Source organism: Lissotriton vulgaris, chromosome 9, assembly GCF_964263255.1.
Source record: "Lissotriton vulgaris chromosome 9, aLisVul1.2, whole genome shotgun sequence".
Classification (NCBI taxonomy): domain Eukaryota; kingdom Metazoa; phylum Chordata; class Amphibia; order Caudata; family Salamandridae; genus Lissotriton; species Lissotriton vulgaris.
The window spans coordinates 519,625,136-519,697,224 of record NC_141697.1 but is presented as its reverse complement, the minus strand read 5'-3'; the positions used below and the strand labels follow the sequence as shown (position 1 = coordinate 519,697,224).

Below are 72,089 nucleotides of genomic sequence, written 5' to 3'. Positions count from 1 at the left end.
GTAGTTGCATTTGGGGAATGAATCTCTGAAACTGAGATCTGTTTTGAATTTGGGAAGTGCTTTTCTTAGAGACAGCAGCATAGTGTGGGCTATGAGAGCTGTGAGAGCTGTGTGGGCTGTGAGAGCTGTGTGGGCTGTGAGCTGTGAGCTGTGTGGGCTGTGAGAGCTGTGAGGGCTGTGTGGGCTGTGAGAGCTATGTGGGCTGTGAGCTGTGTGGGCTGTGTGGGCTGTGAGAGCTGTGTGGGCTGTGAGGGCTGTGTGGGCTGTGTGGGCTGTGAGAGCTGTGTGGGCTGTGAGAGATGTGTGGGCTGTGAGAGCTGTGTGGGTGTGAGCTGTGTGGGCTGTGAGAGCTGTGAGAGCTGTGTGGGCTGTGAAAGCTGTGTGGGCTGTGAGAGCTGTGTGAGCTGTGTGGGCTGTGTGGGCTGTGTGGACTGTGTGGGCTGTGTGGACTTTGTGGGCTGTGTGGGCTGTGAGAGCTGTGTGGGCTGTGAGAGCTGTGTGGGCTGTGAGAGCTGTGTGGACTGTGAGAGCTGTGTGGGCTGTGAGAGCTGTTGGCAATGTAAATGACAATGCCATTTATTTATAAGTAAAAAAAAAAAGAAAAAAATGTCATGAGCAATGCCAATAGCTCTAACTTTTCCAAAGGCGAAACCATTGCATTGTAAATGCTTGTTTAAGAGCAGGAAGTGGTCACACTGACTTATACCTACTCTTAAAAAATGAAAAGAAAACTTCAAATTTTTCTTTTTGAAAGGCATCCCATTTTCCTTTAAGGAAAAGGAGCTGCTTTATTTAAAAACAATCACAGACATGGTGGTCTGCTGACCACAACAGGTACTATCCCTGTGATTTTTGCGATTCCCAATGAGTCGCAAAGCAAAACCTACCTCATTAATATTCAGGAGGAAGGTCTATTTGCAACCCACTAGGAATCACTAAATGTGTTAACCACACATTTGTACATGGGTTTTTGTGCTTACCAAATAGCAAATCAGGTAAATTCGCTAATATGGTAATCGCAAACAATTACCTATGTCTCCTGTTGTTACAGTCTGCAATTTAATCATTATCCTACGTCACTGCTAAATACATGGATTTATTTATTCAGTGTTGCAGAGTTACTGAATGATGTAGAAACCGGTGGCAGCAGCAGGTCAATGAAGAAAATAATGGGCTTACTCATGGTAGTCCACCAGAAATTCACTAAGGTGAAACCTTTAAGCAAACATTTGTAACCGCTAGCCACATGCAGGGAGTTTATTCCAGAATAACATATTTAAGACTGTCTAAAAAGCAAAAACCATATAGTGCTTTTATTTCCTGCTAATCAGCACCGCCAAATAGAGCTAAACTTTGTATTACAGAAGTTCATGTCTTATTTAATATTTATTAAGGAATTTGATAAAGCCCTACTTGTCTTCTTTCGGTTACGCAAGAGTGAATTAATGAGGAATGACAGTCAATGTGCATTAGAGTAGTTACGACCCAATATACAATGCTCCCTCACAGTTCCAACCTTAAAAGGGCTTTCCTTGATGTATAAAAGCTCTTTTTTTGGCTCGGAAATTTTTTCAGCGGCCTAGGGGGAGAAGGTAGTGGTCCACTGACTGCTCCCCTACCCCCAAAGCCTTCCCAAATGGAAACATTTTTTTTTAAGCATAGCCTGTGCCTTTAAATGTTATAGGCTCCCTTTAAAACATGTTTGCCATATTGGAAAGCAAATGCAGGGACAGAGATCTTCAGTCGCTTGCAGGAATCCATCCCTGCATTTGTAGCCATTCACAGAGGGTCACAAATTATGGCCAGCATAGTTATTATACATTAAGTAGGTCATTTTGCAACACCCTGCAAACAGACAATTTGCAATATGTCCTATTCGTACATAGGTTGCATCACAAATTGAATTCACATTTGCAAACCAGTCGGGGTGCAAATTGCACATCTCTGGTTTGCTAAAGGGAATGATAGATCGGGCTCTTAAAGGCCTAATACCTGGCGTATTCAGCTGCAGTTTTGAGTTGCAATGAGTTCAGTTAATGACCAGTCTGAGTTTTATGGCTGTGTAATTCTTTTTTCGTGGAAACTAGATTCAGGCTCTTCCTCTTTTTGCACTGATGAAAATCAGTATTGGTAAGGGCCACTTTGGTGTCAATAATAGTGAACACTTAATTCCACTTGGACTGGATCCATTGCTGTGGTAAGCATGGGGTGAAGAGGAATGGGAGAAAGAGTTGATTATACTTACACATATCATCATTGTAATTGGCTGGTAAAATGTAGATTTATTGTGTGGCCTATGTAAGAAGTGGTGTTCTTATCATATAGCAGCACTTAAGCGCTGAATGGCGTAAGGTGGTCTGAGAGACAAATTTACATAATTTGATAGTGACAGGCATTTAACGGGGGGCTGATTCTACTACGTTGGATAAAAAGTGATGCAGAACTCTAATATATAAACCCTGTAGTGTATTTTAATATTTGATGTGATTGTTTTTTTGAGATTTCTTTTATTTATTGTTAAGGCTTGTAATAATGATAAATTAAATTGCAGTGTTGGCAGGCACAAAACAATTTTTTAGGACTATATTAAATATAGCTCTTCAATAGTGGGGTTTCTCTCTTTAAGCATTACAATGTTTAAATACAAGGAGATGTGATATAAACGCTACTAAGATGAAAAAAATTAATTGATAGACAAATAAATTAATGATAATGAATCTGGTATTCATTTAAAAATAATTTTGGCCTATAGCTACCACCTATTTATTTATGTACTGCCCTGATCAAAATGAAAAGAAAAACTCAGTTTTTCCTATTTCAAGGTGAGCCGCTCTCTCTACTCAGTGTGATATGTAGATCAGTTCATACATTTGTACATACAAAAATGTAATCTCACGCTACACTCAGATAATTCATTCTTTGATGTTATCACTTACAAAGCTGTGTTAATAATACAATGAATGAATTCGAAGTATTTTGTTCATGTGGCGCCTCAGTTCTATAGTTGGTAACCAAAATGATTTCGCCTCAATTGGACATTTATGTGAACACTTAAGATTACATGTGATGCTTGACAAACCCAGTCAATAAATAAATAATAAATTCAATACATAAATAAAAGACCTACAGGGCTAATGGAAATGTAATTATATACCAGGAAAATGTGTCTTTCAGAGGCACGGATATGTTGGGAATTATTCCAGTTTGCTAAAACGCCTAATCCTAAAGAAAGGCATGGAGCTGTTGAAACACCGATCAAGAGATGATGTAACTTCCATTAGATGTGCAGTACTTTTTCTGAGAAAATAAATACAAAAGAAAAAGGATTCTTCATCCATTGAAGATGTTGATGTCTGAAGGATCCTAGTCAATCAACTGTGCACTGTTCAGCAGCGAGGTTGCCTCACAAGGATGAAGCAAGTTGGAATGCGGCATCTCTTGCCTCAATTATGATTGGCAGGTTACTGACATGAAACTATAGAGGGGAAATGATACACTTTGCACTTGTCCCTCAAAATGTCTCAGTGGTTCCCTCTATCAGTGCATCGCGCAGGCGTCAGGAGATGGTTTCCACTACACAGAGTCAATGGTGGAATATCTGAAATTGGAGCAAGTAAAACACAAGCACAGCCAGGCATGAAGATCCTTCACTGGGGAGCCGCGAGCCCTTGAGAGTAGCACCTGCGGGAGAGACAAAGGGCCAGGTGATGCCAGGATGAATCCCTCTGCACAACAAAGGAGGCCATTGTCTCCATAGCCCATCACACTATATCAAACCAAATAGTGGTGTTCAGCAGGGGACATCAGCAGACCTCTGATAAAACGGTCACTGCTGTTTAAGCAAAGAAGTCCTGTCGCCAGCCTCCTGCACCTTATTGTCTAATACTAAACCCAAAGTTCACGAATGCCAGCAATACATTTTGACAGTCAGTTGTGGGACTGTCCCGCAGCAGCCATCTTGTGTCATGGTTTACAAGGGAGGATCCAATATGAATCCACTGGGATCAGCAACACACTTGCATTCAACATGGAGTTGCAGTACCGGTCACCATATATACTCCCACTGTATACACCTCTCACTCAGAGATGTCATGAAAAGGGTCAGAGTATCATGGTAGCATAAAGGTACCCGAATGAGGTCTGTAGGCATCTCACTCTTCAGCAACAGAGAAAAATTCCTGTCCTGCCCTACAGATCAGTAAAACAGGATGCTGTCACCACCACATCATGATTATATTCCGGGGCATGACAGTAACCCTGTGTTGTAGGGAGGCACATGTGGTGTGCTGCTCCAGGCCACTGAGGCATGTTCTGGGCCTCAGAACTTTTTACACAGCCTAATCCTCTTGGCACACACATGACTGTCATACATGTTGGGCTAAACAAAAAACAAGTGAAAACTACAATTGACTTATTCAGGGCAGGGGTACACATCTGTAAAATCATGCAGTGGACATTCCTATCCCAACAAGCTGTTTATAATGTTCATTTGAAAGCCTATGTGCAACACACTGTAGCAATCTAGAAGCCCACGAGAAGAATATTGTCAATTCAGTTGGATGCGAGATTTCAAAAAGTGCTGAAAAATGTTCTCAGCACGGCTAGTTACTTACTAATAACATGTACTATGGAATGTATGTTTATGGGTAAATAAGAGTGTTGAGTCATAGAGGACCCCATACTCTTACCCGTGGTCATCAATTCACCAAAATGCCAGTGATAGAGGAAGTGACTTCACATGTCCCTTGACCTTCACTTTCACTCACATATAAATATGCTTCTACATACACACAGGTACACACACTCTGCCTACACATGCACACACATTCACACATACACACACACTCTCTTACATAAACACACTCAAAACTGAAAGCATGCACACAGCATACATACATTTAAAAGCATTTGTTTTACTAACTTCAGCTGCCAGGGAAAGTCATATAAACAACAGAAGAGTGTAATTCATCAAATGCATAGAAGCACAAACGGAAAGAGAATGTGTGTGCAAATCTATTTGATTTGTGTAGCAAGCCCTCAATCACCAACCTGGTTGGTGACATGCTTCATCATTGGGCCCCACCGGGAGAAGCTGAATGCCTCCCCGGTGTGCTTCGACGCCAGGTTACTGCGGGGCTGGTTATTTGTGAAGATTTTGTGAAAGTGATAGGTTAAAAATGTCCAGATTGTGTCTGACACACAAAATTTTTTATTAGGTGGCCAATCTGACATATTAAAAACGATGTGTTGGGAAATTACCAAATTAATTGTTCGGCTATTTCCACTTAAAGTGGGGTCAGCATGTTTCTGCCCTCAGTGTACAATTTACTGGGCATTCGTCAGGACCATAAGCAGTGTACCTCGGGGGTATGGGCACGCTAGGGCCCACCCTTACCTGAGGACGTGAAAGTTAAAAAAGGAGTATAAAAGGTGCAAACAAACCAACAAGTTTATGGGGTTAAATTACCTATAAGTCAGAGGAACCTGTTTAGTCTGCAAAAGAAAAAATGACACACAGACATATAAAAAGACAAAACACGTAATTAATTTCTAAGCATCGCTGGTTTGTTGTAAATAAACCATGCTTTCGAAAATGTGCTTCTGACTTACCACCTGATAGGTAGTAGCCTAGTGGTAACTGTAGTAGTATATTACAGTGATAAGTTTACTTAGCCGTAGAAGAAACGGCTAGAGGCGATACATGCAAAAGGAAACTGTTTCCACATCATAGAAAGCACCGGCAAGCCTATTCTGGCGTTTAGCGGTAATAGTAGTGTGGGTTGGAGATCAATGGGCCACTGTGCGGGCCGGTGAGTCGAAGTGACATTGATATAACCCAACACACTCGGTATAGTATAGCACCCTGCCAGGCGTCGCGGGCGTGAGTTCCACTCTTCCACAATCAAACAAATGTAATACGATGACAAGGTAAAGGACAGGCGCTCAACAAGATTAAGGCAATAAGTGAATAATCCCTGTACAGGAAATATGCTACAAAGCAAAGAAAAGGAAGGTCACCTCTCTTCCTTACAACCCCAGAGCAAGTTCTCTGGTTAAAGCATTCAAAAGGATTCTTCGCTGAGCAATCAATAATCAATATACCACAGTCTGTCACCAGTCCAAAATTATTTTAGCAATTGTCCACAGTATTTTGGATTTTTAAAATGTCCAACTTTGTATCCAAAGTAGTGTATTCGCCTTATTGACAACACCAAGGTATGTTGTTATAGCATCATTTCCATTTATTTCAATTCTTCAATCAAAGATAGCAGCCAACACATGTTTCGTCTGGCATTCATATCATGCCTTTCGACTTCTTCAGGGCAAAGTGAGAATTCTGCACCTCGGATTTCCACTAGTATAACCGTAAGTTACACCTCTAACAATCATAAAGTCCAATAGAAAAGAGTTCCTCAATTTTGACAATCCACATTCATAAATCAATCGTTAACAACCGTCATAGGCTTCCTCTATTTAGAGGGATTCTCTCCAAAATGTAAACAAAAATATCTAATTCACAAAATGTACGATTGTCGTAATGTCCTCAATCTCGTAGCAAAAGATACGCAATGCGTATAATTATTCTATATTTAGACTGATTATCTCCAAAGCGTGAACACAACCATCTTATTTTTATATAAAGTCACAAGAAATGCCGTTTTTATCCTCAGTCTCGGCAACACGGGTACACGGCGAGTATTCTGGCGTTTAGCGGTAATAGTAGTGTGGGTTGGAGATCAATGGGCCACTGTGCGGGCCGGTGAGTCGAAGTGACATTGCTATAACCCAACACACTCGGTATAGTATAGCACCCTGCCAGGCGTCGCGGGTGTGAGTTCCACTCTTCCACAATCAAAGCTAAGTACTTTCTCCATGAATCCGGCTTTGCCTCACACCTTTTTTCTGTCTGTTGTTTGTGTCGTCCTTCCTCCCGCAGGGTATGCCATTTTCGCCTCCACCCCGCTCCCGAGACCTATGGGGTGTGGATCATTCACTTCACAAGTGAGAGTTCTTTGATTACTATACCGTGTGTGTTGGGTTATAGCAATGTCACCTCGACTCACCGGCCCCACACAGTGGCCCATTGATCTCCAACCCACACTACTATTACCGCTAAATGCCAGAATAGGCGTGCAGGTGCTTCTATGATGTGGAAACAGTTTCCTTTTGCATGCATTGCCTCTAGCCCTTTCTTCTACGGCTAAGTACACTTATCACTGTAAAATACTACTACAGTTGCCACTAGGCTACCACCTATCAGGTGGTAAGTCAGAGGCACATTTTCTAGAGCGATGCTTAGACATTAATTACGTGTTTTGTCTTTTTATATGTCTGTGTGTCATTTTTGCTTTTGCAGATTAAACAGGTTCCACTGACTTAGAGGTAATTTAACCCCATAAACTTGTTGGTTTGTTTGCACCTTTTTACACTCCTTTTTTAACTTTCACATCCTCAGGTAAGGGTGGGCCTTAGCGTGCCCATACCGTCGAGGTACACTGCTTATGGTCTTGATGAATGATCAGTAAATTATACACTGAGGGCAGAAACATGTTCACCCCAACACATCGTTTTTAATATGTCAGATTGGCCACCTAATACAAATTTTTGTGTGTGAGACACAATCTGGACATTTTTAACCTATCACATTCACAAAATCTTCACAAATAACCAGCTCCGCAGTAACCTGGCGTCGAAGCACCCCGGGGAGGCATTCGGCTTCTCCTGGCGGGGCCCAATGATGAAGCATGTCACCAACCAGGTTGGTAAGTGAGGGCTTTCTACACAAATCAAATAGATTTGCACACACATTCTCTTTCCGTTTATGCTTCTATGCATTTGATGAATTACACTCTTCTGTTGTTTATATTGACTTACTAGGGGTACTGAGAGTGTACTCTAGCTTACCTCCCTCTCTCGTTGATAAATAAAATAAAAGGGAAAGTCATATTCCAGCTATTTGTACTCCATTTTTTTTTACTAAACAAATAGTGAATACGGTAATCCTATTTACTATTTGTACAATAAAAAATTGACAGAAAACAAGTTGAGTGAAGCACCCACCAACATCCATAAGGATGAACTGCTTCTGTTCCTGCCCCTGATTTTGCCAGTGCCGACTTTCAAAGGCCCTGCCAGGGGTCACAATGGACATGCCAGGGAGCGCAGTAGCGGCCCCTGGTGATCCCTAAATGACGGCCATGTTCTTACTTTTCTGAGAGGGGGTCTTTAAATTAGGAGGGCAAATATCAAAATAGACAGACTTTGGTACTCCTGGTGTTAGAATTTCAGTTTTAGCTTTCTCTCATCCCATATAAAATGTTTTCTTTACAGATGTTTGGTTTGCAGAGTCTTTTTCCATTCGGATGTAGATTTGGGCATTGTTGAAATACACATGGAAATTAATCTGACATCGATCTAGCAGCTGATAAAGGGGATATATGAAAAACTGAGCAATGCGGAAAGGGTGAGGTTCCTTGGGAGACACTCCACAGTGAGTCACCGCAGTATTATCATTTCACCTCCCAAGGAAAGTAGTGTCAATTTGTGCTGCATAGACACACAGCAGCTGAACAAACGGACATTCTTTTTTTCAAATTAAATATTTATTCCAATAGAAAAATACATGCCTACTAAATTAGAGGATTTTGCATTGTTGAATTAATATAAGTTTACCAAAGTTTAGTGTATTCAAGATGACATATTGGGGTTGATTCGGATCCTGGAAAAAAAAAGTCCGTACGATTCGTATCCAGAGTCCTCTCCGTACGAATCGCAAACATGCCGTACGACCCGACGAGTACGTTCCGGACTGGGTTATGAGGACGCGATTCGTACGGTCCACGTCGGGTAAGGGCAATTCGTACGGAAAAGCACACAATCACATACACACCGTACAGTCCGTACACCCCATGATTGCGTGGTACGGTGCGTACCCCTACGATCATGGGGTGTACTCATCGTACGCCTGCAATTGCAGGGTGTACGCACCATACACCCAGCAAACATGGGGTACGGTCCGTACACCCCATGATCGCAGGGGTATGGTGCGTACACCCCTTGATCGCAGGGGTATGCACCGTACCCCGCGATCATGAGGTGTACGCACCGTACCCAGGGGCTGTTCCGTACCTGTTTAGGGGCGAACTCTGATTTTATGGCTATTTTCAGCTCCCGTAGAAAAACGGTCGTACGGTGCGTACTCGACATGAATCGTACTTGCTGGGTCGAAAAAACCAGCCGCGAACCGTACAGATGTCACGTACAGCAGGTTCCGAGGGAGATTCGTACAGGGATTTGATTCGTACGGGCTCTGTATGATTCGTACCGCGTCCAGCTCCTGGTACGAATCGTACTTCGTCGTACGTACGGGGGACGTTGCAGGGTACGATTCATACGGGAGAAACGCTCCGAATGGCTGTTCGGAGCGGTTTTTACTGAATCGGAATCGACCCCTTTATGTAATTGCAGAACTCATAAGTGATGTTCAGAGAAAAACTAGTACATTTCCAAAATATATTAAAAGCTGATATTTGAGTGATAAATCATGTGGCATTGGGGAGACTTATAATTAATGTATTACTTTGGTGCCATAGCTTATAGTGTTGCGACCATAGCCATTATGTTTTACTCATGTAGAGGCTCTCAAAATTGACAAAGCACTTTCTACATTACTGCTGGTAACCCTGTCTGATGAAAAGGGATGATCACAGCTGTTAATCTTGTAGGTGGTGGCCAGTAATGTAGTCTTGAATGACTTGGTCACTGTTACAACAATAATAATGTTAGTATCTCGGGAGGATTTTCATCTAACATTAGTAGCTCTTATTGGTAAAAAAGGTTGGACCCCTGCATGAGCATTACACATAATAAGATTTTAAAATATCCTAAAAATATTGCACCTTCTCATTTACTGGATTCAATGCCAATGGACCATATTTCCTTGAAAATGCTCTCTTTTACTCTTGCACTCAAAGATGTTCTGTGTTGATAGAACCTGTTCACTTTCAAAAGCAGAAAACTTACTGGGAAGCTCCACAGAAGATGAACTGGAATGAGGGTATGAATAAGTAACGGCGGCTTGGATGAATTCTGGCATCCCACGCATCACTTTTTTTTCTCAGTGGGACACCCTGAGAGTGACGGATATGCTCAGATGTGGGTCTCCTGCTTACTGTGTCACTGGACTCAAAGTGCACCCCACTGATAAGGCCAAAACCAGTCTGGGATTGCTTGTTCTACTGCTTGGAGGCCGTGTTGCCTGAGGGTCTGATGGAATGATCCCACTGGAGCAGGGCCTAGGCACACTTGCACCAGGTTGCCTCCTGCCTGAAGCAGCGCAGTGTGCAGGAACAATGGGTTAGAATATAATCCAGAACAATCAACCGTGGATGAGATTAATACAAGCATTGCATCCACAAACATTTCCTTTTTCTCAGTTAGACGCTATGGTTGTATATACAAAAGGATCTGTGACACGTTCTTGAGTTAATAGTCTTAATACTGTACGTAAAAGAAAATCACACAACGACAAGCACAAGCAAAATGAAGAAATGTTGATTGAAGTAAGTCTTCAGTTAAGTTTTGCTCTTGGTGCCCAGACGCTATGGTTGTGATGCCCATTCCCAGACTTGAGTTCTTGTGTTTGCTGTACCGTATAACTCAAGCTGAGTCTATTTAATGTTGCCTAACAATGCTGAAAATAGTGAGCATTTGCTTTTGTTCTCGTTCATAGAGGAAAAGTCCTGGCAGGATAGCTCGACAACTCCTATTGGAGCAGGACCAGCCTTTATTTGCATACCTTTGTTGCCATTTAAGTTAGCAAGTAAATTATGGTCTGGAAAGTGGACAGGAGTAATTAGCAGCGGCCGAGATGAATTCACTTGCGCATTTCATTCCACTTTTTTGTTTACCCGTTGACAGTGGCGCAAATTCGCCGCGGTGCAGGCGAAATAATGAGTGGGCGGGGTTCGGATGGCCCCTGGCCGTCCTCCGTACACGCCCACTGTGATGTCGGACAGCCGGGGGCCTGGATTTTTTTAACCCCTTTGATGCTCATGACGAGCTCAGCTCGTCATGAGGCATGCTTGAGCTGTGTTGATGACGAGCTGAGCTCGTCATGAACAATGGGAATGCAGAATAGTTAGCATATGAGGAAAATTGCTGCAGCAGTGATGGTGTTAAGTCAAAGTGGGGAATTATCGGGCACTAACACCGATTCTAAAAAGTCAAATGAAATTTGTTTAGATGTTTAAAAAGCAAATGCCATTCCTATCCTATGAGAAATAATATAAATACACCGTTTTCAAAAATGTTAAGCTAGCATACCACCAACACCATCTTAGGGCCCTCATCCAGTGCATGCAGGAAATACAGGTCAAGGCAACATTGAAGTTTTTCCATATTAAGTGTGTGGTTTCTATAAAAAAAAAAGAGTCAAACATTTACTCTTGTAAGCCTATGCTTATTTTTTACGTAAAATTCAGACTTTACAGAAATCACAAAGAATTCGAGGGGTATTCATATCTGTAAACAATTTTATACTTAAAAATCTATTAATTCTTCATTATAAAGTTAATTAAAACCTTTATAATTAACCTCATCCGTGCTACTCCGATTTACCGCCGGTGCTGGGGCCCAATGTTAATGGGTGTGGTCATGACGGAACGGTTCCGTCATGAGCACAGCCCAACCGATGCTCATGACGGAACCGTTCCGTCATGAGCATCGAAAGGGTTAACACATTTGATGTGTTTACAAAACATGTCTAATAAAAAGATATTAACAACTGGTAAATGATTTCATCTTTAGCTCAGTGTAAAAAGATTGTGCCACAATGTTAAGATATATGAACTAAAATGTAGCTGTGACTGAGCAGTTATCAGGCTTTTCAATGTTGTGACCCACTGTCTGATGGGAATTAATTTCCTGCCTCTAAACAATTCAGAAACAGATTGTAAACAATCTGGAAAATGAAAATGTCACAAATGTAAAGCAGGTCCCTGACAGTAAAGTGGTAGAGTGGGCACAATTTTAACATAAGTGTCAGTTCCTCGCTGAAGTGCCAAATTAAGATTCACTTTCCCACTGCTTCAAATTAAGATTCACTTTAGTACTGCTTCAATTTAAGATTCACTGTCCTACTGCTTCAAATTAAGATTCACTTTCCTACTGCTTCAAGTTTCTTTCCTACTTGTGACATGAACTTTATACATTTTAGGATATTATCTCCATTTAAACAGTAAATGAGCACCTGTCAAATGGTGTGAACCCCCATCTGATTAGATAGGGTACGAAGGACGCTTGTGCACAGTATTTACACAATTGTTTTGGTATTGTATTTGCACAACCCACAATTATTAGTATTAGATTGCTCTATCCAGGGTTGGTTTGAGACAATTGATGAGAAACTCCAAATACCAATAAATCATAAATGTATGGGTCCGATGTTTGAAAATTGTTTACAGAGATACCGCTTCCAATGGTTGGTTTCAAAGACCTGGTGACTCACACGATGCCACAGTGTATCACAGGATTTCGGCTCCCTTCACACGGTCACCCAGTGAGAAACCGATATCACATTTTGGCAGGCAAGGCCAGCTGGAAACCAATGTAGAGAGTGGATTTCCTGCTCGTTTTTTGAAGCTGCAAATAGGAGATGTCCTTTAAGGGGTGTGAACACTCTCAGGAAATCAACAGTAGCCTCAACAACCTTTTGTTTTAGTTTTTTTGGCGGGAGAAGGCGGTCCATGGAGCCAGGGTACCTGAGCAGAAAGCACTTTTGGGAAGTTCTCGGCATAAAGCCCTGTCTCCTCCAAGACCGCACACCCTTCTCACATGGCAAATTTTGTTCTCAAGTTGGTAGGCCTGTAATGGACATCCAAGCATGTGACTGTTAGCAAAAGTCCTTTTTAGGTCCAGGACCGTAGGCTGCACTTGCGCAGTTCGATCAGAAGATTTAATGTTTTTTAGTGAGAGGGCTTGAACCCGTCCCTCTTCTCCATTGGCTGGCCTCGTAAATGCTGGCCAGCCATTGGAGGAGAGGGGCGTCACTCCCTTTAAGCCCCGTCTTTTTCGGATTCGGGGCCTGTTTTTTGCATTCTCTCTCACCGTGACGTCATCCGTCACTCAACAAAAAACACGCCGCCCGTCTGAAAAGGACGGGGCTGGCACCCCTTTCCACTTCCCTTGCCTTTCCATGTATTGGTAACCCACATGCTAAATTTCTGGACTGCCTGTGTCCCCTTGGGCTGGACTGTTCCCATGAGGCTCCCTTTTGTACCGCTTTGTTCGCCATAAGTTGGCAGGGTATTCTCAGACGTGAGTCCCTTGCTCACTTTGCCACTGGATTCAAGCAAGCCGGGCTGAAGACGGCTGAAATGCCAGAAACCGGTCCTCGGAAGCTGGTTTCCAGTCCAGGGAAGGCATGGCTTGGCAGTTCGGGCTGGACTGTTCCCATGAGGCACAGGGTAAGACTGATTTGTATATGGCCATGTCTGAACTGGGGTGGCAAAGTGGGCTAAAGAACGGTGATGGATTAAACCCAGATCTGTTGACTAGGTGTGAGTGTTTGATTGGTTCAGATGCTCCGTCCATTGCAGCATCTGGGGAAGATCGGATCCCTGCACAGTACGCCCCTTGCCCAAAGCTGCGCCGCACAAGGGAGAGCAGCGCTGTATGCTGAGTACAGGCCGCCTCCATGCCGCACTGCCGCCTGAAAGGGGTATCGGACCACTGCCCAGGACGCCAATGCCTCCTACGTGCAGCGTTGACTTCTGTGGTCCAATTGACCTCACCATACCACTCTATAACCACATGTCCCCAGGCCTATTGGAAGCGGCCTTAACAAATGTCTGAGATATGATGAAGACCGAGGCCTGTGTGTGTGGGGCTCTGTGTGTATGCGTGGGGCTCTGTGTGTGTGTGGCTCTCTGTGTGTGTGTGGGGGGGGGGCTCTGTATGTGTATGGGGCTCTGTGTGTGTGGGGGGGCTCTGTGTGTGTGTGGGGGGCTGTGTGTGGGGGGGGGGGCTGTATGTGTGTGTGTCTCTGTGTGTGTGGGGGGCACTGTGTGTGTGGGGGGGGCTCTGTGTGTGTGTGTCTGTCTGTGTGTGTGGGGGGCTCTCTGTGTGTGGGGGGCTCTCTGTGTGTATGGGTGGCTCTGTGTGTGTGTGTGTGTGTGTGGGGTGGGGCTCTGTGTGTGTGTGGGGCTCTGTGTGTGTGTGTGTGGGGGGGGGGCTCTGTGTGTGTGGGGGGCTCTGTGTGGGTGTGGGGTTCTCTGTGTGCATGTGTGTGGGTGCAAATGCAATAGGTCTCGCATATGCAAGCAATTAAGCTATTGGCAAAATAAATGGCAATGCCATTTATTTATGATTTTTTAAAAAAAAGAAAAGAAATGTCATGAGCAATGCCAATAGCTTCACCTTTAATAATGCCGAGACCATTGCATTGTAAATGCTTATTATATTAGATACGTGAAGCAATTTTTGAACATTTATTCCGTGATTTCTCGAACTAGCTGGAACTTTCCGGCAAAATTCAGAGTTCCTTCAGTTGTAGCTTTCGTAGTGCTCTTTTGACTCGGGGGCAGATTTACAAGAAAGTGACGCATCTATAGAGATTTGTCACTTTCCTTAACCCATCCTAAAAAATGCTTGCGCCACCATGGATGCGTCGTATTTACAATATGGTGCACCATGGCAGAAGGATTGACAGATGCGTCAGAAATTCTGACACATCTGTTGGGGCAAAAGTCATGCATTGCTGGAGTTGTGTTGCAAGCATGACGCAACTCCAGCAATGCATTATGTGCCTATTCCCACTACACTGCGTCACTCCTTACTCCTGCTTCAAGCAGGCATAAGGTTTTGACGCAGTGGCGTCCTAAAAGTGATGCTGTGAAATCTTGTAGATTTCACTGCGTCACTTTTACGAGGCTTTCCTGCGTAGGAACGCCCCCCCCCTGCGTACATTATACCTGACTCAGGGCTTCACAACGTGACGCATCTCCCTAGATGAGTCACGTTGTAAATAGGGTGCATTGTTTATGCTGCCGTTGCGTCACAAAAAGTGACACAATGGCGGCACAAAGAGGCGCAATGGGCTTGTAAATCTGCCCCGTAGTTTTTTAAAGAGTTGTTTCTCCTTGAATTAGTTATTTCTGTCCGGACATGATGGCTCAATGTTTGCACTGGCAGAATCCTGAGTTTATGGCACAGTCTTAGGAAAGCTGCTTGTCGCGCTATACTCTGTTTTACAAGCCCAAACGCTAATCTTATTTGGGCTTCAGATTCTTCCTTGGACAAGCAAAATAGCTATCTGTACATATTGCTGAAATGTAAGTCAATAATGTAATTATGATTAATTTGACTTGGGATTGTTTGTATTGCTTTTATGAATTTGCAAAAATTCGAATAAAGATTTTGAATCGAATCGTAAGTCAAGCAAATTTGCGCTCTTCCCTAATAAAGATGATACATTGCAGCTGGAAATAATTTTATACTTGTGACCTTTAGAATAGGTTTTATTATCGGACAGCACAAGTTTTTGGAGAAGGATATAAATGCAATCCCAAAGGTATGTGCTTTGGTTCTTAGGAGAGTTCGATGTGTGAAGAAACCACCACAATTACCAATTATGATGCCAAGATATTCATAATCTAACTCTACATACATTTTTTTCTTATTCAGCCAGGTTGTTTTGTATATTCTTACAAAGATAATCACTTTATGCAAATTGATTTCCATCTAATTTTGACCATGTTCCTAGATAAGGATGTTATTCATCTTTGCAACCCAAATAAGTTTTGCTAAGCAAGACAACATCATTTGCATATAATAAGGTTGGCAGTTGTTGCTCCCCCATCTTGGGTGAATGTGTGTTTGCGTTGTTCAATGCTGTTGTAAATCCTCGGTGTAAAGGTTGAAAAGAAAAGGAGCCAGGACGCACCCTTGTTTTAATCCTTTGTTGTGCTTATCTAGGCTGAAAAGGACTGCTCGTCTCCGACCTTCACTGATATCCAAGTATTTGACAAAAGTAGATTTTCTGGAATGCACCAGGGAGTCAATATTGCCAATAGTGCTGCTCTTGGAACCTTGACGAAGGCTGATTTAGAGTTTACAAAACAAGCATACAGCATAGAATGATTGAAGAGGCGTTCTTAATTAACTTGGATATCGCCAATATATTTGTTGTTGTTGCCAGGCCTCGATGAAAAAAGTTAGATTAATTGGAACTATATTGAATTCAGTTCCCCAAGCGTCTAAGCCCTGTAATAACAAGCTTGTGAAATATTTAGTTTTGAAATCTATTAAGGCCATAATTTTATAGTTTGCAGGGTTGTATCCTTGGCCCTTTTTAAAAATTTAGAGTATAATGTATTTCCTTCAGGAATCTGGGATTTCTTTCGTTTTTTAACTATGATTATACAGTTGTATTAATGTGTTTGACCAGAAGTCTGGATTCGATTAAAGAGGCACTGTGTCAGGCCACTATGCCCGGGTGCTCCATTTGATTGGCTTTTTTCATTATTTTTAAGAGATGGATGGTTCCATTATGTAGTAATTCTGTGCCTTGGACTATTTGTCCATTGTTGAGATCTGCACTATTTTTTCTTCAAACTCCTTGCCTGACATTAGTAGCTACACTGAATTCAGTGTTTTTGTTACTTCTCCAGGATTGTACTGATCTTGTTCAGTTACTTAATTTTCCTTTATCAAGATGCCATACAGTACGTTTAAATGCCTTATCCACTCATCACGCAATATGCTTTGTTGTGGGATTGGGTGTTCCCATTATCCAGTTTATCGATTATTGACCAAAATTCCTTTGTCTTCTTATCGCAACAAATGTCAAAGATATGCTCCCAGAATGCATTGTGGTGGTATTTTCTTACTACCCATATCACCTTTTTGCATTTCTTTATTGAATATTGTACTTTCTTGAATTGCAAGATGCTGGTGGGCATCTTATTTAATCTTCTTAGTTGTCATTTCAAATGCTTATTTTCCTTTTTAAGGGTCTTGGTGAAACAGTCTTTCTGAGATCTTATTGATCCCATGATTCCACCCCTTTTGATGTTAATTGCTAATTTTTGTGTTAATGTGTGAAATCCTCCCACTCAGTTACATAATTGTCTGCCTCTCTAGACCAAGAGCATAGCATAGAGCAATAAGGGAGATTTTTTTCTGCTATTTCACTGTCCCATTTGAGCCTATTCACAGATTGAGGTTGTTCCAGAAGGCATTCTAGTGCTTTGTCGCAAGCATTTGAGTTGGATAGTGCGAAGATCTGGGTCAGGTGATCGCTTCCTGATTGTTTTTCTATTTGAAATGTGCTAATAAGCTTTAATAACGACACGCTTGCTATGGTATGGCCTACAATGTCGTGGCGTGTAGCAGAGATGTGTGTAAATGCTCAGCCATGTAGCATTCTTATTCCAACTAAATGATATACTGAGAGGATTGTTTCTCTCATTTTGTCTTGTTTGGGATTGGTTGCCCAGACTTGTTGAGGGATATTCCAATGAGCATTTTACATGTTTACAGTGTTCTCGTCCTGGTTGCCTACATTTAGGTTTGCATAAAACCCACTCCTTAACCATTATTTAGATTCAGTGCCATGTCATACTGGTTTTCACCATCTGCTTCTCGGGCATTCTTTATAACAATTTTGCGATGTTTTCCTTGACTTTTCACAGGGGTTCTTTTGCCCAGTTACACATTTTGCTGGGTGACTTTTTCCCTTGGTGTGACAGTAAGATGTCTTTGGTAAAGGTTCTCCATGTGTTTGTTTAACGTGATTCCCCATTGCCTAAATGTGTTTTCTTGAATACACATGACTCGCAACGTCCTCTGAATTCCAAGTGCTAGACTAGAGTTGATTCATTTGTTTGTAGACCTCGTGGAGGTTGAAACTAAATGGGAATTATTTGTGATCATGTGATAACTCTGCTTGTGCTTTTAGAACTTAAACAAGGTTTCTTTGATTGGGAAGGTCATGTCTTCCCACGGATTCATATTCCGGATGAAAGACTAGTTAGTTGATCATTTTTGAGTTTTTCGATTTGCTTCCAGCAATTTTTCCAAGTTTTCGATACCATTTATTGACTAAGTAGGGCTATTTTGTTACATCTTGGGTTTTCTGTCAAGTAACGTATGTGCTTCGTCATGCACTGTTTTACCAGTTATTAGTGGAGCAGAGCTATTTTGTTCCATCTTAAAAGTTTTTGTTGGGTAGATCACATTGTGGGCCCCATTTACAATATTTTGAAGCACAGCAAGCCTTCCTGCTCCTCAGCCGTGCATCAAAAGAAAAGGGCAGGAATAAGCCGATAGAGGGAGTAAGTTGGCAAGCAAAAGCAAATCCTATGTGGTTAGAAGCAAGACAATGAGCTCAGCATAAAATAATATGCAGTTTATGTGTCCAACAATAAAAAATGATACCTAAAATGTATGGTATTGGCTAAGGGAAATGTATAGAGTCAGCAGGCGGCATTATGGTGCCTCACTGAAATATAAAATCAATAGTTTAGAATGGAATCTGTCACCAAAGCAGCGAAGTAGCATTCCAATTGTAGTGGAGAATTGTAGACATGCCTAAGGCCATGGTGTCATAGTCTGAGAGGTGGGGGTCCTTTTGAGTTCTAATATCACATCTAATTGATCATTTTCTTTTCATTTGTTGGCTTTTCTGCACCATATGTTGTCCTTCTTTTGGTCACTAGGCATGAATCTTGGCATGGACAACTAATACTACTCTAGCCTTTTGTGGCCGATATGTTATACGCCTGTTCTTTTACCTATCTATCTTTAGGATCGCACTGGTGTCTTACTTAAACCTTTTCTGTGGTGAAGGTGTTACTATAGTTATTAAATCTTAACCCTAAGTCACTGTGCCATTTATGGAAGATAATGTATATATCCCTTTGCAGTCTTGGAAAAGTCTTTGATGAAACACGTGTCAGCTGGCTGTCTGTATTGGATATTACGATTGACAGAAGGAATGTAATAAAATTGGGTAAAGAATAAATCACACGAAAATACAACTCCAACTTTGCTGAACTTCTTTACTGAGTAACATTTTTGACATTGGACTTCTATGTGTGCTTCGCGATTTCATTGATTATATGCTTTCTGAGGTATATATACTTTATTTATCTCCTAGTAATATTTAATTTTCTAAACAGCTGTGGACCTCCTGAGTAGATGTTGCAGACCCCCAGGGGTCCGTGGACCCCATCTTAAGAACTACTGGAATGGGATGATATCAGCAGTCAGAACTTTTTTGCTCTAGTCAGGAAGGGAGGTGGAAATTTAACAAGCATTGGCAAATGTATTAGGTCTAGCTATTTTATAGGTAAAGGAATTCTTAAGACATTTGCAAGTTTGTGTTTGAGCTTGTAAGGATGGGTGGGTGAATTGGTTAATGTAATAATGGGTCAAAATTGGATGGATGAGTGGACGGACAAAATTGATCACTTTTGTATGAAAATTGAACGGACAAACAATGCCCTATTCTAATCAGGGTTTGACTTAAATGCAATCTGTAGAAGAAAATGGAAAATTCCCACATCAGATTTGATATAATGTATCAGTTCTTAAAAACCCCAACTCGACATCAACTGTTTAGAACATTAAATACCATAAGATTGTTAAAATATATATACATAAAAAACACAATTGAAAATGTATAATTTTAGCACTTTGTAAATGTGAATGACTTGTAAAATGGAAGGTTAAAAAGTAAGTTGATAGCTTGATTTGTGGGAGCAGCGCAAGTACAGCAAACGAAACCACTTCTGGACCTGTGGTACCCTCAATTGAAGTACTGGTAATTGAAATTCAGTATTCCATAGCTTTTGCATTTCTTTGATTTATAATTTCCTTAATTTTGTATATTATCTTGAGGTTCAGATCATAGAAATTGCGCCTCCAGCTTCCAGTAAAGATTCAGCGAGGGTCCACAGTAAAACAAAGGGTTATGAACCACTGCTCTTTTTTGTAGTTATTAGTTTATATATATTTGCATATTTGAGCTTAAAGCATTTCAAACCATCTCATGTTCTTTACAATGTGTGAGCTAAAGGAACTGGTAGTTACAACTCAAAGTTGCATTTATAATATTTTACTCTGGTAGAGCAGAGAATTACTGACACAGATCCGGACATGTTAAAGACTTTGAGGAATATGAAGTGGCAATGTCTGATCCCACAGGCTCAACATCTCACTGGACGTTCATTCCTGCATTTAACCTCCAGATCACCTCCACCCATATGCAGACTTCCATCAGTCTAGGCTTCCAACAGAGTCCACCACATGCTGAATATTTTATGCTTATGCTGGGATCTTGTATCTTACGATTTTGATTTGGGTTTGTTCAGTCTTCTCACGCTGTGTAGTGTTAGGCCAGCTACAAACTTTGTGTTTAATGAACTCATTGGTGTCCGACATTACTGGAGATGCTCCCTTTCTTTCAATAACTAATTTTCTGAGAACAACAACTACCATATTCTCGGCCTACATAGGCAGGGCTAGGTCCTTTTCCATATAGTACAGAGCTGCTATGACTATCGAATATACTCTTGGTGCTAATGTTTAGGAGTCCTGCGGCCACTGGGTTTAGTCTGAGAATGTGAAAAGTCACCAGCTGATATCTAGGAAACCATAAACTATAATCAGGGAATATAGAATTATGTGGCAGACGAGGACCAAATTATGTGGCACGGTTGACTAAATTATGCAGCAAGAAAGGGGGAATAATTTGGCTTAATGCAGTGCATTTTGAGATAGTATAATTTTGTCATTCTTACACTGCCTGGGAAAATACTTCACCTCATTAGCACCAGTGTAACACTCAAATACAGCAATAAGCACCTGAAAGATGACCAGTCAACTTTTCTGATGAGCCTTCTACAGCACAGGAACACACGTCAGCATGTTTTTAGTAACTTTTGATCCGTTTGAGCTGGAAACAGTTTTTGTGTTAAAAACTGTAGATCATGCAGCAGATGCTAAATTACTTGGCAATTGTTCCAAATCCATGAATATGCGGAAATTTTAGCAGCCATTGAATCACATAATTCCAGTTGCCACATCTAAGATCCATGAGGTTTGGGCATGTTGGCAGGAACAACATGAAACTTGCTATGAAGCTCCAGCGGCCCGAAAGAATGGTAAATACAGTACATCCAACAAGAAATACATTCCAGTTCTATCCCAGTTAGGAGTTACATACAGCTGTGATTAGTATGCTTTTCCTGCTTCCTGGTCCTAGCATCTATTGATAGCATTAATAAGGATTCCTACTGTAGGCATATGTATTCTATAAATGGAACATTTTCATTTAAAACATTTGAACTAACTGGGTCTGCAATACCGCGACCTCCCAAACGTAACACATTTTTCTTGACCTTAAGTTTACCCATGTTATGGTGGGTTATTTTACCTTTCCTGAAAGCTTTCCTAATCCATCTCTTAAGAAAGCTCCTCTTCCTCTTTCCAACTACAGCATGACCCCCTAAAAAGAATCTATAGGATTACCCATATAGTTACTCTGCTTCCAGATTTGGTCAGATATGTACTAATGTTTTCATGTTCGGTTTGCTAGTGTGCTCTGGATGGAATGTCATCAGAATGACAGGCCCCGAACAAGAAAGTCAGTTTCGAACTGCTTAATAACTCTATGTAGCGTTTATATTGTATTTGCTGTGGTCAGTTTTTTTTTTGGTGCTCTGTGTGGTTTCAATCTTGCATTGCTGTGGTTGTAATTACTAACACCTTCAAATTTAGGCAGCACTCACAGCAAACGTCAACCATATGATTATATCCCACATGCTCAGGGTCACACTTATAAAACACGATAATTAAAAAAACAGGTTCAGGAAGTCTCCACTGTAAGGACCGGAGGTTGATTTCTAAGTTAAGAAACACCTAAGAGCCATAGAAGTGAAAAGGGGAGCGAGTGGAGGCAGAGCTTTCAAAAACGTACATTTTTTGTTGGAGTGAAACTGCTGTTGACTTTTACCTTAATGACAAGACTTTAGCTCATTAAATGCGTCGGCAATAGGAACAATTGTGTAAGAGGGCAGAAGGTCACGTGACAACTCCAACAAGAACAACTGCACAAATGTTTTTTAACAATCACCCCTCAAAAAGTTACTGGGGCGACTCGGGTATGGACTCATTGCAATGTCTTACTCCAAGAAACGCATGTGCATTTCCTTCTAACACCTCTTATACAAGCCAACAAATGGACGACTTAAAACATTTACACATCAACAAGATGTTATTATGCAGTGCCCTGAGGTGCAGGCCATACATGCAGACTGGGCTTCTTGGCGTTCGACACAGGTTGAGCACACCATGCGTGGGAAAACACAGGTTTGTCTCACACACACCACTGTAACACACTCCCATTACAAGACTGAAGCCATGAAAGGTGCATCAGTATTAAGGCAGCTAACTAGAGCTGCAAACATGCCCAGTGCAACAGTGTTGCACAGTGGTACCAACAGACTCCAGTTATGATGCTGTCTGCGCCACTGCCCTGTGCTCCAGTTAACCTTTTGCCAAACTTGTGGCACCTGGAAGCTGGCTTGACCACACTATTAGGCGCTATATAAACAACTAACTTCTGCCTACAATAAACTACAAAAGCTGAATAATGCAGCTGTGCTGGCAAGTGGGGGGGGGGGGGGGAGGGGGAGTATACTGAAGTGGTAGATTGAAGCCAAAATCTCGGTTCCTCTTGCAAACATACCCTTAAAGGACGTCCCCCAGCCACTTCGTGATTGCAACACACAACGCCAAGCCATAAAAGTCAATCAGTGACAGCGAGGAATCCCTCCCCCAGCACTGCCAAAAGATTCCAGCAAAACAAGGTCTGAGCTCCTCTGAGGGAGGGCACTGGGGCAAGTCACCCAAATCAGTAGAAAACAGGAGAGAGGATAACACACTTAAAGGCAGGGGAGACGAGGACAATAGGTGGATTCAAAACAGACTTTCTCTCCATTGAAACGCAAGTCAGAGGGAACCCAACGCCTGCAGGTGCGCCCTCCTTTCGACGCAGGAGGTTTGCACACGGATGGAATCGCAGCTGCTCGACCATGTTGCCACTTGGCGACCCTGGTATCCCCTTTCACAAAGTTTACTCGGTGCCTTTGTTACGCAGCATCAACACTGCAGAAGGACATTGTTGCACTCCATCCATGAGCAAACACAGGGGCCGCTGAGGCATGTTTATCTTGAACCACAATACCACAAGCCTTCCCGCCCTTCGATGACCGGCAGTAGGAATCTGATTAGAGCTTAGGTAGGTCACGTCGACCGCAACAAAGGTACATTCACTCTCTGCTTCTATTTGGAATCCGTGCACCGTATACATGGCTCACCATGCCCCTCAGGGCATATACTTATTATATTATTCTCTGAAGACGACCCCACCTTGATTTCCGCAGACTCACACTGAATCGTAGGCAAGCTTTTATGTTCATGTCTTTAAATTGCTTTCATGATGGGTTCTTGGTAAGAGGTTGCATGTGACCACACGTTGTGTAGAATAGAGCGCTACCACCACCCAGGTTCAATTTGACCTTATAACAAGCATTGGCAAAGCCAATAGATCTAGCATTAGTACTCAGTCTTCTGGCTTGGTCAATGCTTTTTTTTTTACTTTGTCATGGTTTTATAAAACTTTATTATTGTGGTGGGGGTTGTCCGGCCCATGTCAATATAGGTCTTTAACAGAATTTTTTTTTGTCTAAAAAATACCCATACATTTCCAGTCCCAGACATTAAATGGAACTTCCTTGCGTGTGGATGTGCTCCTTGTGAAAGAGCAAAACGTCGTGTGGCTGAAGTGGAGTGACCTGTTGCCCAATTCGGTATGCTGTAGTGAATGGAAGGAAAGTGTGAATGACAACTACAAAACAATGGATGAAGGGGGCTGATTGAAAGTGTGTGTGTGTGTGTATATATATATGCGCTATGTGATCAAGGCCAGGATTGGCCGCAAAAGCGGCATGTTGATTAAACTGCAATAAACAAGAGCAACATACATCCGTGGCTGTGCCCATCTCTTGTTAAGAGGAGGTTACAGGTGTTTTGGATAGTAATATATATATATACACACACACATATATATATATATATATATATACACACACACAAATAAAGTGAAATAAAAAGGTCTCAGCTAATACCAGACCTAAAAATGTGAAATAAATACATCTGCATCCACACCCCAGTATGCTTTGTTCTTTGCCACCTTGGCTCGACTTCGGTGATGAATACCATTCATGTTAGTTGGAAATATGCCAGTCATTGACTACCTACAGATACCCTTATTGAGAAAAGAAGCTTTGGGAACAAAGTCAGCTATTCCATCGTGTTGAAAAAGGTAAACCATTAAAATACAAAATGTAGACACTGGACGTAGGAAGTAGGGGAAGCATGACAAACGTCATAGTGGGATTTCTCGAGTATCCACCGTGAGAAGTCAATTCCAGTCTGCAAGAATTTGGGACGCAAATATTTACTCAAGCATTTTTCCTGGTTTTGCAATTCTGATGGGAGCAGGAATGGATTCGTGCAATATTGCAGGTTTTATGGGCCTCTATACTGCAGAGCATATGGGTATTTTAAGTAATCAAATATCAAAGTCAACAAAAAATATATTAATCTCTAATTTAATGTTTAAAGACACCTTAAAAACACTAAGAATCCAATGCGAAAACTGACAATGCAGATTTCTGAGTACAAATGGCTGATCTAAAACGCTGCACAATTTTTTGTATGTACCCATTAAAAAAGTATCAACCCTTCTTGCTCTTTGTGGTATCCTTGAATAGCCCCTTGGGCTAGTATCCTAAAATACAAGGACCCCATATTTTTTTAAATAAATAGAATATTTACAATACTGGGGAACGTTTTATTGAATTACTGGTGTGTTTAGACTGATGTCAGTTGACTCCATCTGTAACGTGAAGCGGCAAAATGATAGAATACCACGTGAAGTAATCAATGTAAAAGGTAATAAAGAAATTACACACAATTAATTCTGTGGTTGTGCCAGAACACGGGTTAAAAACCTAGTAGGTGGTTGTGGGAAAATGAGATTGGTTGGTTATTGCAGTGAGCAACATTTTACAGATGAAAGTTTAGGTAAGCTTGGTTTCGCTGATTTGAGGAGCTGGATAACTTAGGACACATAGGCCCAGTTGCATCAAGCTAAAAACCGCTTGCAAAGGGGCAGATTCTCAGGATCTGCCCCTTTGCAACCGGTATTTTTGCATTTGGGATGCATCATCCCAAATGAAAAAAAAATCGCAATTTAAGAAATCGCAAAATTGTGATTACTTAAATTGCTATTGCATTTAAGGAATCTCAAATTGAGATTCCTTAACCCCTTGCGTGCGGCGGGAATTCCCCGCCCATGCTGACGCCGCCTTGCGCGGGCGGAGTCATGACGGAACGGTTCCGTCATCAGCACAGCTCACCCGTAGCTGATGACGGAACCGTTCTGTCATCAGCATGCAAGGGGTTAAATGCAATGCATTAAAGTAAAAAAAAATAGCGATTTCGTTAATAGGGGTCGCAAATTACCATGAAGTTGAACTTCATGGTAATTTGCAAAAACTTTTAAAAATGCACCACAGTGTATTTTTTAAAGTTCCATTTTACACACAAACATGCCCTTAGGGGTGTGTGTATGTGTATTTTATATATATATATATATATATATATAAAAATAATCTGCATATGGGTACATCTTGCACACACACATGGATATGTATATGTGTGTGTATATATAGATATCCATGTGCGTGTGGAAGATGTACCCATATGCAGATTTCAGGGGTGCAACAGGGTGTCCTCTTGACACCCTGGCACCCTTGAAATTGCAATCTCAATTTGCGATTCTCTAATTGAGAATCACAAATTGAGATGGTCTTCCCCTTCATTCCTATGGGCCTTTAGGCCCATAGGAATGAATGGGGAGGTATTCCTTAATTGAGACTCGCAATTTGCGAGTCGCAATTAAGGAATTTTAAGAAATTGCTATTTTTTTGCGATTTCTTCATGCATAGCATTTTGCTATTCCTTATTAGCGAATCCTTATTTTTCGCCAATAAGGAATCGCAAAATGGATGCTTGATAGATCTGGGGGATAGTCTGTGGCGTTTTCCCAGACTTCAGATTACACAATAAACCACAGTTCTGAACGAAGACTTGAAACTAACAAAAAAAATAAAAACGAGTTTAAAATAATAAAAGAAATTTAAGGCATAAACACAGTGGGAAACGGTGTACCTGAAGTTATGGGTTCTAGAGAGGTTGGGGAGGGGGGGGGGGGAAATGTACGAATATGCAGTGTTGACTGGCGAGACTTGAAAATTAAAGACCCCTTTTCTCTGGAAGAAACAATCCTGGGTTGAAAGCCAAGATATTACCATAAGCCGCGGTCCAGGCCAGTCTGAATAACTCTGAGCAGACGTTCACCATAATTTTTTTAAGACCTTTCCTTCATCCTGTTCCAAAACAATTGCATAAACCTCGCTCCAGGTGGCAACAGTGCATTTTCTTGCCAACCAAATTAAGGCAAAGTGTAAAAGCAACCAGTTTATTACCGTGTAAAATGGTGTTATATAATTTACATTATAGAAAAACAAGTGTATTACATAATGTACATTATTTTTGCTTGGCTGGATTAAACCAATGCGCATGGGCATGCGGTCATGCAAATGCTTGAAGCAAAAAGCCCTTTGGGCAGGATACATTGATTATTGGTTTAACAAGGGTACAGTGGAAGGTTGCTTTTTGCAGTGGTGAGCTAATGGGAATGACTTAATCCACACAGGCGTTAGCGAGGTTTGAAGACAAAGAGGAAACGCCAACGTGGTGCTTCTGAAGGCAGCAATGAGTACTTTCCTGCATAGAACTCAGGGCAGCAAAAGTAATCAGCACCATTAAATCTATAAAGGCGGCCAGGTTCCAGCGTACTCAGATGTAATTTAAGTCAACCAAAAAAAGAAGTTCATACTGTGCTTGTGATCATGAAGGCAAATTTCTTCCCTTCCCAAAAAATGTTCTTTTCCAAGATGGTCATACATTTTGACCAACAAAGACTTAATTTATACTCAACCTTAAATACTTTAAGAAAACGATATGAACATATTTACAGATATAGGCAGTGGCAAAAAAAACTTAGACCGTTGTCATTAGTTTCAGAGAACCGGATCGAAATCTGAGAATTTTCTTCTTAAGGTTATGCGAAGCCTTGATTTTGACAAAGGCCTTTGCGGTCTTTTGCAGTTCTGTGGCAGTGGCAGCTTGCATAGGAAGTGTCTGAACAAACTGAGACCAAATAAGACCCCCACTTTCCTCAGAATCGCTGGACGTGGTGCTCTCCCCTACTAACTCCGCCTCACTCAGGCTAGACTCACTGTCCCCAAAACAGTTGGTGGTGTAATTGCTCTTCTCATCTTCGCTGGTGTCCACCACAGTGGAGTGGAATAAGGATTCACACTCCGCTGAATACTCAGAGTCACTTGCAATGTATGCGTAAGGGCTGGGGTAGGGAAACTGAACTTTTGTAGAAAAAACTCCAACTGGTTCCATTCCAGGTCTCCGTCTGGCTCTTCTGAGAGCTTCTTCATAAGACATTTCAGCAGGAGACTTCCATCGCCGGTAATCCCCTCGCTTATATTTAGGTTTAGCCAAAACACCTTCTTTGCCATGTCCATGAGGCCTATGCAATGGTTTGGTCATAGTAGGTGGCCTGCTCGGATGGCCATTCTCTACCTGTAAGCATGAAGTCTTCTTGGTTCTCGGAACAGGTCGCTTTGCTTTCTTATTCACATCCACGTCCTCTGAGAAACGGCACTTCTTACTAATCTTGTTTTTGTCCTTCAGTGTCTGAGAAGAGTTCTCAACCACATGTACAACACGGGTCCGGTGTTTCAAAGTTGAGCTTTTAACAATTTTTAGATTTTTCGTGCCTTTATGGAGCTTAACGCCTTGTTCTTGAGCTGGTATGTACTGCCCCTTCACAAGCAACCCTTCATCGAAACTTTGTGAGGATGACCCTTCACTCTTGAAGTCCAGTTGTGGTCTCTCTACCAAAGAGGGTGCAACTTGGTAGGGAGATCTACAATTGTTTTTAGGGACAAGCTTTGTGGGGGGCTGAATAACCTTATTTTCTTGGTGCGATGAGGGGTATCTACATGGGCTTTCCTTTACAGGCGCAGTTGATACAGAGCTCGGTGTTGGTTTCTCAACATCCACATTCACAGCAGGTGTAGAAGGGGACAATGTTTTAACGTTATTTCTTATGATGTTTGTGCTTGGAACTTCGTTCACGCCACTTGGTGGGTAGACATTTGAGACAGGCATCCTACGGCTTTCCAGCTGTTCGCCCGGCTGTTCTTTAGACCACTGCTTGGGCGAAGAAGATGAGCTAACATCCAAAGCGTTTGTTCCTCCGGAATGTAAACATGTTGGCTTTGCATTCTTCATGTTTGCACTGTTACTCTGAGAAACGCCACTGGTCTGTCGGAGACAGATGCTACCATGTCTTAAAATCCCCTTTGACGGGTCTGCGTTCAAACTTGTTCTTGGTTTGTTAGTCCTTACTGAATGCACTTTTTTCTGTATAACACCCAAAATGTAGCTGTCCAACTTCTTACCTGAACATGGCACATTGCACACATTGCTTTGAGAAGAAATTTCCAATGTAACCGTGTTAGTTTCAGGTTCAGTGCAAACATCACTCGTGTGGCAACCAAGCCTCTCCTCCTTCAGACTTCCCATGACTGAGACCAGGAACATCGGGCTCTGCACTGCGACTGCATGAAGTGGGCTGGGATAGCGGTAAACGTCACCTCCATTCTTAGACACCAGGTCACACTGATATCGGGGGTGGACGTCAGCAACCACATCAGTCGAGCTGGAGTTCGGGGCGGACAACGAACGGCGCACTACACTTGAAGCTTGGTCGCCGTTTTGTCCTTCTTTGTGGTCTATCCAGTCTAAGAGATCATCTGAAATGCAATCAAATAAAAGTATTATAAGAACACAGTTAAAGAAACTCTACACGCACAAATGCCTGACCAATTTCTTGAAGCAAGCACTGTGAAGAATGAACTTGCAAAGGACACTTAAACCTGAGTTTGCAACTGGTACTGTAAACAAACTAGCAAAACTGAAAGCCGTACATAACTTTTTACTATGCAGGATGTCAGCATAGACCATGCCAAGGAAACCAATCTAAAGAGAACGGTAACTTTGGGCCTGTGATTAGAGGATTGGAATAAAAAAAAATTGTTGTTTTTGGATAAAACCATTTTACAGAGGCAATTCCTTTTCTACTTTTTTTAGACAAATTTAATTCTCTAGTATTATCTACAGTAAATTGATGGTGGGTTTTATAACAAATGATTTATTTAGAATTAAAGCAGTTCAAAATTGATAGCTTGATGGGCGAGGTCTCCCATCTCATTATTAACCACAATCATTGAACAGCTGCGGTATACACACTGACATTACAGCAGGTGATGAACATCAGCCTCCCAAACAAGTGCACCATCACAACTATTGAAATGAAACAAAACGTGCAAAAAAAAAAAAAAAAAAAAAAATCATACAATAGACCTCCATCTGTGTATTAAAAATAAAAGTTAAAAACGTCTTAAATTAAAAGAAAAATTTTAAAAACCACAAGAAAAGACACACTGAAATACTGGCTAACTGCCTTCAAAATACAATACTTAAAAAGGGCCACTGTATAAAGTGATTCCTAAAACAATGAACTAATGTTTCAATTCCGGAAAAAACATTCCATTTCCTGTGCTCAAGCACAAACTTTTGCACGACTAGAAATTAAAGTTTCTAAAATTGAGAAAATAAAATGATGTCTTAATGGCAATCAAACAATATTGAAAATGTCTTCATTTAATGCCTGAAAGGCAGCTTTCACTGCCAAAACATTGCACAGCCCGGCTTTTCGGGTTCATACAGGCACTTGGAGACAACTGGCAGATTGATGCCTCGCCCAGTATTTATATGATGTTCACTGAAGGAGTCCCCCATAAAAACATATTGAAGTGCAGGAAAGTCTCCTTCAGCGAGTTGCACAGGTGCCAGGTGCAGACTATCAGCTGCAAGGTATTGGAAAATGCTCCCTCCAGGAGCGAGGTGCCAGCTGCAAAAGCAGATCAATCTGAAAAGGTCAGGGGTTCAAATTCCAGCAAAGCCCCACCATCCTTTTAACCACCGTTCCAAGGTAAAATGAGAACCAGCCACAGTTTACCAACAACAGAAGGGGAACCTGCAGAGCACGTTGAGAAGTTTTGTCAAACAAGATGAAACTTAAGACCAGAGATCACTGCAATAATGTCACCATTTTGCTGTCGTTTTTGGCTAGCAAAAATCAGGCGTCAGGTGCCCATTTATCAAAAACTGCTTCCCGATTGGCCAGACGGCATAAACAGAAAACAGCTAGAATGCGGGCAGAGCCACGCGTGCCGGTCCATCACAAGTGCAACCATGCTTGCCTGAACCAAACATCTGCCTTAATCACGGTATCCATAGCCTGCTTGCCTAAAGGTAAGGCGCAGGAACTGGAGTCAAAAAAGTCAACTGTGGTAAAGAAAACCTGTGAGAGCTTATTGGCTATACTGTGCAAAAAGGATAGCCCGGAATTGGGCTGATCCTTGGAAGTACAGGCTATTCGACCTTTTCAGAAGCAAAAACTCAAAAACAAGAGCAGATATTACCCTTCTGGACCCAACATGTCCACTGCCGACACCGGCCCTGGGAAACCGCTTGGCCAGCCCTGGGGGGGAGGGGGTTCTAATTGGAAGCATCACTCCCGTCTCACCGCTGCAGCTTCTGCAATGCTGCAAACCAGCCCCGGTAACAAAAACGGCCTCCCAGGGGTCCAAAACCAGCCCCCACCCTTGCAGCCCACCGGAAAAAGGCCCCTTTTCACAGATACCTGAGACTCTCTGGGGACCTATGTGTTAAATGTATGACAACAATATTTTTGTTAGCTCAGGTTCAAGAGGCAAGATCTACTTTTGTGTCTCTCTGTGTATGTGAGCTGTGTCTCTACGTATGGGAGCTGTGTAGATCACTCAACTGCAGAACTCTACACAACTAATCAGAGCGAACCAAATGGCGCCATCCCACATCCTAAGGCGCTTCCGCAGCTGCCTTTCGACTGACTGTGGCATAGCTGCTCTCACCTGTAGATTTAGGACGGCCTTCAGGGATGGTCAACGAAGCCTCCAGGGGGCTGCCGAAGCAGGTGCTTGAATGGCAACTGGATAAACATTCACTGAAAACAGAGTTGGAGGAGTTGGACAGGGACCCAGATGTGCCATCACTCAACTCATAAAAACCTGGAAACACAAAAGTCACTGTTGGTGTATGAAGTCACAGTTTCTTTCTGAACAACAAGAATAATTTTTAACCACAAATCGCACGTCGCTTGAAAAGGTTAGCAGGAATCAGCGGTAAGAGGAAACGTAACTGCTTAGGGAGTAAACCCAGATAATTAACACTGGCCTGGGCGGGAACCATTCACAGGGCGACAAAAAGTTGCATAAGTTGGTGAATACAAATGGCCTGGTTCAGTAACGTATATCAGCCACTTGCACATATGGTAGAGCCATTTCGGTCATACAAAAATCAGAATTCTATAATAAACCACGGAAGTCAACTATCAAAATGACCACAAAAAAACAACTTTCCTCCTTTTTGAGTAATGGAGTTAAAACCATGTTTATATTTAATTTTTTTAAAAACATCAAAATATTAACATTGAATCCTGTTAATAACCCTAAAGTGTTAAAGCACAAAAGGTGGACTGGCAGGAGAAATGTTAAATGGATTTCCTTGACAAACTACGCCAAGTGGGAAATCTAGTACGGTAGCATAGTAAGGATGCCTTATGTACTAATGTGGGCAATGAAAATAGCGTCCTTCTGAACCCCACACACCCTTGGTTGGGTAGTACAGGACAGATAACTGGAGAGCAGTGGGGGGCCACTCTTAGCCCAAGGCCCGATTAGCACAGCACCCATTACACTACGGCTAGTTTTGCCCCAAGAGGAGAGAAGAGGTGGCCATGTGTATGCAGTTGCACTAGATGAAATATAGCAGACCGTGGTTAGTAGACATGTCTAGTGCAATAAGTGCATAGACCGTATTAGGGGCAAGAGACATGAAAGTTGGTAATGTCCATGGGTCAGAGGAAACCATTTTTTTTAAAAATAAAGAAAAAGAAATTTAAAAATATACATCCCCAATATACTTCATCTAAAAAAAAAATGTTGGCCTTCAGAGCTTCGTGTTATGCTCACCTGAGCTAGGGCGGCTGTCTGTCTCATTCTGCTCATTGGGTGTTTTTTCAACATCTATGCGCAGGTCACTGATTTGCTTGTCGAGTTCGTGAAGCTGAGTCAACAAACCAGCATCTCTTCTCCTGAGGCAGTTCTACGGGAAAGAAAACACAGGTGTTTAAAAAAAAGCACGGAAACTGGTAATGTTGTGACAATTCAGCAATTTCACATCCAAGCCACTAATAGAGTACAATGCTAAGCAGTGAAGGCGAGGTCAGTTCTTTTTGCAACCAGGTGAATGAAACAGGGTGCGACGTTTTAATGTCAACTTAATAACCTCTTGAAATGTAAACACAATTATTCCTCAATTAGCATAAAACACTAAAGGCAGAGAGTCAGTAGTGCAGATGGGAGGGAGTGTGTGACCTTCCCAACACTGCTGCTGGGTGTTCTGCTGTAAGAAGTGGAGGGTAAGTTTTGTGAACAAAACACCCAACTGCCAAACCCATCAAAAGTTCTTTAAACATCACTTATTCCTTAGTAAAGCATGAGAGGTGATCCTGGCAGTAAAACAGCTGAGCGGTCTCTTGAAAATAAGGTTATAAGTAGTCATTGGCAAAACGCTTCACGTAAATGAAAGCAGGTTCTGACCATCAAAAATGAGAAAAACACTAACAACAAAGTTTCGCCAGAAGCATGGTGTTCAATTTAGACATCTCATGTGGATCACTGCGCCTAGTTTTAGAGACCTTGGCTCTAAAGCTGGTCTTTTCTATTTTGCTTGCTCGATCGGTTTTGCAGCTCCAGATTTGTTAACGCCTCCAAATTTTAAGGCCTTGCCAACTGCACTACATGCAGTTCAAGATGAACCTGAAGTCTCGGTTCCAGCACTCAAGGCATCATATGTGGTATTAGGTCGAGAAATAGAGGCCTTGCTAATGTATTATGGACAGGTCTACAAAGTTCCCATCGAATACTGTGTTGAGATCTGTAGGCCTAATCTGGACTACTGCTGTGTGCAGTTCTGGAGCCTCATACAGAAGAAGGTCACAATGTTCAGTATTCTTCAGGAGCACCAGGACCAGACAAGGCACTATGAACTAGTGTGTCTATATCTGGAGATCATAACGCCTGAAGGATTGAAAGATTACGATGAATAGTTTATTGTCCTGGGGGAATAAGCAGAAAGAGGTCTACTGTACACAGTGAGTGAAAGAAATAACAGGCTCAGACATTCAGAGGCTCAAAAGCATTAAAGGTTGAAGTTTCTCAGCAGAAGATCATTCTGGGCCATATGGACAATGAGTTTGCAAAGGAGTGGAGTCAGGATAAATATTAAAGAAAATATTAAAGAAAATATTTCAGAAAATGATGTGAACGAAGAAAGTCTTCAACAGAAACAGAGTCAAAAAGAGGAAAAATATGGAAAAGAAAGCCTGGGGGTTAATCAAGCTACAGTAGTGACAAAGCAAGAGAAAAATCGAAATTCCACTGAGCTAGCAAATGAGTCGGACCTATGCATGAACATCGGTGGTCAAGAAGTCACTTGAGAAAAGGTAATGGCAGCAATTTCTATGTAAGCCAGTTTGTCACCATCATACATTTTAGATAGCTTGACAAGAAATGTACATAGCTTTTCTGCTCAATGTGGTGCATTAACAACAATTTGAAACAGCTTGACAAGAAATGTACATAGCTTTTCTGCTCAATGTGGTGCATTAACAACAATTTGAAACCGCTCAGACACCAAATACCCGTTTAAATCGCGTTTTGTCCAAATGTGTTTTTTTTTTCAAATTCAATCCTTTAAAAAGTTGAACTGTTTAAAAAAAATCCGCTATAATAGAAAAGTCTCCATTTCGACTGTGTTGGTTCCAAAGTTACTGAAAACGTATGTAGCAATCCAGAAATCATTGACCGTTATTAATCCCGGAGTGCACTGGGAGGACGTGGCGAGGACTCGAGGGGGTCTCGCCGCAGCCTCCGCAGACGTCCAAATGTTGATTGCTTTCGAAGCTCGGCCTATTGACTCTCCGGGGCAGGTAATTGAAATGCAAAGGGGTTATTTAAACAGCGGCTAATGATACGGTTGGGCCTGCTTTCTCTTATCCGAGGAAGATGGCAACATGCAAACAGGGCTCCGGCAGGAATTCACAAAGACAAAGAGCCTTTTGTTTCCCTTGCTGGAGGGCCGTGTAAGTTTTTTGTTTTTTCTTTTTTAGACGAGGGTAGGAAAACGAATCGAAGGGGTTGCGGGGCTTCTGCTGCCAAACAAACCCTGCTGACAGTAGTTTGCTTACCGAGGCCCGTGTAAAATTACCGTAGAACAGCGTTGTCTCCAATGCAGGGGTGTTTGTGGGGGTGGTTTATGACGAGCGACTTGTGACCCAAAGGATTCTGGGACGTGGACTTTGGGCTTCTCGTCCGGGGAAGTTACGGTGTTCACTAGGATAGGCCCGAGACAGGACCCAATTGGGGAGTGTAAACCAAGCCAAGTTAAGCAGAGGCGCTCAAAGCATATTGGAGTGAAGAGTGTTTATAAAACGACCCCCCCCCCCCCCCCGTCCTGCTGAAAGGGCCCTACACTTAAATAGTTTCAGGCACTGATTGTTCATCCTGAGACGCCTAAAACTACGTTCTAGGGAACATCAAACACCCCAAGAGCTGTGACCAGGGAGGCGGTGCCCAAAGGCATGGGAGCGTAATATTTAACCAATGACCCTGCGCGCATGTGCTCAAGAGGCTTTGTAGAAAGTAGACTATGAACTCGTTTAAATATATATCCATTGTGGCGACGTAAAAAAGTAGCCACCTTTCGGAAAAGCATCACAAATTAACCAGCAGGCCTGAGCTTCGGGGCATATTTTCCTCAGGCCGAAAAACATCATGCGTAATCTGTTTTAAACTGCTGAGCTATTAATGGGTCACCATGCAAATTTCCAAATATAAAACAGCAGTGATTGCCTTGATGCAAATAGGTTGGTATAAAGAAGGTCCAATTGATACTTTTTCAAAATAAGTATGTGTGGGGCAGGAAATCTATAATGCTCCCTTTTACCCTATTGTAAGTGACCCTTCTTTCTGTGTCAGCATTGGGTGAGCCGGTACAGTCCTCGGTGGCTGCCATGCACAAGGAGACGTTTGCACTTAGGAAGTCTGCGGAGAGCTCGCAGAAAGATTGTTTGGATCGCGCGCGCCCCCTGGCGAACACTGAGCAGGACAGAATATTACTCGGCACTGTTCATCTTCGGGGTGCTAATTCCCAGGAACAGCGGTGCTTTCATGGGCAGGTACTGAGTACCTGCACTTCTTTAATTTAAAATTGAGTACCTGCACATCTCTGCACTACTGCAGTATATTTAATGGGAGAGCAACGGTACTTTTCAGGAACAAGTAGGTACTCTAAATAGTGAGGACCTGAACGTACATTTCCTTTTCAAGCTGTGCAGAACAGGGAATGCCATACGAGGAAATCCATGTGTGGCTTTACGAGATAAGCTGCAGGGAAGCATAGGCGTGCACACATGAATATACAAATGACTAACGTGAACCCCCTGCTGTGTGAAGTTAAGACTAGACCCATGCATTCTGGGGTGTAGAGAAATGAGCACATTTCCTGTGAAGGCAAGGTGCCATTCTCCAGCCCCACTGGCTCATGAGGAGGCCTTCAGAAAGTCCTGTGAAGGGCTCCCCCTACCTGGAATTTCCCTTGGGGGTATTTCCAAGTGCAGTGTCGGATATGCGGGGCGGAGGATCCAGGCCTGTGGCTGGCTCGTAGTGTTTAACACCGGACACGTGGATGGATCCTCGCTGCAGGGGTGGGGGCTGTGCTCTGCACCCGGCGATGCGAGATATCGGGGGAAGAGGGTGCGTGGCCCGCAAGTACATGTCGACAAACGACCACAAACAGGGCGAAAAGGCTGTATGCAGTGCGGGCCACGGGGGCAAAACAAGGGAGATATTAGTGCAAGGGAGGAATAGTGCCATGCACACCACAACACGCAGCACTGCCACAGGGTGTATAGAAGAATGAGGTGTTTGACTTGGTGCACAAAGGAATGAGATAGCACACAGAGAAACAGTAATGACGAGTGCTGGTCCGTGAAGAAAAAAAAAAGTAAGCAAGCGGTGTAAGTGGGTCAGGGTTTTGGGCAGAGCTATATACGTATAGCGCCCCCTTCTTGCGAGGGCCAACGCGTTTCCTGGGTGGTTAAATAGCGAACGTACTTTCATAATTTATAAAGCGCTTCCCACCACTGGGCGAGGTCGCAAGGCGCTTCGACCTGCATATGCGTTCCCGAGCGCCCCAAGAACGCAAATCATGTAACAGGGAAACGTTGCACGTTTTGACAACTGCAAACCACACAATCTCACTACGTTCACCGATCACAAGAAGTTACATCATCCAGATGTGAAAGAGAGACTGAACAGAGTCAATACAACAAAAGGTGGACACAGTAACAAACCGCAAGCAGTTGATGGGTAAAAATATGGTGCTCGTGTATAAGCGATCTAGGTCTGCCCAGGCGGCATTTGGTGCAGGGTTAACATTTCCAGAAACATAACGCTATGCTGAAAGATTTTATGCAAATAAAAGATTTGAGACCTGGGGCCCTACGAAGTGTTTGTTGCGTGGCGAGATCCGGGGCATTTGACAATTCTGCTGCGAGGATGTATGGGTTATTGCAGAGTTAAGGCTGGTTTAAAGGTGTGGTATTTGCAGTGGTGTGTTTTGCGGATCGAGAGCTATTGCAAGTGTGTGTGTGTGTGTGTGGTTGGGGGGGGGGGGGGTGCATGGGAGATTTGCACTTTTGTTTTCAAGCAATGTGAAGATTTGGAGTATACCGAGGGATGTTTTCAGGGGAGAGATTTGCTGAATTCGTGAGATTTGCCTAAGGGGTGGTATCAGCAGTATTAAGAGGTTTGGTGCTCATAGACTACTGTTCAGGTGTGAGATTGGCGCCCTCTGTATTTAAAGCAGTGTAATATCGGAACGGGTTTGATGAAGTTACAAGGGTAGTATTTAGGAGACATGAGAAGTGTGCACCGTTTGATTAAAAGCGATGAGCGATTTAGAGCGGAGCGAGGGCTGTCACATGAGGCGAGATTTGCTAACGGTGGTATATGCAGTAGGAAAAGGTGGTGTGTGGATTCAGAGTTGTTACAGAGGTGAGATTTGTACCAAGGCTGCATTTACATAAAGGAAATATTTGTATCTGGGCTGTCATAACTCACTACTGTGAGACTTGCACCGTTTTACAGCTATGAGAAATTGTGTGCAAACGGAGGGCTGTTACAGGGGTGACATTTGGTGCACGCAAGATATTGGGGTGGGGACATCTGCAGTAGTAAAGGGTTTGGCGGAGACGGAGGGCTGACGCTGGGGTGATTGATATCTGCTGCAGGGGAATCAATGCCTGCACGGCGAGTCAGTACCGTACAAGAGAGCTCCGTACCAGCTGCTTTCGTAGGAGCAGGATGTTCTCCTCCAGGATCCGCTCCTCGAGGCTGCGGGGCTCTGGCCGGGCGACGCTCCGCGCCCCGGGGCTCAGCGCCGCCTTCACCAGCCCCTCCTGCCGGTGCCGCAGGTACTCCAGCTCCCCGAGGCCGGCCAGCGTGGCCTCCAGGCGCTCCCGGGTGCGCTGGCGCTCCGACTCCGCCTCGCCCTTCTCCCTCCAGCCTCGGGACTCCAGCAGCCCCGGCTTCAGCATCCTCCCCGGGCCCTCGGGGGGCTGCAGCCGCTCCAGGGCCACGGGGACGGCGGTCTTCAGCATCCTCCCCGGCCGCTCAGGGCGTCATCCCGCCGGGAAGGGGCATGGGAGCGGGGCTGCCCTCTCCGGCAGTATAATCCTCGGGGGAGCGCCCCTCTCCGGCTGTGGGGTCCTGGTGGGCGCCCCTCTCCGGCTGTGGGGTCCTGGTGGGCGCCCCTCTCCGGCTGTGGGTCCGTCCGCACAGGGGGGGGGGGTCTGTTGATACAGCTGGTGAAGTCCAACTATGCGCTGAAAGCAGTTTGCTGGCGTGTGGGGGGTCCACTAACGGGGGTATATGTGCGCCCAGATTCCACTGGCACCCCTTGTAGTCTTCTCCGATAAAGTCCGTGCCCTGGATAGTTGGTAACCCCAAGTCCGGTGTTTATGCCCCGACAAACAGGCTCCTTTGCACCGGTCCCAATCTGCGCTCCCAGTCCCGCCTGCTCTCCTGAGCTGCTCTGCGTGCCGCCCGCCTCCCGGCTCACACACTTATAAGTGAAGACGCAGCTGACGTAGCGCTCGTCCGCGCGCTCCCCTGTCCAGCCACTTCAGTGCACGCGCATCTGCTCGCGGGGGCGTGTCTCGCGCCTCTCACCTACGGGCCCACGAGATTCGTTGCTTTGAATCACCTCAGAACACTCCTCGTCCTACCTGGAGATGAGCTGCCTTCCATATACCTTAACCACTTTGGTAGAGGAACGCCGTTGGCCCGATTCACAAAGAAAGTAGTAAATCTGCACTTGCAGATTTACACCTATATGTGAGTGTAGATTTATCATTTACTACTTTCTGGAATTCACAGTTTTCCAGAGAATGTGTATGAAAAGCTGTCCTAGGCACATGTTTTCATTCATCTTACTTTGAAGGTCCTATATATATTTTTGTTTTTTTGCAGATGTACAGATCGCGAATTCGACTCGAAGGTTTTGGGGCGCTTTACAGGAGCACCAGTTACATTAACACAAGTGTACGTAAACATTTTTTTCTTTGGCAGACACAGCGAGATTAAGTGATTTGCCCAGAATTACAGAGCCAACGCGGAGACTCGAACCTGGTTTCCCAGCCCCAAAGTCCACAGCTCTGGCAGTGAGGCCACATAATACCTAGTAGAATGCTATTCCTGCTGTGCACAGTTAACCGCAGGGAAGTACTCCACACACAGGGAATGTAATCCTCTGCCAAATGCAGTGTTTTTCCTCGGTGTGGAAAATATTTCTTTTCATAGATACAGTCCTTTACCTCCACCCTCCCCATATCTTTATTTATTTTATTTTATTTGAAAGGTTTTATCTAGCGCTGGCTAGACCCGGGGGTATCAGAGCGCTTTACATGAGTATCAGACCATAGTTACAGGTTAGATTGTTATAAAGGTTAAACAGTTATTAGAGTATAGCCACATAGATACATGTTCGGTTGAGACAAGCAATAAGAACATATGCGTGAGGGAGAAAGCAGGCAAGGGGAGAAATTCATTGGACCGGAGGTAGGAGCAGGGGAAGTAGACAGCGAATGAAGGAGGGAAAGAGGAGGGGGAGGGTGATCCATTCTGCTTTCCATCCTGGAAAGGGATTTGCACCACCCTTTGGCTGGAGTAAAAAACGTTTTCAGGGTGTAAAGAGGAAGGAGATGAAATCCCTGGATACTTTTCTCTCATTGCTTCAGACTGTGAGCTCCGGCTCGCCTAACGATTGCTGCCCTACGTCCATCTTAAGAGCTGCCTTCGCGGCTTGCCCCGGCCCCCCTCTTGATCTCTTAAACCAATCTCTTCTGTCAGGCTCTGTCCCTAATGCTTTTAAAAGCGCTGTGGTGGTTCCCATTTTAAAAAAAACGGGCCTTGACCCCTGCACGTTAGCCAACTACCGCCCCATCTCCCTCCTCCCTTACTTAGGAAAGGTCTTAGAGACCTATGTCACCCGCTGCCTCAGTGCCTTTATCGAGGAAACTCATTTCCTCGACGACCGACAGGCTGGGTTTAGACCCGCCCATTCCACTGAGGCAGTTGTGGTGGCAGTTATGGACACACTGAAACAGGGAGCTGACAGGAATCTGTCCCAGGCCCTTGTACTTTTAGACCTCTCAGCCGCTTTCGACACGGTCGACCATGGTATCTTGGTCGACCGTGTCAGAAATGCTGGCATTTCTGGCCTGGCCCTGTCATGGGTGGTATCTTTTCTTCATTTTCGTTTTCAATCTGTTCGGCTTTCTTCTCTCTCTGCCCCTCTATCCTCTCTTTCCTGTGGTGTCCCCCAGGGTTCTGCTTTGTCCCCGCTTCTGTTCAATCTTTATATGCAGCCCCTTCTTGTCCCTTCGTCAGTTTTCACTTATTGCTTTTAACTATGCAGATGATCTGCAGCTTATTTTTCCTCTCATTTCTTCTCCCTCCTCCTGTTCTAATTTTCAAAACGCCATGCTCTTCATCTATGAGTGGATGAACCTTAGTCAACTTAAGCTCAACCCCAGTAAAACGGAGCTGGTGGTGACCGGTGGTTCTCTTACTCCCTGGTCTCCCAACTTCTGGCCTGTAGCTTTGGGTTCCCCTCCCTGTCCAGTGAACAAAGTGAAGAGCCTGGGGGTCACTATTTCTAGTGACCTCTCAATGCGGCCTCACATCAACACCGTCACTTCGGCTTGTTTTTTCCACCTCCGCCGAATCGGGAAGATTCGCAGGTTTCTATCTCAAGAGGCCCTTATTCTTGTTATCCTTGCCCTCATCACCTCACGTCTAGATTATGCCAACTGTCTATACGTGGGGGTCCCTGCCTGCCATCTTTCGCGACTCCAACTGGTCCAGAATCAGGCAGCCAGACTAATCTTTCGGCAGCCTAAACATCAGCATGTCACCCCTTTGCTGAAAACCTTACACTGGCTCCCAGTTGCACAGCGGTGTGTTTTTAAAATGGCCTGCACCATTTTCAAATCCCTGTTTTCATGCGCTCCTGCCTTTATTTCTTCCTGTTTACTTGCCTATGTCCCTTCCCGTCACCTCAGATCCTCGGCACATAACCTTCTGATCACCCCTAGGTTTAACCGCAAGAAACATGGAGGAGCTTGCTTCTCCTTCCTTGCTCCGGCTACCTGGAATTCCCTCCCTCTTGCCATTCGTCTGTCTACCGATTATCGTTGCTTTCGAAATTCTTTAAAAACTTACCTGTTCCGTCTGGCGCATGGCTAGCGGCCCTGCCCCTGAATGTTCTCCTCCCACCCGGTCTCGAGCGCCAAGAAACCAATTGGTGTATGTGCGCGGTACCAAATCCTTTTTAATAATAATAATAATAATAATAATAATAATAATAACAAACATCCATGCTTGTGAGCGCTCATAAACTTCCAAGGCTAACCACGCCTCGTGAAACTAACTTTTCCACTACCTGAGAGGGATTTACGGGGGCAAAGAACCCTGCACAAGTGGCGTAGATCTCTATACACTTAAATGGGCTGACGTATGGCAGGAATCAATTTCTGAATTCCTGACAGGCGTATGTAGTGTAAATTCAGTCTCAAAGACCTAAGGGCTACATATATCATTATTTCAAATAGCGATTAACTAATTGTAATACTCTGCGAATTGCAATTAGGTAATCGCTATTTGAATGTAAGAGACTCCATGACTTTCATTTTGCGTTTCCTAATGGGTCGCAACTCGAACTACCTACAGCGTCAGCCGGCACTGATCAGAGGAAGGGGGCGAGTGTGGGAAGAGGGAGGACTCAGGGGAAGCAAAAATAAATAAAAACGTACCTTCTCGCCGCTTCCTTGCGTCTGTAGTCCTCATTCGCTCGGCTTTACCGGAAGCACACCCAGACGGCCAGTCAGCCAATCACAACCCTGCCTTTGCAGCATTGTGATTGGTCTGAGTGTCGTGTTTCTGAGCTAAGACGCTGACTGGGGGCCTGGACATGTTCTCCACGTAGGCCGTAATGCAGCCTGCATGTCGAACATGCAAAGTGAGCAAGACTGTTTTGGGTGGCCGAAAGGGCCAGCCAAGCAGTCACTGTGCTCTTTAGGAGGGTGCTCCTACTCCTCTCCTGCTCCCGCCCCCTAACGCAAAGTGCTCGGAAGTAGGAAAAAAGAAAATGATAATAACGCAAGTTATTATAATTTTTTCCCTTTGTGTCACTGCAAAAAAGCAGTGGGGCGACGGTCCTCCGCTTTAGGGGAAGAGCCACCTCTGACTACATCATTAATAATAATAAGGCAGGTCGTAATTTGCAACCCATTAGAAATCTCTAAAGTCACAGGGATGTTGGACTGCTGGGGTCAGCAGACACTGTGTCTGTGATTGATTTTAAATAAAGCAATCATTAAAAAAAAATGTACCCTGTTTTCCTTATAGGAAAATGGGTTGTGTTTAAAAATTAAAAGTTTTCTTTTAATATTTCAAGAGCAGGCAGTGGTCTTTGGGACAACTACCTCCTCTTAAAAAACATTTTAATGAACATTCACAAAGGGGAAGCAGTCCCTTGAGGACTCCTTCCCGTTAATGAATGGGTTACCACCTACTTGAAGTAGATGATAAAATGCAAATGGTTTGCGACCACATTTCGGTTGCAAAACTCCCTCCTGTCTCCCAGAAACTGCTAATACAAGGCCTTTTTCTATCAAGGCTGGATTACAGCAATACCATCTATCTGGGCGCTCCCGAGGCAACCCTCAATAAACTGCAAAGGATCCAGAACGCCGCGGCCCGGATTTTCACCAATACCCCGGCTAGATCTTCGGCCAAACCAGCCCTGAAACATCTCCACTGGCTTCCAGTGAGAGAGCGAGTGAAGTTTAAAGCTCTCTGTCTGTCACACAAATTCCTACAGGACAAATGCCCCCCCATCCTAAAAAAAATCATCAGGCCCTACAAAGCCTCAAGATCCCTCCAATCTGACCATGAATACCTCATCACTATCCCCAGAGTGAAGAAGGTGCGCACGGGTGGACGGCGCTTCTCTGTCAACACAGCCCGCCTTTGGAATTCCCTCCCCCGTGATCTTAGGACGGAACCAGATTATCTCCGATTCAGGAAGCGGCTGAAAACTCACCTGTTCCCCTGATCTTCTTTTTCCTCCTCTCTCCCACTGTCACCCTCTGACTTGTCCGGATCTTAGCGCTGGGATACTTACGGGTGACTACGCGCTATACAAAACCTAATAATAATAATAAATAATAATAACATTCCCACAGGCGCAGCCGGTCCATTTGGGCTGAGGGGCCACACCCCTCCACATTTTGCCCCGTAGGAACAGTGTCTGTCAGGCTGAACAATGGTCAGCCTGACAGACACTGTTCCCTTTCAGTTCAAGCAGCCAGGAGCCAGAAATGCACAATTAGCGCTGGCTCCTGGCTGCCTGAAGTGAAATTTGCTGGGCTGAGAAAGTCACAGCTCCGGTGGGCGTGACATTCTCAGCTCAAGCAAAGGTGGCTGAGGCCCTCCCCTCAGTGACAAAGGATAGTGTCACTGATTGCCTCGTACCTGGGTGCTTCAGTTTTAAGCCCTGAAGCGCCCAGGGCCGAGTGTCAATCAGTGACACTTCATCACAGAGTGGGGTGGGGTCAGTAGTCTCACTGACCCCATCCCACTCTGTCATGACGTTGGGACTGCTGCCTTCCCTAAGGTCAGCCAATGAGAGAATGTAGCAGTCCCAAGCCTTCTAGAACCACCGTGGCAGAGCAGAGCTGGCTGAAGGTAAGTGTGTTTTGTTTTCTATTTCAAGTCAAGTCAAAATGTATGTTTATTATGACCATAGTCTTTAAACAATGCAATGAACATAACAGAAAATGGAGTGTGCACAGTAAATTCATAAACCTATTTTTAAAAGTTAATCCGTTAAAAAGATCCTACGAAATACCAATAAAAATTTGCATTTACCTTAAAACTTATATATACATATTAAAAGCCTATTCATTTTCTTACCACTACAAATTAAATTTCATACAGTACTACAGATTATTCCTGGATTCTCAATGCACTCAGGGCCACCTTTGTAAATTTCCCGAGGGCAATTACAATATCAATGGAAGGGATTTCTGTTAAGAGGCTAGCTGCCTGCGTCCTTGTTTTTATATCATGTTTTAAAAAAACTGGGCGCAGCCACTGTTTTCTCTGATCTAAGAGTGTCAGACAATCTAACAGAATATGTAGCAGGTCTCCTTTAGTTCCCAACTTACACCTGCAGAGACCTTGCTGGTCTAACATTTTTGTTTTAAGGTCTCTGTTTATTAACCATGGGTTAATCCCGATCCGAAGCCTCAGGATCTCTTGCCTGTACCCGCGGTTGGGTAAACTATCGAGGTAGGGGAACCAATTTTCATTATACCAAGCGTTTAGCATATGCGCTACTGATTTTTTCTTTGCTAAATATTCTATATCGGTCGATCTAGAGACTTCTTTCCCCCTTTGCTTCAGCTCACCTTTAGCAGACCCCCCAGGATATAGCGGCATGGATTGGCAAATTTAGCGGCACAAAAATGAAAATTTAGCGGCACAAAAATGGAAATTTAGCGGCATTTAGCGGCATTTTATTTTGGGGTTTTTGCAAAACCAAACACAGATATCTTACTGTTTGACCTTGCCCACGTAACGCTTGTTCCTGTGCCTGAGTGTCTAGCACTTATTGCAGTACTATACCTCAAATTATACTCTGTTTTCTCTTATAACTGCACACTTGTCACTTTCATCTCCTCTTGTGCACTTTTGACTACCTCATGCATTTTTGGTTGCTCACAATTTTTACTCAAGTATTTTGTTTGCTCACGATTGTCACTATTACCTTTACTACCTAATGTACTTTTGGTTGCTCACAGTTTTTACTACCTCATGCCGCTAAATTTGCCAATCCATGCCGTTATATCCTGGGGGGTCTGCTTAATGATCTGCGACGACAGCCCAACTTTCGTTTGGTCTAGTTATGCCACGATTGAAAACGTAACAATAAATGCCCCAAACGTAAGAATGCCCTAAATCTACATTCCATCTTCATGAAAAATAGGGGATTTTTCACAAGTACATAGGACAATGCTCATTGAAAAAGAGAGACCGGAGCAGCATCAATAAACCTTCAGTATTGTGTTTTATAAAAAATATTTTATTTTATTAGTTTTTTTAACATAGCCAGATATGTAGCTCCGAAATACAGACACATCATACTCTATAGTTGAATGCACTATACAAGAAATAATAAGAGTGATCTTCAAGATATTACAAGATGTGTTTCAATCCAAACATAAACTGGGCATGTTCAATCCAGAGGCAGACTACAACTTTAGTAGCAAAGTGAGAGCTAAAGGTAACCGTTTCCATTTCTTCCACGTGTTAAAAAGCTTGGATAGAAGGTTATTAAATCTGTGAATGTCCTCAGAAGCTCAGTGCTTCTGTGCGGGGCTCTTTAAAATGCGCACACAGAAGGGCAGGACAGGTTGCCGCCGTGACGAAAAGGCGTGCCCTCAAGAGCAGACACTGCAGGGTGGTGCACTTACGTGTCCAGGCAGACGGGTGCGAAGTCTCTGAGGAAGAGTCTTCGGCCGCTTCGTGCTCTCTCCCCCTCTTGCTGGTGTGGTGCTGGTCTTCTCCCTCGTGCGTCCTCGACTCCCTGGCTCCTTCTCTAAGCCGCAAATCAAATGGAAAATGGGTGCGGAAACGGGAAACGGCAAATTTCGCGGGCTTTATGCCAAATATCGCGGCATTTGCGGAGATCGCGCGATTTCGCGATTTTTTTGCAAATCGCGAAATCGCGATAAGCTGGAGGGTCTGCTTTAGTACTAAGGACATGGTATGTTTCCTGGTCCACATCGATCTTTAATAATTTACAAATTCCCATCAATTTTTCCCTACTGACCTTTGCCCATTTTAGCTCACTTTTCTGAATTTCTTTACAACACCAGTGTGCTACTTTTTGCCCTTCTGGTTCTTCCAATCTCTTCCAAAATCTGATCACAGCCATCTGGGTTTGTATCACCCAGGACTTTGTGCCTATTTCAGTTCTTATGGCTTGTATCATAGAAGATTGAGGAAGGGATAGGAGCCTTTTTATGCATTTCCCCTCTATCACATCCCAGGATCCCTTACCGCTCAAATAAAGGATCTCTGCTCCGTACAGGACTTGGGAGGGGATCATTGCCTCAAAAGCTCTAAGCATTGGTCGGTGTGACATCTCTCCATAATCCCCATTAAACCTTTTTAGGCCACATATGGAAGAGAGTGCCTTTGCTTTTTGTGTTTCCAGGTGGGTATTCCAATTTAGAGCCCTATCGAACCATATACCCAGGTATCGATACTCATTAACTGTCTCTAATTTGAGATCACCTATGTACCAACTGAACCTACTTCTCTTTTTCCCGAAGCATAAGGTTTTAGTTTTGTCTATATTGATAGTTAGGAGTTTACTAGCACAGTATGTATTAAAGGCATTAAGCTTTCTTTGGAGACCCCTCTCGGTCTGGTCTACAATTACCAGATCGTCCGCGTACAATAAACAGGATATCTTGTTTCCATCCATTTTAGGGCTGGCACTACCCTCCACCTCTAGATATGCCGGGAGATCTGACAGAAAAATAGAGAAAAGCTGGGGTGCCAACACGCAGCCCTGTCTTAATCCATTGGCAATGGGTATTTTTGGGGTCAGAGATCCCACGGTATCCTTGATAACTTGCCCCCAATTTTCCCTATGTAGTTCCTTTATTATTGTGAGGAGATCTTTGGGAGTATTTAACCTCTTTAGGGTATCCCATAGGCAAGCCCGATCTACTGAATCAAAGGCTGCTCTGAAGTCGACGAAACAACAGCATAACTTGCCATTTTGTTCCGTCGACTTCCTAGCCATAGCCCATAGAGAAAATCCATGATCTATTGTGGAGTGGCCTGCTATAAATCCACCCTGTTCTGTAGGTACAATTTGGAACTCCTCAACCCATGCATTCAATTGTTTCAGTACAATTTTAGAGAATACTTTCTCTCCTATATCTAGGAGGTTGATCAGCCGGTAGTTTTGTGGTGCCTCTTTGCTCCCTTTCTTGTGGATTGGCCTAATTATGGCACCCTTCCAGGTAGGTGGCATTACGCCTTCTTTTAGAACTACATGGAACATCTTAGCCAGAAATCTTGCCCACCATTTAACCTCCGAATTCAGAATTATTGCAGGGAGATTATCTGGACCTGCTGCACGGGTTAGCTTAAGTTCTTTTATTGTAAGCTCAACTTGTTCTTCGTTAAATTTGGATATTAGGTCTTCTGAGATTTCTAGCCATATATTGGCCTCCACATCCTCTCTGGGAGTTCTTACCCCGTACAGTTCCCTTATGTACTCTTCCCATGCGGCCTCACTCACCACGCAGTTTAATTCTCCATCTGCTGTTCCGGCTGCAGCTTTTACTAGTTTCCAAAACTGCCTTAAATTTTTATCCTCTATGGCTTCTAATAGATCTAACCTGCATTTCTCTTTATATATCCTTTTTGCGTTATTTACCATTAATTTGAATTCTTTTTTCTGCTTAATTAGCTGTTCCTGTCTCTCTTGTGTGAAGTTCTTTTTTTGTCTTCTTTGTACTGCTCGTATCTCCTTTTTCTTATTTTGGCATGCCACAGAAAACCCTTTACCTCGGTTTATTTGTTTTACCCTTGTGAATTTCTCCCTATTTAATTCTATTCTTAGGCATTGAACCACTTCTTCTAATTTCCCTATAAACCATTCCAGGTTTTTATTCTCACAATTTTCAGGTGCCGTTTTTATTTGCATGGCCTTCAGTTTTTCCATATATTCATCAGTTAGTCGTGTCGTCACCCGTTTAGGATACTCGACCTCCTGGGTAATCACCATTTCTCTTTGCAATTTCCTTCCTCCCGCTATTATTAGGTGGAGAAGTTTGTGATCGCTCACCTCTTTTTGTTCTATCTTAAAACCCCTAATCTGGTGGAAGTTCCAAGCTTGCAAGAATATAAAGTCAATAGGGCAATTCTGTTGCCCTGGATTAAACGTCTTTCCTGCAGGGGAGTCTGTCTCTATTCTGCCATTTACACAGTAAAGGCCCCTACCTCCAAGGGCGTGTACTAGTTCTAAGTCCTGTTTCGAAATCTCCCCTGCTGGAAACCTGACAGGGTTTATACCGTACACCTCTAACTGTTCCCTATTCCAAAGGTCTGCCTTTTTTGGATTTAATTTATGATTGAAATCCCCCATTATTATTATTATATCTGCGGGATATTTTTCTAAAGTACTGTCTACATCCTCTTTAAAACACCTCATCTCCCTTTCATACTCCTCCCCATTATCCCACTGCATATATACATTCATTAAAATCAACACTTTATGATTCAATTCCACCATCAGAAGTTCAATTCTACTTGATTGGACCCATTTACATTTTGTTTTCAACAGTTTTACTTCCCTCATTACTTTTGTTGATACCAGTGTCAATAGACCCCCCGAAGGCCGCCCAAGATTTTTCTTTGTGGCGGGATGATGTAACTGTAAGTATCCTTCAAAAGTTGGGGTTCCGTCGCATAACCAGGTCTCTTGAAGGCAGGCAATGTCCACTTTATTTATGATTTCCTTTATATATTCCCGTTTTTGCTCATTGCCTAGCCCATTCACATTCCAGGTTAGGAGACCTAGTTCTTGCGACCCCCCCCATCCTATTCTACGTCACTTAAACCGCCATCTTCTTCCGTATCCACCGTAATACTATCGTTGGTTCCTCCCGCGGGATTACTGTGCAAGGACCAATTGGCCCATGAGGAGTCGTTCCCTGTATTATCGATCACAACATTCAAACAACTCCAGCCGCCTTCTGTTTCTCTGTAGAGAATCACTTGTCTCTTCTGTAACCCGGCGTGCTGTTTTAAGAAGGTATTGACCTTAGGGGTTTTTATTTCTCTCTCAGGCACAATCCTTATTCCCTGTTGAATTATCTCATTTGAGGCTTTCTGGATTGCCCTTTTTACCAGGTCTGAGTAAAGGGTGATTTTTGTTATTTCCTTTCCATTCTTATTCTCTACAAAGCCTACATGCTGTAGGTCTTTTGTACCGATCCCCCTCAAACTACCGCATTTTTCAAATGCGGTCAAAATCAGTGCCCTATTCAGGGGTCTTGTTTTTCTTGCCAGCTTTTCCTTCTTCCCAGCTGGTACCAGATCCAGAAATAACCATTTGTTATTGTCACTCTCATGTAAATTCATCTTTACTTTGTGCACCTGCTGACTGGTGATTTTTCTCCCTACTTGCCGTCCTTTCTTTCTCATGCTGGGTAGTTCTTGTGCCTGAGGGCTTGCTGGCCTTTGTTCAATGGCTCGTTCAGCCATTATCCTTACTTTCTGCTTCGTCGTGCGGGTAGAGGGGGATTTCTCAGTTGCCTCCTTGCGTATCTGCTTTTTCCTTAGTTCTCTCGGAGACTTTGGTGTTTTTGCCTCTGCGTACGTGTGTCTATGTGTTATAAAAGTTGATGCTGAGGCATTTAATCCTGGCTGCACCCCCACCGCTGTTGTTTCCTTCCCTTTTCTCTTTCCTACAGGTTTCAGTTGCCTGGATTTTTCTGTCCTGATCCTGGCCCCACGTGTGACATACCCCCCACGCCTTTTTATCAGCATTGGTCTTTTCGAGATATAAACATTGTCTACAATCTCTGCTGCATTCTTTGCCGTTTGCTCTGTGGGCTGAGGAGATCTTTCAAGAATTACCATGCTTTCTTCTTCAGGTACTAACATAGTACTTTCCTCGATGGGTGGGGCTGTATCATTTGGCCTTAGCCTGCTTGGCATTTGGCTCTTTATCTCCCCCAATTCTTCTTCTATTTTCTTTAAATGTTGTTTCTGTGCTTTCATCACTCCGTTGTTTGAGAGCGTTACTTCCAGGATTCCTTGGAGTGCCTTCTGAAGTAACAAGATTAAATCCATCAGCGAAGATGTGGGGGTTTCAGAGATCACTGTATCCTGTGTATTGTTTCTGACTGGGTTTGCCTGGTGACCAGTCCTTATGCTCTCTTGAAGTAGTGGGGAATTTTGCATTGAATAGTGCGGCTGGAATTGATCTGGCGCGCCTCCCCAGACATAACTCTGATTCTGGCCTTGCTTTCCTCTATGTCCTTCATTCCCTGGTGACAGCAGTGAGAACATTTTTGGAGAGGATGATAGTTGGGGCGCAGAAATATGGTGGTTTTGGCTCTGCAGTGTCTGGTTTATAGATTTGGGGTTCTCCCTTTCTTCTTCTGTGTTGAGATTAACTTCTTCCTGGGATTCTCCCTTGTCTGTCCGTCTTTGATTTTCTCCTATCGTACCTGAATTTTCGCCAATCTCTCCACCAATTTCCACTATTTCTCCGTCTAGATCCGATGTTATCGCTGGATTTAATGATTTATAATGTTTCCCCACAAACTCTTTTATGGATTTTGATGCTGCCATGTTCTCTTTCTGTTTCATAGTTGTTTGATTACAACCTCTTTTCGTCTTCTGGGCGTTCTTCGTTGCCCTTTTGACTTTTCTTTTCTTGCGTCTCCCCTTGCTGTTATCCATAGAGGATACATGGCTTTCCTGGCTCTCTTCCAGGGATTTTGAGCCCTCCATTAATTCACTACTCCCTGGTTCATCCACTATGTGATTTTAACCCTCTTTTGGGTACCATTTCTAAGTTTTTGGTGCAAAAATTGTTGTTCTACTGGAGGTGGAATCTTTTAATAATTAATATAATTTTTACTCTTATTTAGGAATTTTTCACTTACCTCTGTTCTGCCTTATTGCCTTCAGCCTGCTTGCCTTGCCACGCTGCCAATCTCTATCGTGTTGATTCACCAATTTTTCCGTGGTGCTTAATCTTCTTAATACTGGGAAATTAAATGCCCTTCATTTTTTCTTGGCACCTTGCTCATTCAGGAGCCTCCGAAATTTATACTGATCTTTTCTTTTGCTGACTCTGCTGGATTACTGTTTCAGCTCAATGTCCGAGTCCGCAATATAGGGGCCCCCCCGTTGCAACTGAGGTTCCCCAGGGGTCCACTGAGGTTTGCAAATTTCCAATCCCCCGTTTTTATTGCTACGCGGGTCTGCCCAGGACTGCCGGTCACTGGCGTTCACTGCTTCTGGCGAGCTCAGCCTGTCTGTTCCGCCCGACTCCCACTGCGTCTCACGGCGCTCGGCAAGCCCTCCGGCCCGCACCGCTCCCACTCCCCTCGTCTCACCCGAGGACTCCGCGGTGTACAGAGGCTGGGGGGGTGTCTATATACCAGCTTGCCACGTCCGTAGTCGACCTCGTCCTCGGTCCTCAGTCGAGGGCTTTCACCGGGTCCGTTCTCACTCCTGCACACTCCTGCTCCTGCTCATCGATCGATGCACTTGGTCTGGCGGGGCGCGGCTTAGGCTCTGCAAGGCTTGGCTAGGCGAACAGAGCTCATCTTTTTAAATTGTTTGGTGTGTGCGTGTGTGCATGTTTTGGAAAGAGTGTGGCGAATGAATGTGTTTGTGTGTGTGTTCACATGTGTGTGAATGCATCGTTGTGAGTGTTATGTGTATGTTTGCATGTGTGTGTGTGTCCCATCTGCCCCCTCCCTCCAAAATTTACTGGCCGCCACTGCATTCCTACATACCGCTGCAATTCAGTATTAGGATGGGACACCCTAAATACGCCCCTCCCTAATACAGAATTGGTATGTATTCGCAATTCCAAATTGCGATTCAGTAACATGTTACCGAATAGCACATTGGAATTCATAAATATAAAAATGCACTTAATCGGATGTAAATGGCCTGATTCTACAAATCAGGCCGTTTGCAACTGGTAAAATGCATGAGACATGTGACTCTTAGTGAATAGGACCCTTTTCTTTTCAACAGCTGCACTTCCCACTCAAGAGAGATCATCTGGGAATATTTTTTTGTTTTATACTTAAACAAAGAATATATCCCAATATCCTCATTAGAACACTCCATACCAATAGAATAAGATTCAAAGTTGCTTCCGCTCTACATGTAATAGTGTGCAGAACGTTTGACTACAATCATGGTTTAGGAGAATATTGGCGGGCATGGTCCTCTAATGGGATAGACAATATAGACCACTTAATGTCTCGACCTGCCATCCGTCCGGTCAGTGAACTCCAGACCAAATACAGCTTAGGAAGAGACCAAGATTGCCTATACTTATGCTTTCCTGTTTTCAGTTTCTATTTTTGGTCAATTCTGGTGGGTTTTTTTCAGGTATTTTCAGTACCTTAAAAAACAGTTGTTATCAGTGGTTACACATTCGCGTGCCACTAAAACCAACAAAAAAAGTGTTTTTTCGGTGTTTATGGAACGTTTTGCTTTTATTATTGCTTGCTTTCTGCACTGATAGAACATGGTATATAGACAGTGTACGAATAGTGTTTATAAGGTCCAAATCGATGTTTGCAAATTAAACTTATTGTAGTACACCATACAATACTTCTTCAGTGAGTCTTTGGTCATGTGTGCTCGCTCTTTCCTTCCCATGTAAACTTCTGTGAAAAAGCATAGGCAATTGAGATGGGCAACCCCAAAACAGCCAGTACACAATTTGTTAACTCTGGCCACTGACATAGCTTTCCATGCCAATACTGGTGCACTTGAACATTGCAATTCTCAGGGCAGGTTCTGCAACATTTGAATTGAGCTGGCGCTTATGCCATCAGAGTTATTGAAGCGGTCAAAAATGAAGCAGCACTTTTGAAACTCCGGAGGAAATTTCCCTTTACTGAAGGGATCTAGAACTTGTACAGAGAACCACAGTGAGATTTCATTGACTTCAATTGCCATTTGTGTGAAGGGACATTTCTATGCATCATTGCAAGCCATTTCTCATACATTGTAAAATAAACGTTCCTGAATTGCTCTTCACCATTGCTGTGTTTACCAAGTGGCAAGCACTCTAACATGGAACATGTTGCAGTGCCAAAGTCACTAGAGGTATCGCCCAGCCTACTCTCTAGGAGATGTTTCACATCTACACCAATTATGCTGAACACTTGGCAGACAAGGGTTTTTTCAGACTCTAGCTTTTTATCATGTCCACTCCAGCAGTTATGTTTTCCTGTAAAAATCTAATAATGCAGTAGAGTGTACATTTTTTTACATCACTATCAATATGCGACCAAAGATCCTCCCATTTCTTGCCTTTGGCCTCATCATTCAGCAAAAATTTTTGTAAACGGTTGCCACATGGATAATATTAGCATTCATAGCCCTTTGAACTAATGACAATCAGCTAGTCAAGTCAAGTCAAGTCAAGAGATTTATATAGCGCGCTACATACCCATAGGGTCTCAAGGCGCTTGAGGAAGGGTGGGGAATTACTTGTCGAATATCCAAGTTTTAAGTTGCTTTCTGAATGCTAGGTGGTTCTGAGTAAGGCGAAGGTGAGTGGGAAGTGAGTTCCAGGTTTTAGCTGCCAGGTAGGAGAAGGATCTACCTCACATGGTGGTTTTGTTGATGCGAGGTATAGTGGCAAGGGCTTGGTTGGAGGATCGTAGCTGGCGGGAGGGGGTGTAGAAGGACAGTCGTGTGTTGAGGCATTCGGGTCCAAGTTCGTAAAGGGCTTTGTGTGCATGGGTTAGGAGGCGGAAAGTAATCCTCTTATTTACGGGGAGCCAGTGGAGGTTTTTCAGGTGACCAGAGATGTGTTCTTTACGCGGGATGTCTAATATGAGCCTGGCTGAAGCGTTCTGGATGCGTTGGAGTTTTTTCTGGAGTTTTGCGGTGGTACCGGCGTATAGGGTGTTTCCGTAGTCCAGGCGGCTCGTGACCAGTGCGTGGGTGACCGTTATTCTAGTTTCGGTGGGGATCCAGCTAAATGTTTTTTGAGCATGCGAAGAATGTTGAAGCAAGATGATGAAACGGCGTTGACTTGTCTGGTCATCGAGAGTGAGGAGTCCAGGATGACGCCCAGGTTCCGTGCGTGGTCCGTCGGGATGGGTGCTTTTCCAAGGGCCTCTGGCCACCAAGAGTCATCCCAGGCGGAGGGGGAGGTGCCTAAGATGAGGACTTCTGTTTTGTCTGAGTTCAGTTTCAGACGGCTGTGCTTCATCCACTCGGCTACTTCTTTCATTCCTTAGTGTAAGTTGGTTTTGGCGGTGTTAGGGTCTTTGGTGAGTGAGAGGATCAGTTGAGTGTCATTAGCGTAGGAGATGATGTTGAGGTTGTGTTAGCGAGCGATGGCCGCAAGGGGGCTCATGTATACGTTGAAGAGGGTGGGGCTGAGTGACGATCCTTGTGGCACGCCGCAGATGACTTCAGTGGCCTCTGACTTGAATGGTGGTAGGCGGACTCTCTGGGTTCTCCCGGTGAGGAACGAGGTGATCCATTCCAGTGCTTTTCCTTGGATTCCGACGTTTCTGAGGCGCTGTAAAAGGGTGCTATGACAGACTGTGTCGAAGGCCGCGGAGAGGTCGAGGAGGATGAGGGGGACTGTGTCTCCATTGTCCAGTAGAGTTCGAATGTCGTCTGTTGCTGCGATGAGGGCGGTTTCAGTGCTGTGTTTGGCTCGGAAGCCGGACTGTAAGGAGTCAAGGGATTTGTTGGTTTCGAGGAAGGTGGCGAGCTGGTTGTTGACAGCTTTCTCGATGACTTTGGCCGGGAATGGAAGAAGCGAGATGGGGCGGTAGTTTTTGAGTTCGGTGGGGTCAGCTGTGGGTTTTTTCAGAAGGGCGCTGAGTTCTGCGTGTTTCCAGCTTTCCGGGAAGGTGGTGGAGTTGAGGGAGCAGTTGATGACATCTCGGAGGTGTGGTGCTATGATGGAGTCTGCTTTGTTGAAGATGTGGTGAGGGCATGGGTCAGTTGGGGATCCTGAGTGGATGGAGTTCATCAGGCGGATGGTGTCCTCAGTGGAGATTGGGTTCCAGTCATTAAGGATGTTCAAGGGGGTGAAGGTCCTGCAGAAGGTTGGGTGGGTTGGTCTCCGGGTCGGTTGTCGAAGCTGTTGTGGATGTCTGCGATTTTTTTGTGGAAGAATGAAGCTAGGGAGTCGCAGAGGGCTTGAGAGGGGGTGATGTCGTTGGAGTTGGCTGATGGGTTGGTAAATTCTTTGACGATGTTGAATAATTCCTTGCTGTTGTGGGCGTTGTTATCTAGTTGGTCTTTGAATGCGGCTTTCTTGGCAGATCGGATTAGTTGGTGGTGTATGCGGGTGGCGTTTTTGAAGGCGTCCCTGGTGCTGGTGTTTGGGTCTTTTTTCCAGGCCTTCTCGAGGGAGCTACAGAGTTTCTTGGATTTCTTAAGATCATCGTTGAACCAGGAGGCGTTTTTGCTGCCTAGTTTGATTTTACGTTTTTTCAACGGTGCTAGGATGTCGGTGCTGTTGGATAGCCATTGGGTGAGGTTAATGGCTGCTTGGTTGGGGTTTGAGGAGTGGGCGGGGGGTTTAGAAGAAGCGATGAGGAGATCTGGTCGATGGTGATTTTGTTCCAGTTTCTTCGCAGAGTGGGTTGAGGATGGTTATGGATTGTGGTCTTATTGTAGATAAAGTGAACGCAGCTGTGGTCCGTCCAATCAAGAGCTGTGGTGTGACTGAATGAGACATGTTTGCTGGAGGTGAAGATAGGGTCGAGTGTGTGACCTGCAATGTGGGTGGGGGTAGTGGCAAGTTGTTTGAGTCCGAGGTTGGCGAGATTGTCCAGAAGGGTGGTGGCGCTGCTGTCATTGCTCTTTTCCAGGTGAAAGTTGAGGTCTCCCAATAGGATGTATTCCTCAGAGGGGAGGGCGTGTAGGGTGATAAAGTCAGTGATGTCGTCACTGAATTGTGCACGGGGTCCTGGAGGCCGTTAGAGGAGGGTGCCTCTGAGTGTGGTCTTGGGGTCGGTGTGGATCTGGAAGTGAAGGTGTTCGCGCGCTGGCAAGGTTGATGTCTGAGCTGGTTGAAATGCGGATGGAGTTCTTATGGACGATAGCGATGCCTCCTCCTGTTTGGTCGGTGCGGTCCTTACGGATGATCTTGTAGCCTTCCGGGATGGCAATGGTGGTGTCTGGGGCTGATGAGGCGTTCATCCATGTTTCTGTTAGGAAGGCGACGTCCGGGGAGATGGTGTCTAGTAGATTCCAGAGGTCGATGGCGTGCCTGTGGACCGAGCGGGTGTTGAGCAGGATGCATTTTAGGTGGTTGGTGTCGGATATCTGTTGTGTGTTCGTAGATGAGGAGTTGTTCTTGGTGCCGTCGAACTTGCAGGAGTTGCAAGAGAAGGGTCCATGGGTGTGTCCAGGAGCGGCTTGGACACAGTTGGGGGGACAGCCGGGGTTAAGGGCTAGGAGGGTGATGGCATCGTAAGTAATGCGGGAGGGGTGGGTGGTACGAGGGCCAGGGGGTCTAGCGCTGGGCGCGGTCCAGGCACGGACGGGCGTAGACGGGCTTACCTTTGGCGCACCTTCGGCACGGCCGCAGTGCGTGGACGCTGCGCGTTGGGACATCTGACATAAATGGCGAGTGGGGGCGCGGAGCGTGGGCGGGTCAGCTGGGAGGCGGTATCGGGGAGGGTAGGCGGGCCAAAGGAAGGCAAAACAAACACGACAAAATGTATCCTGGGAAAGTGAAACTGGGGCTGAGGAAGATGCAATTCACAGCAAAGCATACAAAGCAGCACGAATGTAAAATGCTAATGGCGGCGGTAGCTTCAATAAATCAATGTTCAAAGCAGCACACAATGCACAATGCTAAAGGCGGCAGCAGATTCAATTAAGCTAAAGTTGCGCTTCAAAGCAAATTGAAATCGTAATGCGAGGTTCGGCGCTATAATGCGCTATGTTGAATGTCAGCCTACGATACCACAGAGACTATCAGCCAGCTCTTGAGGCCAGGGAGCGTGGTGGGAGCAACCACTTTCACAGAGGTCCAGACGGTCACAGCTGCAGGGAGGAGGGGGAGCGCTTAGTGTTCGTGGGTGGGCGGGGCAGCTGGGAGGCGGTATCGGGGAGGGTAGGCGGGCCAAAGGAAGGCAAAACAAACATGACAAAATGGATCCTGGGAAAGTGAAGCTGGGGCTGAGGAAGATGCAATTCACAGCAAAGCATACAAAGCAGCACGAATGTAAAATGCTAATGGCGGCGGTAGCTTCAATAAATCAATGTTCAAAGCAGCACACAATGCACAATGCTAAAATCGGCAGCAGATTCAATTAAGCTAAAGTTGCGCTTCAAAGCAAATTGAAATCGTAATGCGAGGTTCGGCGCTATAATGCGCTATGTTGAATGTCAGCTTACGATACCACAGAGACTATCAGCCAGCTCTTGAGGCCAGGGAGCGTGGTGGGAGCAACCGCTTTCACAGAGGTGAATTACTCTATCTTTGATGTCACACAAAGCAAGAAATTATAAATATTTGCGTTTTAGGTCCTGTGCATAAGAAAACTGTGTTCCAGAATGGACTAAAAAGTAAACAGCATCCCTCATTAACTCTGAAGAATGTAAAGATGCTTTCATCATACCATCTAACAAGTAGCAAGGATCTCCTACAGGGAATTAGTTCAACTCGGGTATCAATTTTGACATGTCATCACACAACCTTTCCATATACGTAGCTGAATCACTGCAAATACAAATAATATCACTCCAATCTTTGCTGAACTTAGAAAGAATTTTTTTTTGCAGAGCATTCCAAGTGACACAGTGTTCCATGTTTTCCAAAAGTCTAGTGTCATGTTTTCACCATTATCCCAGATTCTTGGTGATAGCGCTCTTTATACATATACTTGTCACTATACCTTGCATTGAATGTTTAAAGCCTGAGGTGTTGGCAATTCACGTACTATAAATACTGACCCACTAGAAACTGTGGGCTAATGCATTAAGGTTTTTTACCCATTCTCTGTGGGTAAATGTGATGACACATATTAGGAAAGATTCTTATGAAACTAGCCATTTTACCTATCAGTGAAAGAATCAAACGCAGCCAAAATATGAAATATGATTTTGATATTTCCAGATGTTCAACAGTTTATAAAATAATTAAACAAGACATAAAACATGCTTCTAAACCCTTTATCTTTAGACCAAAGGCCACAAAAACTGAAACAAGCAAAAGGAACAAGAAACAATATTTTAGTGGCATCCCTAAACATCAAAACTCATGCAGAATAATGTTAGCCCAGTCTTTCTTACTGCTAGCTTGTATAACAGTTACATTGTATTGGCCCCTTCAGGAAGAAAAAAAATTACTTTCACTCTCTTTTTCCTTTCTTTGTGGAGAAGTGTGGCTCACTGGTTAGAGGAGGCAGACCCTGATGCAAAGGTCAGACCCGGGACCAGGGTTCAATTCCCGACGCGGCAGGGTCTTGAGCTCAAAATGTCCACGGACTTGATAATTCTCGCCTCTGTGCCTACTCGAATCATGGGTTCACACTCTGCAACTCTGGGCAATAGCTTACTTAATCTCCACTACGGCCCCACCGCAATGGGATGCCTGGTCTTCACCTTGGGGATGCCCAGTAGGGGCTATCTCGCAGGGAAAGCCAGGTCGGGTTTCCAAAGCAAGCGCTAAGAGGCATGTCGGTGATTTGGCGCTATATAAATCGAAATTAACATAACATTTAGTTTGTGGTTGTGCAGGTGTTTTTTCAGTGTTTATATGTTTTCAGTGGTGAGGGCTATTTCTCTTTCAGTGGGGTTTTATCAGTTATTATAGGTTTAAACCTAAAACCCCACAGCCTACCTATACTTAAGCCCATTCACTGCCCGAGGAGTAGGCCTGGCGATGCCCCTTATGCACTTATCAAATCACCCTTGCTCTCATATGTGAAGACATAGTGGAGGCACAAAGGGTTAATCTGTGAATTAACAAGAAACACTACGGTGAGAGAGGACCTAGGGGAAAATTTATAGACCTGGCTCTGAGTACAATCCCCAATGAATCTGAAAATAACGAAAGGTACCAGAGGGTCTGAGATCAAAAAAAGGAGTTCAAAGGTGTAGGATAGCCACCTAACCGAGCACCGTCCCTTACTCACCCAGGGGTCAAACTGATCGACACAAAGGCTCTCAAGGGATGAGGAAAATACCCATCAGTCAACATACGGATCCGCCCTTCATCATTTGGGATTTTATCCGGACCACCCGTCTGAGAAAATCAGTGTCACAATCAAAGGCTGACCTGGTGGTGAGGAGGTCCCCTTTGTTGTTTTCAATTACAGTGTGGTCTACCACTCGATATTAATGAGTGGAAAGAAATCATGGGACTGGGGTGTGCAGTGCAAATAACTGTGAGTGCCAGAAAGAAACCAAAACAAGGAAGTGTGTTAAAATTGGTCAAAAGAGCACGGAACAACCTTTATTCTGTGTATGCTCTCAATACCAAGATTAAAAAAATATATAACCTTAGGCAGTCAAATTATGTAGACCATCTGAGGTGAGGTCGACATGTTTCAGCAAACATGGACTATTGCGTCCTTGCTTTCATCAGGACCAGAAATATGAGGCTAGTGCTACTGCACAAAGTGAAATAGGACGCCGGCCACGGAGTACCGACGGACAGAGCGGTGCTTCATTTTTCCCCTGAGCCACTGCCAGGTGGGGTGAGGAAATTCTACCTTACAGATTAAGTGAACAGCACTAACTGTAATGGCATTTGGATTATACAGGTGACTCTTTGCACTTGTTTCACTTTTCCTTTTGTCACTATATGATTTATTTCACTTTGTGCAGTAGCACTAGCCTCATATTTCTGGTCCTGATGAAAGCAAGGACGCAATAGTCCATGTTTGCTGAAACATGTCGACCTCACCTCAGACGGTCTACCTAATTTGACTGCCTAAGGTTATATATTTTTTAATCTTGGTATTGAGAGCATACACAGAATAAAGGTTGTTCCGTGCTCTTTTGACCAATTTTAACACACTTCCTTGTTTTGGTTTCTTTCTCGCACTCACAGTTATTTGCACTGCACACCCCAGTCCCATGTTTTCTTTCCACTCATTAATATCGAGTGGTAGACCACACTGTAACTGAAAACAACAAAGGGGACCACCTTACCACCAGGTCATCCTTTGATTGTGACACTGATTTTCTCAGACGGGTGGTCCGGATAAAATCCCAAATGATGAAGGGCGGATCCGTATGGTGACTGATGGGTATTTTCCTCATCCCTTGAGAGCCTTTGTGTCGATCAGTTTGACCCCTGGGTGAGTAAGGGACGGTGCTCGGTTAGGTGGCTATCCTACACCTTTGAACTCCTTTTTTTATTCTCAGACCCTCTAATCTGTGAATTACACAAGTGCATTACCACAGAATTTGTTTTACAGACAAATATGTCCAACTTGACACAGAGATGTCAAAATATCCTAAGAAACAACTACACTGAACAGTAATTATCAAAACCAACGGAGCACAATGGCAAGGGTCTTAGGAAAACTAGGCTGAAAGTTAATTACTACAAGATCTTACACGACTGGCATTGGGCCTCCACAAAGCTCTTTAGAGTAGGATTGGGTAGGAACTCTGCTGGCTGGAGATGTGGACACATGCATGCTGACCTTTGACCCATATTATAGTCCTCAATGTTGGCTGGAGGTTTGGCATACTTTGAAGAGCATCAGCTTCTTACCTGTCCAGGCTTTGATGAGTCTTGCAATACCTGATAACCCATTTGAGGCTCCGGGGGCACTCTTGGGGTGGTAGAGGTGGCTCCTGACCTTGCTGGGAGTCACAAAGATATGTACCATTCACCATTGGAAATTAAGGACAGTGCCAACCCACGATGAATGGCTGACTGAACGGTTCCATAAAGTACCCTAAAAGAAAATAACTATAAGATGCTTGGTAAAATGGAAGGAATACTCACAGATGTGGGTGTCTATAGCGAGAATCTGGCTAAAAGGCACCGGAGTGCTGGACATATATAAAGACAAGCTTTAAGTCAGCAAGTGATAGGAAAGGAAGCTGAGTTGTGAGCGGTCAATGCATGGTGATGTAGTGTTCTTTAAAGAGGTGAACTCTGCTAAATTGGAACAGCGTTGGGGAGGTCCTGATGGATAGGGGATGTTCTTCTAGATCCTAGATGTATGCATGGAAAAGATGATAGAAAGGCTTTTTCGTACCTGCCCATGATAAACCCTTCCCTTTCTGTCCTCCTCTGGCTTGGCCATTCACTGTTACAGGCCTGACCTGGGGGAACTATGACTAATTTTGAGTTGTTATTGATTAGTGTTACCCAGGAAAGGTGGGGCAGATGATAACAATGTGAAATAACTACAAACCAGGCACGCAATGCCTTCTGCCCCCCCCCCCCCAAATGCGTGTCCTAGCCCAGGCTGCTTAAGCTTCCAGGAAAGACGCAGTTCTTCAGAGAATGTTTGCTGGGCTGCACTGACGATCGAGCTTTAATGCCAGCCTTATACAAAGTATTTCATAGGGCATCTAGGGGCTGATATGCCTAAAACATGTAAGGGACCTCTGATTCTGGGTGTAAAGGGGACCGGGCCAGATATGTGGCTCAAAATAAGAAAATAATTATTTTTTTGGCCTTTTACCTTCTCATAAATACGTATAATGCACACAAAGCTTAAATGAAACATACAATCAAAAACGAAAAAAAGAAAAAACAATGGTGAGGGCACCCCTGGGTATGCAATAGAGAGATTATTCATCAAAATAGTTATTTTCGTGATTATCATAAATGGCCCGAGCGCTCCTCTTCCTCAGGTTCACCGTTAAGACCAAACAGATCCACAAATGTAAATATTAATGGAAGAGCGCCAAGTTCAGAAAGTAAAAGGTCATCAGTCCATGTTGTAGTCCATGGTCTTTTTTGTTTTTTGCAATCGAATAACACGAAGTTCACTTTTCCAACAAAAATAGTAATTCAGTCCAATAGCAATAATCCAATCTGAGGATATTATATTTCCGCAATCAATAATTTCCTTAAAGATAAATAAACAGAAACAGCCTACCCGTTTCGTCCTCCAAGGGACATCATCAGGGCTGTGAAAATAATGATAGGGCAAAAAATCAATGATACATTGTAAAAATTCAAAGTATATAACATTATTGCCATCCTCAAAATCCATGCAAAAATAAAAATATTATTAATTTAATGATTTCTGAAATTGCACATTATTAATAAAGTTAGATTTTTTTTTAAAACATACCTCCATTCTCAACTCTTAATGTCTTTTCATGTCTTTACTGGCCCAATGAAGTCCTCCTTGTATATCAAAAAGATTATTCTAAAAAAGTCAAGAACATCAGCTATTAGAACCCAGACCAAGAGCAAAAGAATAGTTACACTTGTTAACAGAAACGCGCCACTCGTTCAGAAGTCTCACCTAATTACTAGTGTGTCGATGAACGGCAAAATAACCCTCATCGGCGTCAACAGGTCCTGATAAACCCGCTGCACATTCGAATCTGCGCTGCTCATGTTTTTAAACCCAGTCCCCTCCAATCAAAAAGAGGTATACGCCCCTGAATAATTATCTTAAAAGGGTGCTCAATCTGGTCCGCTGTTTATCCGAACAATAGATTACCAAGCCTATCGACGGATGTCACGAGTAAGTATTCAACCAATGAGCAACAAGGCTCGCGGGACTCCACTGGTTTCCTATCTGGTCCGCCACGTTTGTTTATACCCGAAATGTATCCTTAACCAGTCATCATGTCCCAATACCTCAGTCACGGTATGCCGTAATCATGCCGGAAATACAACGCTGACCAATCAAAGTTAAGTTAAGACATATCGTTGTACCTACGTTTAATTTACCAGTCTAAGGCATATGATAATTATTGTTATTTGGAATGCAAATTAGTCTGTCACCCCTAAATGGCAGTCAGTTAGCCTGATCCATTCAAATACTGGTTTAATGTGTCGAAAATGCTGCGGTGTCTCATAACTTTCAACCTCGTATCACAATGCCTGATTCACGGTGCAACATCACCCCAGGCAAAGCACTGTAGGCCAATCGCTAAGTGGAAAAAAAACATATTAGGTTGAGCTGTGAAGCTCATATCGTTCCGATATATGCTTACCTAATTAAATCCAGGAAAAGTTATTATTGTCACGTATTCATCTAATCCTGAATTACGTTCAGGAAAATACATTTATTTGTAAGTGAGAAGCTAAAAAATCGATTATAAGGAAAAAAGATGTCTACTCAGTTGGGTCAGTTTTTTTCCAATCGCAATGATCTAAATTATATGAAAACCTGGAAAATTATGCAAGAATACAATCAGTTTGAACATATAAAAAAAGAAAGAAAGAGAAACACCCTCAAACGTTAGCCTGAGGGTGAAGTCAAATCTCAAATCTCACAGCCTGCAAATACAGTGGGCTAAGCAACTAATCAATTCCAGTCATTGACATAAGATGCCCAAAGTTTGGCATGACACCATCTACTTCAAATTACAATTCTATTTGACACCAAGCCAAAACTACAAATGATAATTCAGAGAAAATAGTGAAGCTCTGTCTCACTGTTCAATCCCTCAGTTGCAGACCTGCACCTGCTGATCCATTTAGCTTCCTGCTGTCCTAGTGCAGGTACCCAGTCACCTCCTCTCTTTCTAGGGGTAATTTCTGAATTCCGTGAAATTTAATATCCTTCTGTGACGAGTGATTATCCCTAATATGTTAATACAAGGGTGATCTGTCATCTTGATTGGAAATAGCACGTTTGTGCTCTTGTATCCTTAATTTCAACATGCGTTTCGTGCTGCCAATTTGAGCTTTATTACAATTACATATGATGGCATATACGACTCCTACACTATTACAGTTAATAAACTCATTAATAGTGTGTCTGCGTTATGTATTCAATGCAAAGTCTCTAGTTCTATTTAGACCGATATCACAAATATTGCATAGACCCCAAGTATAAAATCCATTTGGTGGTCTCGGTAGCCCAAATTTACCTCTGGCAAAGGTTCAAGGTAAATACGGGTAACCAACTGTTTAATCGTTGGGCTTCTTTTGTAAATTACCCCTGGTTTCTCACTGATCAGTGGTAGCAGGCCTGGCACACCCTTTAGTAGGTTCCAATTCGTACCCAAAGCTTTATAAATTAAATCTGTTTGAGCACAAAAAATAGTTACAAAGGCTAGTCGTTCTCTGGCATCGTCCCTCTGCTTTTGCTCTAAGGTGGATTTTCTCTCAACTTTCATAATTCTTTTCCTGGCTCTCAATAAGTTTTGATGTTTATAGCCCCTCTGTTGTAGTCTATGTTGTAATTTGTTTAATTCTTTACAAAAATCCTCATCCTTACTGCAATTCCTTCGTGTTCTGATCATTTCCCCGTAGGGGATGCCCTTCGTACTAAAGCTGGGTGAGCACTGTCTGCTCTAAGTATTGAATTGGTGGCAGTACTCTTTCTGTACAGTTTACTCATAATGCTGTCTCCTTCAACGAATAGTTCTACATCTAGAAAGCTGATTTTGCTAGTGCTGTGATTCAAAGTCAACACAACATTGAAGTTGTTAACATTCAAATAGTAAAAATACTGTGACAGTTCGGTCTGTGTGCCCCTCCATATCATTAGAATATCATCGATGAAACGGGTCCAAAATATGATGTGGTCCGTCCATTTACCAGCACCTCGGCTCCAGGCATTAATGATAATCACGAAAATAACTATTTTGATGAATAATCTCTCTAGTGCATACCCAGGGGTGCCCTCACCGTTGTTTTTTTATTGAATGTTTTGGGGTGTATAGCACAGAAGTAAAGGAAAACATTTTTTTGCAACACTTATCTTTATTTGGATTGACAATGGAGGATGACAGAGAGAAAATGGCAGCTGAATTATTCCAACAGAGCAAAAATACGGGTATCAGCACGAAAAAGGATCCACCGACCAGCAGTCTTAGGGATACATTTCTTCAATTGGAAAAATTAAAGAAATTAGAACTTTCGAAATGGTGGGATGGGGTTACCTTGAGAAACTACATGGATTGAAAAAGAGTACCCCGAGGGCTTAGGATTTTTATATTTCCCACCTATGATGATCTTGATGAAGATTTATTGAAAGACTGGGAAGCGAATTTGTATGCTTCTTCATATAATATGATGGGAATATTAATTAAGAATGCAGACAGAAAGGTAGAAAAACTCAAGGCACAGATTGCATATCTAGAGAAGGAGATTAAAGAAATGAATTTGACAGAATTAACAGATAAGTATTATGGGATATTAAAAGAGGTTATAAAGAAACATCAACTACAGATAAAAGAGAAAAAACTAAGCAAAATTAGGCTGGACGAAAGAGACTACAATCAGGGGAGGGTCTTTACATTTGCAAAAGGATATGATGATTTAGCCAAACCGAAAGCTACTGGGGGAACAAGGGTTCAGGAAGAACTTAGTTCAGTTAACTATAGTAGCTCGAGTATCTTTTCTTCTGATGAGACTCCCACACTGGGAGCAGAGGGAGGGGCTCTCTCCAAGACTTCTTCTTTTTTAGAAGAAATCTCCAGAATCAAGAAGGGAAGGAGAATAGGTCCTATAGCATCAGAAGGGGGAGGAAACATAAGAAGTACAAGAAGTGGGACCAGAAGCAAGGACAAGATCAGAAAATAGATGATTGGGTTGGTGACACATTAGAGTTTATTAACCTCTCAGACAGAATTTGAATAACAGTGAATTGAGTGTACTGAAAAAAGGATTGTCTTTTTATCCAATGCATCTGTGTGACTTTACAGAAATGGAAGTTGATTTATTTAAATTTTCAAGAAAAATGAAGCTCAAAAGTTTTTTTCCAACAATGTAGAAATCTACAAATGTGAGTACTGACATTAAAAGTTCTGAGATGACAATTTATGAATTATGTATTGTGCATTTATTGATGTCAATAACTGATGGGAAGGGTTTTGAAGTTGATGATGTTGCCACCCTGTTGAATATCCCTACAAATTATAGTTGTTCTAGTGGTTTTAAAACTAAATCCGAATTACCACTACGGGGGCCCCAGTTTGCTGCCATTGATTTGTACGTTACAAAAACTTTAGCAGAATTTCACAGGTTAGAAGACCAGGGACGGAAAAGGTTGGATATGTCTAAGGAAAATCTTACTCAGGATGAGCGAAAGGCACTAAAGGACTTGAGAGCTGATAATAGTATAGTAATTCGGAAGGCCGACAAAGGCGTCAATATTGTTATTTTGAAAAGGCAAGACTACTGCAACGAGATCACCAGACAGTTACATGATAGCACATGTTATATTAAGATCCCGCGTAATCCGATCAATGATGCATTTAAACTGGTTTCTGAGAAATTGTATGTTTGGAAGGAAGAGGGTTTACTTGACGAAGCTGAGAACAGATATCTCAATGTAACCAATCCAACCTATCCTTTCAATTACATCCTGCCCAAAGTCCATAAATCAAGAACCAACCCACCTGGAAGACCAATAGTATCAGGCATTGGGATTTTGACCGAACATATGTCTGAATTTGTAGATTCATTCTTAAAACCTTTAGTAGTAAATTTGCCGTCCTACATAAGGGATACTATGGATGTCCTCAATAAACTTCAAGACATCAAGTGGGAGGAAGGATTAATTCTAATCACTCTGGATGTAGTGGGTTTATATACCTGTATTCAAAAGGAACAAGGAATACGAGCCTTGAATCACTTTATACGACGCCGTAGTGCTAGTGCGAGGGACCACTCGAGGATGTTGGTGGAGATGAGTTTGCTGATTTTGGATAACAACTTTTTCTTGTACAACGACGAGAGGTATCATCAGATCAGGGGCACTGCAATGGGCTCCAGGTTGGCTCCCTCTTTTGCCAACCTTTTTATGGGTTGGTTTAAGAGGGAGCATGCCTGGAGCCGAGGTGCTGGTAAATGGACGGACCACATCATATTTTGGGCCTGATTCATTGATGATATTCTAATGATATGGAGGGGCACACAGACCGAAATGTCACAGTATTTTGACTATTTGAATGTTAAAAATGTCAATGTTGCGTTGACTTTGAATCACAGCGCTAGCAAAATCAGCCTTCCAGATGTAGAACTATTTGTTGAAGGAGACAGCATTATGAGTAAACTGTATAGAAAGAGTACTGCCACCAATTCAATACTTAGAGCAGACAGTGCTCACCCAGCTTCAGTAACGAAGGGCATCCCCTACAGGAAATGATCAGAACACGAAGGAATTGCAGTAAGGATGAGGATGTTTGTAAAGAATTAGACCAATTACAACATAGACTACAACAGAGGGGCTACAAACATCAAAACTTATTGAGAGCCAGGAAAAGAATTATGAAAGTTGAGAGAAAATCCACTTTAGAGCAAAAGCAGAGGGATGATGCCATAGAACGACTAGCCTTTTTCACTACATTTTGCGCTCAAACAGATTAAATTTATAAAGATTTGGGTAAGAATTGGAACCTACTAAGGGTGTGCCAGGCCTGCTACCACTGATCAGTGAGAAACCAGGGGTAATTTACAAAAGAAGCCCAACGATTAAACAGTTGGTTACCCGTAATTACCTTGAACCTTTACCAGAGGTGAATTTGAATTGGCTTCCAAGACCAACAAATGGATTTTATACTTGTGGTCTATGCAATATTTGTGATATCGGTCTAAATAGAACTAGAGACTTTGCATTGAATACAAAACGCAGATACACTATTAATTTGTTTATTAACTGTAATAGTGTAGAAGTCGTATATGCCATCATATGTAATTGTAATAAAGCTTACATTGGCAGCACGAAACGCATGTTGAAATTAAGGATACAAGAGTATAAACGTGTTATTTCCAATCAAGATGACAGATCACCCTTGTATCAACATATTAGGGATAATCACTCGTCACAGAAGGATATTAAATTTCACAGAATTCAGAAAATTACCCCTAGAAAGAGAGGAGGTGGCTGGGTACTTGCACTAAGACAGCAGGAAGCTACATCGATCAGCAGGTGCAGGTCTGCAACTGAGGGATTGAACAGTGAGACAGAGCTTCACTATTTTCTCTGAATTATCATTTGTAGTTTTTGGTTGGTGTCAAATAGAATTGTAATTTGAAGTAGTTGGTGTCATGCCAAACTTTGGGCATCTTAAGTCAATGACTGGAATTGATTAGTTGCTTAGCACACTATATTTGCAGGCTGTGAGATTTTAGATTTGACTTCACCCTCAGGCTAACATTTGAGGGTGTTTCTTTTTCTTTTTTTTTATATGTTCAAACTGATTGTATTCTTGCATAATTTTCCAGGTTTTCATATCATTTAGATCATTGCGGTTGGAATAAAACTGACCCAACTGAGTAGACATCTTTTTTCCTTATAATCCATTTTTTAGCTGCTCACTTACAAATAAATGTATTTTCCTGAACTTAATTCAGGATTAGATGTATACGCGACAATAATACATTTTCCTGGATTTAATTACGTAAGCATATATCGGGGCGATATGAGCTTCACGGCTCAAACTAATACAGGCTTTTTTTTTCACTTAGCGATTGACCTACAGGGCTTTGCCTGGGGTGATGTTGCACCGTGAATCAGGCATTGTGATACGAGGTTGAAAGTTATGAGACACCGCAGCATTTTCGACACATTAAACCAGTATTTGAATGGATCAGGCTAACTGACTGCCATTTAGGGGTGACGGACTAATTTGCATTCCGAATAACAATAATTATCGTAGGCTTTAGACTGGTAAATTAAACGTCGGTACAACTTCGAACGATATGTCTTAACTTTAACTTTGATTGGTCAGCGGTGTATTTCTGGCTTGATTACGGCATACCGTGACTGAGGTATTGGGACATGATGATTGGTTAAGGATACATTTCCGGTATAAACAAACGTGGCGGACCAGATAGGAAACTAGTGGAGTCCCGCAAGCCTTGTTGCTCATTGGTTGAATACTTACTCGTGACATCCGTAGATAGGCTTGGTAATCTATTGGTCGGATAAACAGCGGACCAGATTGAGCACCCTTTTAGGATAATTATTCAGGGGCGTATAATTCTTTTTGATTGGAGGGGACTGGGTTTCAAAACATGAGCAGCGCATACTCGAATGTGCAGCAGGTTTATCAGGACCAGTTGACGCCAATGAGGGTTATTTTGCTGTTCGTCGACACGCTAGTAATTAGGTGAGACTTTTGAATGAGTGGCGCGTTTCTGTTAACAAGTGTAACTATTCTTTTGCACTTGGTCCGGGTTCTAATAGCTGATGTTCTTTACTTTTTTAGAATAATTTTTTTGATATATAAGGAGGACTTTGATTGGGGCAGTAAAGACATGAAAAGACATTAAGAGGTGAGAATGGAGGGGAAAGAAAAAGAGAGAAAAACAATTTGTTTCTGATTGTTATCAATGGATATATGGTATGGAAATAGATATACTGGATGGTGGGGCATTAGACAGTGGATACATTTGGATAATAGGGAGGGATTGCTCCTTAGTATAAGATTAATATTGTAGTATGTGTTATTGGAAATCCATTAGATACTGATAATATATCTCAAACTCACAGGCCCTGCAAAAGGTGAAGAATATATCTTACTTGTATGGAGTGTGATACAGTTCCACAGTATTCTTTGGCTGTTTTACATTTACTAGGTATGTTTTTGAATATTCTTGAATGTGTATATTGATGTTCAACAAAATAAATTCAAATGAAGAAGCATGTTGACTCCTTTTTTAACCCAATTGAGGTGTAATCTATTCTTAGTTGGTGGGTTCTGCAATATGGAGTGTTTTCAATTCCTAGATTGTGATATAGACAGGTATGTTTTCAATTTTTTTTGTAACTTTATTAATAATGTGCAATTTCAGAAAACGTTAAATTATTAATATTTTTGTTTTTGCATGGATTTTGAGGATGGCAATAATGTTATATGATTTGAATTTTTAGAATGTATCATTGATTTATTGTCCTATCATTATTTTCACCACCCTGATGATGTCCCTTGGAGGATGAAGCTCGTAAGCTGTTTCTGTTTAATTATCTATAAGGAAATTATTGATTGCAGAAATGTAATATCCTCAGATTGGATTATTGATATTGGACTGAATTACTTTTTCTGTTGGAAAAGTGAACTTTGTGTTATTCGATTGGAAAAAATAAAAAAGAACAAGGACTACAACATGGACTGTTGACCTTTTACTTTGAGAACTTGGCGCTCCTTCCGTTAATATTTACTTAAATGAAACATAAATGCAAGTTAAAGTATGTAGTACAAAATGCATTCTTGTATGTTGTGACAGCTCAGTTGGTCAATGTGATCACGGCAGATGTCTGGGTGTGTAAACAGACAGTCACACAACTGAATCCTGGTTCGTACACCAGCCAGTAGTGATGTGTATTCATACGGCTACAAGGTCCCAACATGCAACTGAAAACACTGTAAATATGCAAGTCATTATCTTAAAAAATTGGGTCACACACAGTATTAAATAGGTTGCTGCAAAATGTGCATAAAAAGTTTGGGTCTGATGTATAAAGCCGTTTTTCGGCCATAAAGCCTGTAATTTGCAAAATCACAGGATCTGTAACCACTACCTGGAATTTTTAATGTGCTAAACTTATTTTGTGATTCGGTAACAGGTTGCCAAATCATAAAATGGGTTTAGAAAGTCATAATGAATCAATGCTTGGAAGGTTGCGGTATGGTGTATCTTCTAATTAGTGATGTGTTATGCTATATAGATACATTTTTGCAACCAAAATCTGGACACAAACATTGCAGAGTTACCAATTGCAGAGTTAGGATGATAATACATGTATAAATGTGAATGTAAAAAACACATTTTGTTAGGGTAAGACAGTGGTCCAAGAAATGACTGCCAACTCTCAAGCAAATAAAAAAACAACTTTTCTCTTTTAAAGGCAGCACCGTACCGTTTTCTTTAAGAAAAACAGGCTGCATAAAAAAGTTTTGTTTATTTACATGGGATCACAGACATGGTTATCTGCAAAGTCCAGCAAGCCTCCGCCCACCCCTGTGATGGTATCCAATCATAGTGAGTTGCAATTTGCACCCTAAATCATGTACATTGATGAGGTAGGTCAGATTGTGACCCACTGTGATTTGTAAGTTTGTGAAAAAAACAGTTAGCAAAACAATTTTCCAGTTGCAAAAAGTCTGTGCACGATTTGAAGCCATTTTTTCCCAATGGATATTTGGTACATAAGGCCCTTAGGGTTTAAGATAAAACAAGTGTGTTAAAATATATATTTATAGTACTATGCAATCAGACTTTAGGCAGCCCAAACCTTTTTAATAAGCATCCATTAGAAGGTTGCACTCAAGAATGTAACTAATAAACACTCTTACATTATCTTCCAAAAATAATAAATCTTTATCATGAAGCCTCAAATGACTCCATCCATTAAACCCTTATAAAGGGTCCCAGGCCTTTAGATTTGCTAATTAACCAATTGTATATATTTATATTTATTTCAGGTAGCAGGCACCCTGGAAAGAAGACTTATTTCTTCTTCTACTATCTGCCTCTTTCATGGCTTTAAAGAACTGGGAATCATCTCCCTTCGTTACAGCTAGATGCACCCGAACGCTAGCATTATACATTCTGTAATGGTTGTTTTTGCCCAAGGACCCGGGCTGGGAACTGTACGAAATGAAATTCTGGTGTGGAAATCCTTCCCACACAATTTATAAGAGGTCCAGTGTTTCTGTTTCAGGATTTACTGGCTGTGGGACTAACAAACCAGATTTTACAGACCAGAAAACCCAGCAAGTAAAATCACTGCAATCTATCTGTCAATTATTTTCTGTTTAAATTCATGCAGAAGCATAGCAACACAATGTACTAAGTGCATAAGTCTGCCCCTGAGACATGGCATAAAAAAACTCCCCATAAAGGCCACACAACAAACATTCACTGTTCCCTCTATGGCACTGCACAGAGTAGCAGGCTACTTGTCTGCAAACGTGTTTTGGTGCCTCGTTAGGAGTTTGAAGTACTGTATAAACTCCTATTTTGTTGATTTCTCTGTTTGGAATGTACTCCATCTTGGCCTGCGTAAAATAGAGGACCATTCTATTTTTAGGACAGTTCTTAAATGTAACCTGTTTTAGTAATTATCTTCACATCTATTCGGACATTGGTCAGTTCAGTGCCAAGATGCCTAA

At 43.0% G+C, this 72,089-nt stretch overlaps 1 protein-coding gene across 1 annotated transcript; it reads right to left on the bottom strand.

Moving 5' to 3' along the window:
• Window positions 1-26,600: 26,600 nt before the first annotated feature.
• On the bottom strand, window positions 26,601-38,553 carry DACT1 (dishevelled binding antagonist of beta catenin 1). The gene is made up of 4 exons (XM_086937988.1): window positions 37,793-38,553; window positions 32,358-32,490; window positions 31,239-31,394; window positions 26,601-29,033 (listed from the first exon to the last, which is right to left on the bottom strand). The coding sequence occupies exons 1-4, from the start codon at window positions 38,108-38,110 to the stop codon at window positions 27,199-27,201; spliced, it is 2,442 nt and encodes an 813-aa protein (XP_086794114.1). The 5' UTR covers window positions 38,111-38,553; the 3' UTR covers window positions 26,601-27,198.
• Window positions 38,554-72,089: the final 33,536 nt, after the last annotated feature.

What these genes read in the sequence shown, in the direction of transcription:
- DACT1 (XM_086937988.1), bottom strand. Translation starts at nt 38,110, where the DNA reads ATGCTGAAGACCGCCGTCCCCGTGGCCCTGGAGCGGCTGCAGCCCCCC. An exon ending in TGCTCCTACGAAAGCAGCTG is followed by an intron (nt 32,491 to 37,792) that starts GTACGGAGCTCT and finishes TCTTTCCCGTAG; the next exon opens with AACTGCCTCAGGAGAAGAGA. An exon ending in AGGCCGTCCTAAATCTACAG is followed by an intron (nt 29,034 to 31,238) that starts GTGAGAGCAGCT and finishes ATTGCATTTCAG; the next exon opens with ATGATCTCTTAGACTGGATA.